Source organism: Alosa alosa, chromosome 11 (genome assembly GCF_017589495.1).
Source record: "Alosa alosa isolate M-15738 ecotype Scorff River chromosome 11, AALO_Geno_1.1, whole genome shotgun sequence".
Classification (NCBI taxonomy): Eukaryota; Metazoa; Chordata; class Actinopteri; order Clupeiformes; family Clupeidae; genus Alosa; species Alosa alosa.
The window spans coordinates 35,121,877-35,193,965 of record NC_063199.1 but is presented as its reverse complement, the minus strand read 5'-3'; the positions used below and the strand labels follow the sequence as shown (position 1 = coordinate 35,193,965).

Here is a 72,089-nt window from a genome sequence, read left to right as displayed (position 1 = left end):
CCTTACTACCTTCTACACTGTAGGACTACAGGTTAATTTTTACTGTGATACATGCCAGTGGGGGGCTGGAAGATGGTTCCCCACCGTGCCGATGCCCAGTCTTGGGGAGGCCGGGAGCGCTGCGGGAGAGAGCTGCTCTGGCGCCCGACCACCAGGCAGCCCACCTGAAGAGTGGAGTCCGAGGCGTGGCCGTGCTTGCTCCAGCGGGGTTGCGAGGGGGTCACCTCCGACATGAAGCCACCCACCTGCAGGTTGGCGTCCGAGGCGTGCCCATGGACACTCTGGGAGGGAAGTGGGGCAACAATCTCAGACACGTTCTCGCCCACCTTGATGTGGCCATGAGAGGCATGACCGTGAATGCTAGGGAGGGGCGGTGGGTCACCTCCAGCGTTCCTCTCCCTACCCTTATAGCAGGCGGGAGGCGTGTCCGTGAATGTTTGGTGTAGGGAGAGAACTTTGGACCTCAGACACATTCTCCCCGACCCTTATATGGGCATCGGAGGAGTGGCCATGATGACTAGGGGATGCGCGAGTGTCCGTCACACCTGAAATGTTTTCGCCGACCTTAATGTGAGTGTCTGAGGGATGTCCATGCGTGGGTCCAGCAGAACCCTCAGCGGTAGCAGCCCGAGACAAAGGCGTCTCAGACTGCTGACCTTGTCTAATGTCCCCAGCCACAGTACTGGGCTCTGGTGCGGATTCTGGCAAAGGCGAGGGTGCTAGGACAGCCTGCCGAGTCCCTCCAGTCACCTGTGGCTGTGCTCTGCGGTCCCCCGTCTCACAGTCAGTCCCAACTGACACGCTCAGACTGGAGGCCTCCTGGGGCTGAGGAACAGCAGCGGTCAGTCCATCTGTCTCTGCCGTGTGCCCGGGGAGTCCTGGGGTTGGCCGTCCTGCCTGCAGAGCTGTGTCTGTCTGCTCGTCCGCCCGCCTGCCTTCCTCCTCCTCCTGGCCGGCCTCAGATGTGGCGTCCTCCTCCTTGAGGCGGATGTGTGCGAGGCAGGTGGCGCCCCAGCAGAGGGAGGGACGGGCGTGGATGCCCTGCTCCAGCGGGAAGAGGGGGGCTGAAGTCGTGGTCGGCCTTGTGAGGAGAAGGAGAAGGAAGAGGGGGAGGAGTGGAAGCAGAGGCTGCTGGGAGATCCGAGCCGATGTCCTGCGGCGCTCGCTCCACGTGCTGGCTGTTCGCCTGCACGTCCGAAGGGAAGTCTCTGCCGTCCATCTTGTTTTCCGGCACAAGCACGCTGGCGACCGCCGCTGAAGTGGCCGAGCCCGAGATGGAGGCGGATCGTGGGGAGGACGAGGACGAGTGGTGGAGGAGAGCGACACCCCGCTGGCTCCGATCTGCTGCGCCTGTGGCTCGGCGCCCAGGGACTCCTGCGCACAAGAGAGCCGGTTTTGACACCACCCACACGCACAGGCGGTGTTGACTGCATGGACGCTACACTAACAGGAGCTTGCATGCTGTGGGCAAAATTAATTTAAAAAAAGAAGCAAAATGAATCATCTACAGACCTGAGCTGTTTGCGGAGCTGCTAGTCCCGGTCTTGGAAGCGCTTCGAGGTTCGGCCCTGGTTGCCCAAGAGGATATTTCTCTAGGAGGCCCTGCGTGAGACAGAGAGACATTACAATTAACAGAAGACAACAGCTGCTACAACCGCATTACAACAGCAATACTGCACCAGGAAGCAGATGGCACAGTTACAACCACTGTTATTACCTTGGCAGCTATAACAAGGGCCCCCATTAATTAAGACAATCCCATGTTTATGGTTCATTCCAATTACATGAAAATATACCACAGTCGCTGTTATTATTAGCCTTCAACTGACAACCAGCCCATGACCGCTGTTATTTTCTTGGTTCGAGTTAATTCAGCAGAAGCTGAACAAATGCGTTGCAGTGGAGGTTTGAGGCTGGACCTGGATGCTTTGCTGGTCCTGCTGGAGGAAGTGGGCTCTCTGCTCGTCCAGCCTCATCCTCTGCACCCGCCACACGGCCTTCCACTCGCGCCTGGCCGCCTCCTCCGACAGACGGCTGTACTGGGCAATCAACTCCTTCCTGTGGACCAAAGCAACAAAAGAGCTACACAAACATGGGATTTGGGTGCGGCATGGTCACTGGCTAAATGTGTAGGGTGAGAGACCCGTCAACCAGTCACCTGTTTGACAGTTCAGCTAAACTGGCTCTTCTGTACCAACTTAGATTTATTATGCAGATCTTTTTTTAAGCAGCAGCATTCCGCACCAGTGGTGTCACCACATAATTACTACATCTCAGCTCCACCTCTCTTGGGTGTGACACCTACTCCTGCCACCTCCTGTCGCTCTACTGATGGCTGAGGTTTTTAACAACAAAAAAGTATAATTCTAGCTAATATGAATGAGAACATCCACACAGAAACTACGATAATGACATGAAGAATGATTGCTTTCAGAGCAATATTGAGAACGATGGGGTGGTGTGGTGTGTCTGGGGGTGGTGTGGTGTGTCTGGGGTGGTGAGGTGTGGGGTGGTGTGGGGTGTCTGGGGTGGTGTGGTGTGGTGTGTGGGGGTGTGGGGTGGTGTGTGTGTGGGGTGTGTTTGGTGCTTGTCTGGGGTGGTGCAGGGGTGGTGCATGGGGTGGTGTGGTGTGTCTGGGGTGGTGCATGGGTGGTGCAGGGGCGGTGCATGGGTGGTGCATGGGGTGGGGTGGTGCATGGGTGGTGCAGGGGTGGTGCATGGGGTGCATGGGTGGTGCAGGGGCGGTGCATGGGTGGTGCATGGGGTGGTGCATGGGGTGGTGTGGTGTGTCTGGGGTAGTGCATGGGTGGTGCATGGGTGGTGCAGGGGTGGTGCGGTGCATGGGACCCACCTGGCCCTCTGCTCCAGCTGCTCCTCCAGGGCCTGCAGTCTCTTCTCACGGTCCCTCAGCTCACGGGCGAAACCGAAGTCGTCTTCCTTCTCCTTCCTCCTGGCGCTGCTCCGCCACTGAAACGGAGCAGCACAGTAGTCCAGCATCACTGACACCATGATACCAAACAGGGCTTGGCTAGGGGGGGGGGGGGGGGGGCTGAGGGTTGAGGGTTTTACAGGGGGTAAAAGAGCAGGCTGAGGCTTTCAGTGAGATAAGCAGGTGGGACTTTAAGAGACCAACAGTAAAGGAGGAGGGGGGGGGGGGGGCACGGCAGGGAGAGAGAGGAGAGATAGGAGGGAGGGAGGGAGGGGGTGAGATGGATGAAGGTGAGAAGCGACAGATGAAACCCCAGCATGAGAATGGCACCCCCTCCACACACACACACACGCACACACACACACACACACGCACGCACACGCACACACGCGCACACACACACACACACACTCTCGCTCCCTCATTCTTTCACATCCCCCTCCCCTCTTCTTTCTCACTAACACCTCCAGTCTCGCTCTCCGCCACTCCACACGTCACACACACACACACAATCCACACGCTCACACACACACGCTCACCTCCTGTTCCAACTCCAGTTGCTGCTTCAGCTCCTCAAAGCGTTCCCTCTTCTTGGCCTCCTCTGCCAAGCGCTGCGACACCATCCGACCTGCAGGGGGAGACAGAGAGTCAAGGTGGGGTAAGAGATGTGTGTGTGTGTGTGTGTGTGTGTGTGTGTGAGTGGCTGTAGAGTGGGGTGGGGGGTGGATGGGGGCTCAGAGACGCCAGAGATTCATTTTTCATTTCTTTCTGCGTCTCCCCCTCATCATGGCAGGGGATATATGAGGGTTGCAAAATCAATTTGCAATCAATTGCAATTTGAAACTGGGCACAGAGACGGTTTTGAAAAACAAACAGCTTTTATACAGCCGGAGCAATTTCTTTAAAAGGGTCAAGGCCATGCGAGACCATTGGGCATTTATTAACATACATAAACACATGCAATTTAGGAACCTCCATTATTCCATCAGTCCACCTAGAGTCATTTATTGCACAGTAAATTAACAGTTCCGTGAAGCAATGCATTCATCTTTCTCTCTTCTCTAGTACTTCAGTATATGCTGGAGAACAACTCAAAAGCTTTGACTTCGCTACCTTATTTGAGATTTCCCTCTCAATCATTTGAAATATATTAGTCACTGAGGGACTTGTTTATAGTACTTCCTTTACTCCAACTGTGAAAGGCACTCTATTCAACCTCCCGTTTCAGATCCAGACAGCACAGGAGAACCCACAAAGACCCCCCACACACACACACACACACACACACACACACACACACACACGAGACCAGCCACATACACACACACAGGGCTAAAGTCCTCACAAATCTCCCGTGGTGAGACTGCCAGGGCGCAGCTGCGACGGCAGCCAGGTTCAGCAGCTCGGCGAGTCTTTAGGAGTCTTACCTCGGATGCTGTCCAGCGTCTTGGCCGTCGACTCCCTGACCTGATGGATGAGCTCCTGCCGCGCCTGCTCTGTGCGTAGAGTCTGTCAGGGCCAGAGGGGGGGGGGGGGTAGACCCCGATTAGGGCCTTTGGATCAACACCTCTTAATAGCTCCTATCTGTCTTTTATGTTGTTAGTATGTAGTTAGTGCTCATGCATTAGGACACTCGGGAGAGGGAGTAAGCTAGTTAGTGCTCATGCATTAGGACACTCAGGAGAGGGAGTGAGCTAGTTAGTGCTCATGCATTAGGACACTCGGGAGAGGGAGTAAGCTAGTTAGTGCTCATGCATTAGGACACTCAGGAGAGAGGTTAGTGAGCTAGGTTGAGAGGGAGTGCTCACATGCATTGCAGGACACTCATTAGGACACTCAGGAGTACAAGAGGGGAGTAAGCTAGTTAGTGCTCATGCATTAGGACACTCAGGAGAGGGAGTAAGCTAGTTAGTGCTCATGCATTAGGACACTCAGGAGAGGGAGTGAGCTAGTTAGTGCTCATGCATTAGGACACTCATTAGGACACTCAGGAGTACAAGAGGGAGTAAGCTAGTTAGTGATCATGCATTAGGACACTCAGGAGAGAGAGTAAGCTAGTTAGTGCTCATGCATTAGGACACTCAGGAGAGGGAGTAAGCTAGTTAGTGCTCATGCATTAGGACACTCAGGAGAGGGAGTGAGATAGTTAGTGATCATGCATTAGGACACTCAGGAGAGGGAGTGAGCTAGTTAGTGATCATGCTTTAGGACACTCATAACATATTTGAAGTTTGGTGTTCCTTGAGCCTAAACTGGCCCGATGCATCACTGCTAAAGCTTCTGCCATCTGTGATAGTGGAGCTAATCTTTCACCAGCGGGGGCAGAAACGGCAGAGGTAGTTTACCTGCTCTTCCCTGCTGATGGCGCTGTGCTTGGCGATGCGCTCCATGCGCCCCCGGTAGATGGCGCAGTCGCGCTCGATCTCCTCCACCTCCTGGAGCGAGAAGGTGACAGAGATGCGAGGCACGGGCAGCTCCGACCAACAGATGTAGTGCTGCAGTGAGGAGGAGAACAAGCTAACAGATGTAGCGCTGCAGTGAGGAGGAGAACAAGCTAACAGATGTGTATATATATATATATATATATATATATGTACATATACTTTTTTGATCCCGTGAGGGAAATTTGGTCTCTGCATTTAACCCAAATCGGTGAATTAGTGAAACACAAACAGCACACAGTGTACACACAGTGAGGTGGAAGCACACACTAATCCCGGCAGTGAGCTGCCTGCTACGGGCGGTGCTCGGGGAGCAGTGAGGGGTTAGGTGCCTTAATGCTCAAGGGCACTTCAGCCGCGGCCCACTGGTCAGGGCTCGAACAGGGGGAGAACAAGCTAACAGATGTAGCGCTGCAGTGAGGAGGAGAACAAGCTAACAAGCTAACAGATGTAGTGCTGCAGTAAGAACAAGCTAACAGATGTAGTGCTGCAGTAAGAACAAGCTAACAGATGTAGCGCTGCAGTGAGGGGGAGAACAAGCTAACAGATGTAGCGCTGCAGTGAGAACAAGCTAACAGATGTAGCGCTGCAGTGAGAACAAACTAACAGATGTGGCTGCAGTGAGTAACAGATGTAACTGCAGTGAGACAAGCTTAACAGATGTAGCACTGCAGAACAAGCTAACAGATGTAGCGCTGCAGTGAGAACAAGCTAACAGATGTAGCGCTGCAGTGAGAACAAGCTAACAGATGTAGCACTGCAGTGAGAACAAGCTAACAGATGTAGCACTGCAGTGAGAACAAGCTAACAGATGTAGCGCTGCAGTGAGGGGGAGAACAAGCTAACAGATGTACTGCTGCAGCGAGGGGGAAAACAAGCTAACAGATGTAGCGCTGCAGTGAGAACAAGCTAACAGATGTAGCGCTGCAGTGAGGGGGAGAACAAGCTAATGAGAACCTTTGGCGAATGACAACTTTTGGTTGTACGGAAAATTTTAATTCTAAGCGACTTCCTAACACAATGAGCCACACATTTAATCAGTATGTGTTACTGAGCTCTAGAATAGTCAGTTGACCTCCATCAACAGATGGAGAGTTATTTGCAGCTATTTTCTCATCATGGCATTTGCACTAAAATACTGATTCCGGATGGCAGGGTAAGAGGTTGGCATCTAGTGAGCCACAAAGGAGAAACTAGCCAAGCAGACCTGAGGACAGCAGATCTTCAACAGATTGATGGTCTTCCCACAGACGTACACGTCGTTGGCGATGTGCCTCAAGAAGACTGGAACGCAGTCCTCAACGTTGTTTGAGATCAGAGTGTAGCCCTGAGTCCAGAAATGCTTGTCTATATTGGGAAGCAGGAAGAAAAGGAGCATAAAGCACTAAAACACCACTATTACGCTTTCACAGTTAAACCAAGATTTCAAAAATCACCCAACTCCTTGACTTGGCTTTAAACCTTATCTGAGACAGCAGTCCCAGCTTCATCAGAAATCCAACGTGTAGGTTTATTTATTTATTTATTTTTGTTCTAGTCATTCAATTTTTCAAAAATTCTACCCAGCCAAGTCTTGCTCATGCAAAACCAAACTGGTAAGGAGTGAATATCAGCTCTGAGACTGAGTCAGTGTGTGGCACGATGCGCATGCTCACCTATGTGGCTCAGGTAGTGTGTGTGTGTGTGTGTGTGTGTGTGTATGTGGCTCAAGGTAGTATGTAATGTGTGGGTGTGTGTGTGTGTGTGTGTAGTGTGTGCTCAGCTAGAGTAGTAGCTGTGTGTGTAATATTATTATTGTAATAGTAGCTAAAATTATGAGTGTGTGTGTGTAAAACTCAAAGGTAATGTGTGTGTGTGTAATAATAATGCTAAGTGTGTGTAGTATGTGTGTGTGAAAGCTCAAGGTAGTGTATGTGTGTGTGTGTGTGTAGCTAAGAGTAGGTAATGTGTGTGTGTGTGTGTGGCTCAGGTAGGTGTGTGTGTGTGTGTGTGTGTGTGTGGCTCAGGTAGTGTGTGTGTGTGTGTGTGTGTGTGTGGCTAAGGTAATGTGTGTGTGTGTGTGTGTGGCTCAGGTAGTGTGTGTGTGTGTGTGTGTGTGTGTGTGTGTGGCTAAGGTAGTGTGTGTGTGTGTGTGTGCTCAGGTAGTGTGTGTGTGTGTTGGCTAAGGTAGTGTGTGTGTGGCTCAGGTAATGTGTGTGTGTGTAGTGTGTGTGTGGCTCAGGTAGTGTGTGTGTGGCTCAGGTAATGTGTGTGTGTGTGGCTCAGGTAATGTGTGTGTAGTGTGTGTGTGTGTGTGGCTCAGGTAGGTGTGTGTGTGTGGCTGTAGTGTGTGTGTGTGGCTCAGGTAGTGTGTGTGTGTGTGTGTGTGTGTGTGTGGCTCAGGTAGTGGCTCAGGTAGTGTGTGTGTGTGTGTGTGTAGTGTGTGTGTGTGTGGCTAAGGTAGTGTGTGTGTGTGTGTGTGGCTCAGGTAGGTAATGTGTGTGTGTGTGGCTCAGGTAGTGTGTGTGTGTGTGGCTCAGGTAGTGTGTGTGTGTGTGTGGCTCAGGTAGTGTGTGTGTGTGGCTAAGGTAATGTGCTGATAGTGTGACAAGCTCCAGGTAATGTGTCTGTGTGTTTTAGCTAGGTAGTGTGTCTAAGGTAGGTAATGTGTGAAAGCTGTGTGTGTGTGTGGCTAAGGTAGTGTGTGTGTGTGTGGCTAAGGTAACAAGGTAATAGTGTGTGCTGTAATGTGTGTGTGCTTCTAAGGTAAGGTATTATTGTGTGTGTATTGGCCTAAGGTAGTGTGTGCTGTGTGTGTAGCTGTGTGTGTGTGTGTGTGTGTGTGTAAGGCTGTGTGTGTGTAGCTAAGAGTATTAGTGTGTGTGTGTGTGTGTGTGTGTGTGTAGCAGGTGTGTGTGTGTGTGTATTATTCCGGTATTGTGTGTGTGGCTAATGAGTAGTAATGTGTGTGTGGCTGGTGTGTGTGTGTAATAGCTCAAATTAGTGTGTGTGTGTGCTCAGGTGTGTGTGTGTGTGTGTGTGTGTGTGTGTGGCTCAAAGTGCTGTGTGTGTGGCTAAGGTAGTGTGTGTGTGTGGCTAAGGGTAGCTCAGGTAGATGTGTGTGGCTCCAGGTGTGTGTGTGCTCAAGGTAGTGTGTGTGTATTAATATTTGTGGAAGCAGGGTAATGTGTGTGTGGCTCAGGTAATGTGTGTGTGTGTGTGGCTAAGGTAGTGTGTGTGGCTCAGGTAATGTGTGTGTGGCTAAGGTGTGTGTGTGTGTGTGTGTGGCTAAGGTAGTGTGTGTGTCAGCTAAGCTCCAGAGTAGGTAATGTGTGTGTGTGTGTGTGTGTGGCTGTGTGTGTGGCTAAGGTAGTGTGTGTGTGTGTGTGGCTAAGGTAGCGTGTGTGTGTGTGGCTAAGGTAATGTGTGTGTGTGTTAAGGTGTGTGTGTGTGTGTGTGTGTGTGTGTGGCTAAGGTAGTGTGTGTGTGTGTGGCTCAGGTAGTGTGTGTGTGTGGCTCAGGTAGGAAGTGTGTGTGTGTGTGTGTGTGTGTGGCTGGTGTGTGTGTGTGTGTGTGTGTGGCTAAGGTAGTGTGTGTGGCTCAGGTAGTGTGTGTGTGTGTGGCTAACAAGTGTGTGTGTAGCAGCTAAAATGGCGATATTAATATTATAGGTAATGTGTGTGTGTGTGTGGCTAAAGGTAGTGTCGTGTGTGTAGTGTGTGTGTTGTGTGTGCGTGTGTGTGTGTGTGTGTGTGTGTGTGTAAGCTAAAATTGTGTGTGTGGTAATGTGTGTGCTCTGTGTGTGTGAGTAATATTGTGTGTGTGTGTGTGGCTCAGGTAATGTGTGTGTGTGTGTGTGGCTCAAGGTATTAGTGTGTGTGTGGCTCAAGGTAGTGTGTGTGTGTGTGTGTATTTACTCCAAGGTAATGTGTGTGTGTGTGTCGTAGGAGCTCAGAGCAGGTGTGTGTGTGTGTGGCCAAGCTCCGATGTGTGATGTGTGTAATAATGGCAAGCTGTGTGAGTAAGGTAATGTGTGTGTGTGTGTGTGTGTGTAAGTGTGTGTGTGTGTAATGTGTGTGTGTGTGTGTGTGTGTGTGTGTGTGGCTCAGGTAGTGTGTGTGTGTGTGGGGCTCAGGTAGTGTGTGTGTGTGTGTGGGGCTCAGGTAGTGTGTGTGTGTGTGGGGCTCAGGTGTGTGTGTGTGTGTGTGTGTGGCTCAGGTGGTGTGGTGGTGCACACGCTCACCTCTGTGGCCCAGGTAGTCCTCTTTCACCTGGATCATGAACTCCCCGTACACATCTCTGAAAGCATACTGTACGCAGTCTGGTCCTGAAATCTGCGCACACACACACACACACACCTGATCAGGCTCTGAACACACACAAACACACAGTCAGGCTTACCACCACACACCACTGATCGAACACACACACACAATCGAACAAACACAGAGCACACACACCACCAGTCAGACCACACACACAGACACCACGGATCGGTTTACACACGCACGATCAGACACACATCACACATACACCACAGTCGAACGCCTGGTCGGACTTGCACGCACGCACCACCAGTCGGACTCGAGACGCACGCACACTTTCAGTCACCTGCGCTCACACCACCGGTCGACTTTACACACACACCACAGTCAGACACACACCATACAATACACAAAACACAACACACCTTGGCATGCACAATATCTTATGCTTTCATATCTCTGATAACATAGGTCATAGATAATGTAAATCATAAATACAATTTACTAAACAGCCCAGACCTATACTTAACTATTATCTGCAGTATAAATCAATTCTAATTTAAAATATTATCAATCCTCATGTCTGATACATACTTATGTGACTAAATTAGAAAATACATTTAATTAAATCCTTGTGACGTGTGATGTGAATTTCCAGATGATGCTCCATAGCAATCACATGTCTACAAACAAAACTAATGTTGGTCTACAGGCCCCAAATGCTCATTAGCCCTTGTGATCCATGTGGAGCGTGGGGATGCTGAGGGTTGGGGATGCTGAGGATGCTGAGGATGCTGAGGATGCTGAGGTTTGTGATTCATGTGGAGCGTGGGGATGCTGAGGGTTGGGGATGCTGAGGGTTGGGGATGCTGAGGGTGCACGAGGATTGGGGATGCTGAGGGATGCTGGGGAGGGATTGAGGGTTGGGGATGGGGATGCTGAGGTTTAGGATACTGGGGGACTGAGGATTGTTAGGGATGATACTGATGGGTGCTGAGGAGGGGATCACTAGGGATGCTGAGGATGCTGAGGTTAGAGATACTGTTAAGGGATGCTGAGGGTTGGGGATGCTGAGGGTTGGGGATGCTGAGGGTTGGGGATGCTGAGGATGCTGAGGATGCTGAGGGTTGGGTGAGGGGAGGATGCTGAGGTTAGGGGATACTGAGATGCCAAGATGCACTGAGGTTAAGGGATGCTGAGGGTTGGGGATGCTGAGGATGCTGCTGAGGGATGCTGAGGGGATGCTGAGGATGCTGAGGGTTGGGGATGCTGAGGGTTGGGGATGCTGAGGATGCTGAGGGTTGGGGATGCTGAGGATGCTGAGGGTGCTGTGGGTTGGGAGGACGGGGACTAACCGAGTGTAGGGCTCACAGCTGGTCTTCAGCAGAGACAGCAGCACGGGGTAGTTCTCATTGCTGCAGTTGCTCTGCGCCTCGTTGTACAGGTACGAGAGCAACTTGACTCCCTGCGGAGGGAAAGGAGGAGGACAGGCTTCATTACACACACATGGACACACACACAGACACACACACACACAAACAAACAGCCACACACACACACAAACAGACACACAGACACACACACATCAACACACACAAACAGCCACACAGGCACAAACAGACAAACAGACACACAAACAGACACACAAACAGAGACACAAACAGAGACACAAACAGACACACAGAGACACAAACAGACACACAGACAGACACACATCAACACACACAAACAGCCACACAGGCACAAACAGACAAACAGACACACAAACAGACACACAAACAGAGACACAAACAGACACACAGAGACACAAACAGACACACAGACATCATCACACACAAGGGCTGAATTTCTAAAATTAGAATATAAATCGAATATATAAAAAAAGTAATATTATTCAAATTTGGAAATTACTATTCGAGATGTGTGGTTTTTGTGGGTTTTTTATGTGTTGGCTAACAAAGCGAATATGTGGCAATGCTTTTGTCCGATCTAATGCACAATGAAATCCTAAATATGGCAGAGAAAGCGATGCACCCGGAAATCACCACTCCTGACCATTTCAGCGTGTGTGGAACATGTTTTTGGATTTCCATCAGAAAAGCGGAAAAATAACAATTAGCCTAACAGTGTATTAAGTAATCTGCAGAATAATGTAGCTTGGCGAGCAGCGTGAGTGCACATCCGATAACGCTACACCCTCACAGAGCTGGGTAGGTAAAACAGTCCGAGGACAAGGAGCGGCGCGCCTTAAAGCAGGCAAGAGTTAGGTTTTTACCTCCCTCCTCTAGTCTATGTCTGAATTGCTTTTTGTCACTTCTCTGATGAGCATAATGGTTCATGGACTTTCCCCAATCAGGAAATACTTGCTAATTTGGCGTCATCAAACATAGGAGCATTCAATAAAGTGGTAGTGGTATGGAAGCGTTCAAGTTAGATAATAAGTTGGTAGACTGAGCTTTTTGTTCAATATAACAAGTTCAACTCTTGGCGTTTATATGGTGGCATTGGCAACACATACCCTGGTTTATACAGTGGATAGAGATGCATCGTGAAAGAAATAGTAATAATAGGCAAAATTTGAGCATTAAATATTCAAATATAATTAAATTATTAAAATATTAATGAATGAAAACCGAGATTGGGTTATGGAACACAATTGACATCCTCAACACACACACAGACACACAAACAGCCAAACACACAAACAGACACACATACACAAACAGACACACACATACACAAACAGACACACACACACACACAGACACACACACACACACACAAAAAACAGAAATGCACACAGGCACACTCGTGCCCCCACGAACATATCCTCATCCATACAAACACACTCAGATACAGATACATCCTCATCCACACACACACACCCTCATCCAAACAAACACACACACACACACACATCCTCATCCACACACACATCCTCATCACACACACACACACACACACACACATCCTCATCCACACACACACACACACACACACACACCCCTCATCCACACACAAACACAAATCCTCATCCACACACACACACACACACACAAATCCTCATCCACACACACACACACACACACACACACATCCTCATCCACACAAACACAAATCCTCACACACATATCCTCATCCTCACAAACACACACACACACATATCCTCATACTCACAAACACACACACACATCTTCATCCACACAAACACACACACATCCTCATCCACACACACACACACACACATCCTCAATCCACACAAACACACACATCCTCATCCAAACAAACAAACACAAATCCTCATCCACACAAACACACACATCCTCATCCAAACAAACACACACACACACACACACACATCCTCATCCACACACACACAATCCTCATCCTCACATCCACACAACACACACACATCCTCATCCACACACACACACACACACACACAAATCCTCATCCACACACACACAAATCCTCATCCACACACACACACACACACACACCCAAATCCTCATCCACACACACACACACACACACACCCAAATCCCTCATCCACACACACACACACACACACCCATCCTCATCCACACACACACACACACACACCCATCCATCCACACACACACACACACACACACACACACCCCTCATCCACACACACACACACACACACACCCCTCACACACACACCACACACACACCCTCATCCACACACACATCCTCATCCACACAAACCCAAATCTTAATCCACACACACACATCCACACCCACACACACACACACACACATCCTCATCCACACAAACACAAATCCTCATCCACACACACACACACACACACACACACACACACACACAAAACAAATCCCATTAAGAATTCACATAGTGCAACACAGCTACTCTGCATCTGTGTGTGCATCTTCATGACCTCACAAAGGGATAATTAGAATAGAACACAGTGCGTCTTCTGTTCTCACCACAGGGAAGGCTGGCTGGACCCCACTGGACTCTCCATCCACACAGCACAGCTCTGACAGGTACCTGCGATAGCACACCAGTGCAGCAGTCAGTCACAGTCAAGCAGGCACTCAATGCCCCCCTCTCCAGGGCAGCATGTCTACATTCATCACACTATAGTCTACCACTAACGAGGTGTGTGACACAAATACCCCCCATCCACACATCCCTCCTTCCCTCCCCACCCCTATCCACACCCTCCCTCCCATCCACACATTCCATCCCTCCCTCCCTCGCCCCACACCCTATCACACACACCATCCCTCCCTCCCTCACCTTAGCTGGCGTCCGAGCTTGCGGAACAGGAAGCTGATAGTGAGCAGGCTGAGTGTGGGGGGCGTGCTCAGGACACAGGCTCTGTAATAGTGGAGGTATCGCCTCAGACCCCCCGTGAAGGCCTAGTCCAGAAACAGACCCATAAACATATCCATTAGTATGATCTCAGCAACGAGGGACAGCGTGAGTAGAGGACCAGATCCTGACCAAATAGCTTGCTAAGCAGCACAGTTTTACTGGACAAACAACAGGACATACATTTGATGCAAACATTTTGTGTAAGCAGAATTAGTCAGGATTGTGTATCATTGCGTCACTCATAACATATTGGTCGAAATGACAGCCCTCTAGATAATGAAGTTGCAAATCCAAATCCCAGTCCGACAGAGGAGATTTAACAGGAGTTGTATCCATACAAGATTATGGTGCATGTTGGCCAGGAAGGACGAAGTACAATATTAATCTTTCTCGGATTTAAAAAGAGGAGATTGCATGCTTGCCTGACCCAAATGCTACATTTCATGTACAGGGTTCCTACTCATTTTGCATTTCAAAATTCCATACTTTTTCCATACTCAAATTTCCAAACTTCTCGGTAGATTTTTCTGACCATATTTTCGACATTGCGGCCACTTCTGGTTTGGGATAACTCGGTGAAAACAAAGGTATGGACAACTGAAGTGAATTAAAAAATGACACTTAATATTCGTCCATTTAGCTGGGTCATTTTTAGTTGTATCTTAGTTCTATCATAGTTGTATCTTGACGATGGGGACTGACAGTTAAGCTACACAACAGTAGGAATGGTTCATTATGACCTGAGTGAAGTGATTAGTACTGCAGATGCAATAGTCTGGAAACACAAATATTCCTCCATACCCTTGTTTCTTTTTTCCATACTTATCCAGACCTGGAAATTACTAAAATCAAATTCCATACTTTTTCCAGGTTTTCCATACTGCGTAGGAACCCTGCATGTATCATGTTGACGACATGAACAGAGTGCAGAATGCAGCAGATGTGTAGCCTGCTTCACATGTTTCTGACCTCTAATGTAAGCTCCACCTACGCTAGTGACATCTCTTCTAGAGCTCCACCTACGCTAGTGACATCTTTTCTAGAGCATAATCAGTATGGGGCTAGTGAGATCTCCTCTAGAGCATAATCAGTATGGGGCTAGTGAGATCTCTAGAGCATAATCAGTTTGGAGCTAGTGACATCAATTAATTTAATTGGGCTGTCACCATTCACCCGAAAACTACATGAACTCAACTAAATGATTTTTTCGAAATCATTGCAAATTAGTTAAATATTAAACTCTATGTTGACTGTGCAAGGTCAAACAGCCAATTATGGTCGAAAGCCACTGCCGTTCTGCAATCGCGAGAATATGATTCTTTGAAGACATCGAAACTTCAGTTTTCTGCTGTTCTTAAAATCTGGCTTCAAAGATAGAGTTAGAGTCAAGTTTATTTAATCTATTTAGATTGAAATGACAGTGCTTAATCCGGCCCTTATTGCACAAAACAATTAAATCACAGTCAAAAATAACACAGGATCACATACATTCCCAGGATGTACTAAACTGCTTATTGAACTGTGATATTGCAAGCATAAAAGACAGGGAACACTGCTTGTGCAAGCTGCAGGGGGCCTCAGTCTATCGCTACGCAATAACAAAGGCATGTGTGTGTGGTGACATTTAGCAGTGTTACCTGGAAGACAAGGCCGCGCTTGTGGGTGCTCTGAAGAGAGAAGTGGCTGAGGCGCAGGTAGTGTGTGCCGTAGAGTGCCAGCTCCCCCAACAGCCGTGACACACTCTCCGGAGACGCCCCCGACAGACACACTCCGGGGCGCACGTCAAACTGCACACAGTCCTGGATAACGGAACAAACAAGCACAACAACACATATGCTGACAGATGGATGTGGTCTGACTCAAAATGGTCTGAAAGGAAAAGCTTGAATCATGTCTGTGCATTTGGTTTTGTTTGACTGTGGATAATCCTAGCCAGGCGCGTTAGTTCAAGAGTTCACGCACTGGTATCCAAAAACAACCCACACTCCATTTGTTTTCACACAAATGTGTTTGTAAAAATGTATTTAATTGTGCTTACATAACTGAATTAGTTGAGCATCATGAATGCTAAGGCCACTGATACAATGTTCAGGGAGACAAAGCATAAAGCAAAGTTGAGTGTTATATGACTCAACACACCACAATATCTAGTAAATATGAATGCAATTGGGCATTTAGCATCCCATCTCTATCTCTCTCACATCAACAGACGCACGCAGATGGACCTCAGGTGCGAGTTACCTTATTGAGGGGGAACGTGGTGGAGGCCACTCCGATCAGCACGTTGAGGACATCCTTCACTAGCGGAGTCTGAGAGCCCAGAGGCAGAGGCAGCAGAGGGGAGGGGGTGGAGCTCACCAGCCTCATCTCCCCCTCCCACAGCCGGTAGAGCTGGTCGAAGGCCACCCTGCCTCCCTCGGACAGGTATGGCGCCACCTTCTGGCCCGGAGGACTAAAAGCAGATAGGAGTGTGTGATTACTGTAACTTCTTTTCTACCCACAAATTCAGGAGGAATCAGGCTACTGAGAGAGAGAAATCATAAAACTAAGTCAAATGACTAGCATTATGTATTATGACTAGCTGATCAAATGACTAGCATTATGTATTATGACTAGCTGATCAAATGACTAGCATTATGTATTATGACTAGCTGATCAAATGTATTATGTATTCAAAATAAATGCAGCATGGTGAGAAATATCGGTCTATTATTCATTGCAATGCCTCCACACAACATTGCCTGATCAAATCCAAACTACCATTTCTACTTTTCAGTTGGCTATTCTTGCATTTATTTCACTTCACACTAAAGCAGGAGAATCTCATTATGGAAGGCCAATCCCATGTCTCAATGTAACAGCGCTGTCTAATCTTACCAGCCTATACGCTCCCAGCAGCGGCGCCTCCCAGGCTCAAAGCAGCGCAAGGCCTCCCACATGTCCACCTCCGGGCTGGTGCTGGGCTCCGACTGGGAGTCTGGCGTCAGGTTAGAAGCTGACTGGAAGCCCTCGTCCTCAGACTGGTCCAACCATGGAGGAACCTAAGGAGGGAAGAAGCGAGCGGGGGCTGGTTATTGAGGCATTTCTCTCAAAAAGGCCTGCAGGCCAGTGGAGGGATCTGGCAGTCCCCTACCCTGATAGCCAGGCCGGTTACATCTGCGTTGCTGGGCACAGGAGGCAGGTCCAGCTTGACGTCCAGGTCTGAGGTGCGGGAGTGCTGCAGGGCTCCAAACAGCGACAGCCTGGTGTCTCTCTCAAAGCGCTCCTCCACCTCTGAGCTCTGCCGTAAGGCCAGAAGTCCGGTCCCCGGTGGGGCGTCCATCAGTGCCACCGAGCTGCAGAGACCCCCTAGATTGCTCCACTCCTCCCCGCAGACCAGTGCCCAGGCCCTGGCCTCCAGCCTCTGGAGCTCCTCGCTCTGGTAGCCGCCCAGAGGAGTCCTGCGCAGCACTGGCCGCTCACGCCGCATGTAGTCCCTGCTGAAGGAAGTGGGCGGCGGGGGCACCGAGCCAGCCAGCTGCACCAGGAGCTCCAGCATGGAGTCCAACTCAGCCAAGCCAGAGGCAGGACCGTCCTGTAGCCTCCCAAGCAGCTCCTCCAGTCGCTCGGCATCCTCCGGGCAACCAGTCACCCGTAGGTCAAAGGAAATCATGAGCATTTTGTTCCTGGGAGGAGTGGAGGCCAGAGGGCTGGGAGGTTTGGGTGAACTCTCCTGGAAAAGTCTAGACAGCAGAGCGCCATAGGCCCGCCTGCGGAGAGCGCGCCGCACCCCCTCTCGAGAAATACCGCCCAGGGCACGTCGTTTCCATGACACTCCGGTCAAGCTGCTGTCACACAGCGCCCCGAGCAGGTCCGTGATGCTGCTACTGCAGCTGTTGTCGATGTGTTGGCAGCTTGACATTGTAGTGAGAGTCAGGCTACGAGTATCAATGCAACTGCACAGAAAACTGTGGAAAAACACACATGTAGGTTAGCATTACTTGCGCTCTGTTAAACTCTAATATTTTCCTTTTATGGGACTCCTCAATACATGCTTTAGAAAGGCAAATGTCAATCTTATTGTCACGACAACAAGTCATTAACGTTAGCTCAAATGTGCCTCAACACGAACATATAAGAAGAAAAAAGCATATTATATAACCATTCTGAGTGGGCACTTCATTTTTGTACAAACACACTAAGCTAGTTCGCTAACCGGGGTAGTTTCAAACAGAATGTTGACATTAGCTGGATGGTTAGCTAGGTTCATTCAACGGTATACTCAGAGTTTAATCTGACAAAACATAACCGGTTGTCTTAGCATCTAGCTCTACAACAGACGCCAATATGAAAATGTTCAGCACTAACTATTATGGCTAATAAGTACATACATGCTAGCTGATATTCAGGGATGCTCTGACAGTCAATTGTCATATGCACGTACAGGCTAACTTGCTACCTCTGCCGTGTTCAATGTTTTAGCTAACAGTCGCCAAAAGCTAACGTTTTACCTGGCTAGGGGACCAGTATTCTTGCAGTTTCTCGGTTTATCGCGTGTAGATGCATCTTAATCTAAAACGTGACTAAGTGGCACTATATAAATATTTCCGATAACGTTACTTGCAGTGATAGAACCAATAGCTTTTTATCCATGTATGATCCCTAAGTGCCTCCTTGACTCACTTAACTGCTGCCCACCACTCACTGAATTCAATAAACCCGCCTATTTGCACAAGTTATTGGCCAGAACGTACGATCCACTAGTTTCATTGGTCAGGTGGATGTGCCTACTTGCGTGACAACTTCCGGCAACAAAGCCCGCGCTGTTGTAGGACCGGTCAGGACTTATTGTACGCTATTTTAAATAGGAATTCTTCCAAATTTCTCATGAAACCTACATTAAACATTACTAGTCATTCTGTTAAAGTAGCCTATGCGGGTATTCATCTCAATCCATTAACCCATGGGTGACATCGGTGAGGTGCAATGCTCATGATCCAAAATCAATGAATTGGGAACGATACAAATGTAGCCTAAACATAATAGCCTACTTAGCCTATTTATAAGTATTTCTGTTGAAGTATGACATCCATATCCAAAGCAGTAGGCCTATTCTCAAATTTGTTCGCTAGGCCTCCATTTATTAACTTGACATTACAAGTTTACATATTAGACTCACAACCTTTAGAAACTCTACTAGCCTATTTCAGGTCAACTGAAAACCACTGCTGTTTTGAAGTGCAATGTAGGCCTACTCCAGATACAAGTTTTGTCCCATAATGCAGTTATTTGTTGTAAGGGAACAGCCTATTTGCAATATTTGATATTTGTGTTGAACGTGTGATTAAAGGCATTTACAGTGGACATTTCTGTCTTGTACGCTATTATTATTATTTATTTCTTGTACAGCTATTATTATTATTAAGTTTACACAAGGGTAGATGTAGCACTGTAGCAGTGTACATTAGTAGCAGTGCCCCTGAAGCCCAAACTTTGGTTTTTAGCTTAAGCCTGCTGCTTATACTACAGGTGCTGGTCATATAATTATAGAAAATCATCAAAAAGTTGATTTATTCCAGTAATTTCATTCAAAAAGTGAAACTTGTATAATGATTACATTCATTCCACACAGACTGATATATTTCAAGTGTTTATTTCTTTTCATTTTGATGATTATAACTGACAACTAATGAACACCCCAAATTCAGTATCTCAGAAAATTAGAATATTGTGAAAAGGTTCAATATTGAAGACACCTGGTGCCACACTCTAATCAGCTAATTAACTCAAAACACATGCAAAGGCCTTTAAATGGTCTCAGTCTAGTTCTCTAGGCTACACAATCATGGGGAAGACTGCTGACTTACAGTTGTCCAAAAGACAACCATTGACACCTTGCACAAGGAGGGCAAGACACAAAAGGTCATTGCTAAAGAGGCTGGCTGTTTACAGAGCTCTGTGTCCAAGCACATTAATAGAGAGGCACAGGGAAGGAAAAGATGTGGTAGAAAAAAGTGTGCAAGCAATAACTGCACCCAGAGGATTGTGAAACAAAACCCATTCAAAAATGTGGAAGAGATTCACAAAGAGGACTGCAGCTGGAGTCAGTGCTTCAAGAACCACCACGCACAGACGTATGGGTTTCAGCTGTCGCATTCCTTGTGTCAAGCCACTCTTGAACAAGATACAGCGTCAGAAGCGTCTCGCCTGGGCTAAAGACAAAAAGGACTGGACTGCTGCTGAGTGGTCCAAAGTTATGTTCTCTGACAATTTTGCATTTCCTTTGGAAATTAAGGTCCCAGAGTCTGGAGGAAGAGAGGAGAGGCACAGAATCTATGTTGCTTGAAGTCCAGTGTAAAGTTTCTACAGTCAGTGATGGTTTGGGGTGCCATGTCATCTGCTGGTGTTGGTCCACTGTTTTCTGAAGTCCAAGGTCAACGCAGCCGTCTACCAGGAAGTTTTAGAGCTTCCCGCTGCTGACCAACTTTATGGAGATGTAGATTTCATTTTACAACAGGACTTGCCACCTACACACGGTGCCAAAGCTACCTGGTTTAAGGACCATGGTATCCCTGTTCTTAATTGGCCAGCAAACTCGCCTGACCTTAACCCCATAGAAAATCTATGAGGTATGGTGAAGAGGAAGATGCGATACGCCAGACCCAACAATGCAGTAGAGCTGAAGGCCACTATCAGAGCAACCTGGGCTTTCATAACACCTGAGCAGTGCCACAGACTGATCGACTCCATGCCACACCGCATTGCTGCAGTAATTCAGGCAAAAGGAACCCCAACTAAGTATTGAGTGCTGTACATGCTCATACTTTTCATGTTCATACTTTTCAGTTGGCCAACATTTCTAAAACAACTTTTTGTATTGGTCTTAAGTAATATTCTAATTTTCTGAGATACTGAATTTGGGATTTTCATTAGTTGTCAGTTAAAATCATCAAAATTAAAAGAAAAAAACATTTGAAATATATCAGTCTGTGTGTAATGAATGAATATAATATACAAGTTTCACTTTTTGAATGGAATTACTGACATAAATCAACTTTTTCATGATCTTCTAATTATATGACCAGCACCTGTATGTTGTGTGTGATATCTGTATGGTACTGAGACCTTGAATTTCCCCTTGGGGATCAATAAAGTATCTATCTATCTATCTACTTTATAGATTATGCAAATCCTTTACATTTAAGTATAAAATGTAGGAGAAGTTTTAAGTACATTTTTATTGTGACGTCTTTACTGGGAAGAATCTCAACCCCCTATCATGTGTAAGTATGGCCCCCTATATCATTTGTAAGTATGGGCCCCTATCATGTGTAAGATTGGGCTCCTATCATGGGTAAGTATGGGCCCCTATATCATTTGTAAGTATGGGCCCCTATCATGTGTAAGATTGGGCTCCTATCATGGGTAAGTATGGGCCCCTATATCATGTGTAAGTATGGCCCCCTATATCATTTGTAAGATTGGGCCCCTATCATGTGTAAGTATGGGCCCTATATCATTTGTAAGTATGGGCCCCTATCATGTAAGATTTCCTATCATGGGGAAAGTATGGGCCCCTATATCATGTGTAAGTATGGCCCCCTATATCATTTGTAAGATTGGGCCCCTATCATTTGTAAGTATGGGCCACTGGATTCAATTGGACACGTTGGACACGTTGGATCATCTCCAATGATCAAAATTTCAAATTTCATCCCAGGACATTGCTGTATTAACAAAATCAAACCTTCTTACATACACATATAGCCAAAATGTGCAGGTGAAACACATGCCAGTCATCCAATTTGACATATTGTATCTCAAAATATGATGCCATTAAACTTGTGTGAAAACAAGCACATAAAATCAGGGAGTCTTAGTCGGTGGTCTAATGGTGTCATTTTATAGATATTTGGAGGACATGCTTAGCTTGTAAATTTAAACTGAAGCCATGCAGGATAAAGCATGGCAGCAAAATAAATTTGTATGACACCAATCCTGGGGCTTTGATAATGATGCAGAGCTGCATGTCAAGAAAAAAAAAAAGTTGAGCATAATGTTAAAAATACCAAAACAGGACATGAAGTCATCAGAAACTAGTTCAGCTACTTCACTATTCCTTCGCATTATGCACACAACCAGAAAAAAACTTCAACTTCAAACACATTTCATCATGTCAGGGGGGACACAAACAGCCTTTGAACATGCACATGCCAAACCTCACATCTGTTTGTGGTCAGCTGATGTTTCATTTATTAGAACAACTGTCTTTTCACCTAACTGTATTTTTAGAGATTGCACTCTTCCATAATGTGTACCAGTGCAAGTTTATCTTTAGGCTGAGAGCTGTGGATCGATCATATCCTCATTTGCTTTTGGCAGGTATCAAAAGCCAGCTTGTTAGAGGTGAGAGACTTGTGGAGAGGAGACCCAAACATGTGTGAAAACGCATATGAGTCACCTGGGGTCTGACTGTACAGAGATGTGCAGCATACACAGCGCACTGAGCAGGTTCAGTGTGTTCAGTGTGTTCAGTGTGTTCAGTGGCTAGGATATCTAGGTTCAGTGTGTTCAGTGTGTTCAGTGGCTAGGATATCTAGGTTCAGTGTGTTCAGTGGCTAGGATATCTAGGTTCAGTGTGTTCAGTGGCTAGGATATCTAGGTTCAGTGTGTTCAGTGTCTAGGATATCTAGGTTCAGTGGTTCAGTGGTAGGATATCTAGGTTCAGTGTTCAGTGGCTAGGATATCTAGGTTCAGTGTGTTCAGTGTCCAGGATATCTAGGTTCAGTGTGTTCAGTGTCTAGGATATCTAGGTTCAGTGTGTTCAGTGTGTTCAGTGTCTAGGATATGTAGGTGTTCAGTGTGTTCAGTGGCTAGGATATCTAGGTTCAGTGTGTTCAGTGGCTAGGATATCTAGGTTCAGTGTGTTCAGTGGCTAGGATATCTAGGTTCAGTGTGTTCAGTGGCTAGGATATCTAGGTTCAGTGTGTTCAGTGTGTTCAGTGGCTAGGATATCTAGGTTCAGTGTGTTCAGTGGCTAGGATATCTAGGTTCAGTGTGTTCAGTGGCTAGGATATCTAGGTTCAGTGTGTTCAGTGTCTAGGATATCTAGGTTCAGTGTGTTCAGTGGCTAGGATAGGAAATCCCAGCGTAGCTTGGCTTGAAAGATAATAACCAAGTGTCATTAAATTAAATACATAGAAATTAAATACTGACCAACATGGGTAAAGTGTTGTGTGTGACCTCTTTAACTAACTAGATGTACCACATAGCGGTACAAAATATGACCGCCGCTCAGTCCTGTACATCCGTTCCACGAAAATAAATCACACTTCAATTTGTCTCCATATTTTACTCCATCCCCCACTCTTGAAACTTTTGTGTATGCTTGTTTGGCATGCCTGAGTGTGTGTGTGCGGCTGCACAGAAAGTAGCCTACTGGTGCTGAAAAGGTGAATAGATTGTAGAATAGCCAAAGAAGATTTACATTGTTTTAAAACCTTTAAAATCTCTAAACAATCACAAGTAGGGCAGTTCATCACAGTTAATCCATTGCAACTGGATTGATGAAAGGTCACACCTGTAGGTTACATTGTATTTGGGAAAAGCAAAAGGTATCAGCATAATGTTATATTTTTATTTATTTATTTATAAACAAACATATCTCTGTCAGTTCCATGCCGTTTTGACAAAGGTCATTTTTGGATGGATGGATTTTTTGTGAATGTTTCTTCTTCTACATAAGATTTTAGTCATCTTTAGTTGATACTTTATTGTCAATGCACAAATTAAGTAACAGTAGTCTGAAACGTTATTGTTAATGCACAAATTAAGTAACAGTAGTCTGAAACGAAATGCTGTTTTACATCTAACCAGTGGTGCAAATAACTGACATGTCCAAATGGGCCTTGATGAAATGCGTCGCTAGACTGTTCATACACATTTTAACGGGCCAAAGTTGAAGAGCTGTTGTCCGTTATTGTTCGTGCAAATATAGGCTGATTCATGTTCCCTTGCATTGTGTAACTGAGGTCCAGCTAGTCTGGCTTTCACCAGACCAAGCTCAAAACTGTATTTCAATTAGAACGACTGGATGAAACGTGTTGAAAACGGTCTCCACTGATAAATACGTTTGCTTACTTGGAAATGAGGTCCTATGTCCAAAATCCTGAACCACCCCTTTAAGGTGTGTTGCTAAAGCAGCCATTAAGAAATGAAGGTGTCATTCTTTGGATACTTCACACACATGTGCTTTTTAATTTCACAGACTACAACTACCAAGCTGGAATCAAAGCACATCGATTCCCCCTCACACATGCACGCACTTAAAACAAAATAAACAAGCATCTCAAATGAAAGGGCAAAACTGTATCAGACCGTAACGTTGGTAAATCTTCCATTACAGAATGATTTTTGTAGCACATGCAGTCGAAAGATACAATTACAGTGCTATCAATTTGTTTGGTATAACCGCATTTATAGTTTTCTACAAATGCAATCAATCAAATTTGCCTCCATCACTCAACCAATGCTAACGGTAACATTATTGTACCTAGGTCCTTATTGATATTATAAGATTAACGTACCTGCAGTAAAAACCAAGCATGTCCGATAAACATCCTCAGATTTATTTCGGCTTCAAGAAGAAATGTGAATTACATTTCATGTGAACATCATCCTATCCTTATTAGATGTCCGCTGCGGTAAATTACAGTCCTTGTAGGAAGCGTCCATTGTTTTTCCAACCCACTTTTAACTTCCAACAAAATTACGTCTCACTGCAATGATGCGCCATCTAGTGGACAAACGACTACTTATCGCCAATACTGGAAATGCAGCCATGATGATGATGATGAATATTTGGCTTTCTTTTAATCCTACTGAATTTGTAATTATGTATCGGCCGTTCTAATACCGATAGTATGTGGGTGCCTGTGTGTGTGTGCATGTGTATATGTGTGCACCGACATCTACAGGCCAATGAGTGTACAGTCACTAAATGTACACATAACCTAATTTTTTAGCCCCCCATGGATGAAATTCTACGAATCTTGGCATACCCCCAGAGAATGCCAGGTCAATCATACACATAAAATTTGGTGCAGTTCTGAACATCTTAACTGAATATAGGGGCGATTAAAGCAGAATAATATTGCATTTTCTTTTTTACCGGGGTGGGGGTGCAAATCACAAATGAGTGATTACCTCATCAACCTGATGGGCCAGGTTGATGTGGGCCCTTGAGACCAACATACCATAAAAGATTCTTCATCCTCAGTGCCACGGTTCAGGTAGTTATTTAGGAAAAACTGTTTTTTTTTTTTTTTTTGGGTCTGGGGGCCCAGCACGGGGGGGGGAGTGGCCCCCGGGGACGAAACTAAATCTTTCCGTAAAAGTCTAGTGGGGCTACATACCCACCAAATTTCATGTGCATCAGTATTTCGGTGTCCCAGGTATCGTTGACCAAAAATTCAGGAAGTAGATGACGGGGGGGGGGGGAACTTTGACAATCATAGCTTCGCTAGCGGCGGTCATAATGAAATGATTTGCTGTTTGACTAGCCTCATGAGTCCATGACATGATGTTGAGTTTCTGCTGGAATGGCTGAGGTAGCCTGAAATAAGTATTTGGTACACTGTGCTACACTTGACCTGCACTTAGTTCAAAGATGAAGCTTGAACACCAAGTCCAAATTACTACTCCTTGCCTTTCAGATACATAACATGTCTAACATTGTGGGAACAATACCTCTATCTGCAGCTCCTAAAAATATCGGTGTTGCTAAGATACAACACATTTGAATGGATGAGCAAGCTGTTAAAGGCTCTGTGTTATTGCAGCATCCAGTCCATGGACATCAACCACAAAGCCCACTATTACGGAGTGACCTCACTAGATGTTCTGTGTATTCCCTGCTGCCGCACACAAAACTCACATTTCGTTATTTACCCAGCATCTGCTGAGAAGTTATTATCTTGGCAGCATCTGGTCCAGCACTCAATCCATATTGAAAAAGGAGGAAATGATTAGTCTGTAAAAATAGCTCAGGTGAGTGTTATAAGCAGGGCTTGTGAGTTATCAATAGGCGTACCAGCTCACGCATATATGCACCGATGAGACTTCTGCACGCACTCCCTTCAAACTCCAGCAGGAGAAGCTCGATCTTGGGGGAAGCAATGGGGATATGGGAATCGCATATGGCGATAATGAAGCTTTATTATTCTGCATTGCACAGTCCTTGGAGTCATTTTTCCTGGCTGCGTATCTTGTGTTGAATCCCACAGTATGCTCATAACTTTGCCTCCATGGGAGTAAGGCATCTCTTTGATATCTCCTCCCCTGCTCAGAGGTTTGTTATGGAGAGAGACGAGAGGCAATTTTTTCTTTCATCTTATTTATTTTTCTCTATTTTGCATTTTTTGGTGATTCTAATAATATTTCTTTACACAGCACTCGGCTTTTCATGAGGGGAACAAAAATAATGCGTTGATGTGCTCTCATGTTCTACATAGTTTTGAAAGTGATCATTACAGTTGGGAAAGACTTCTGCTCAAACAAACAGTTGTTAGAAAGAAGTTTATAAACCCACAAAACAATCTGGGTTTGCATGAATTAATAATAAAATATGGTCAGAGTAAAAGACAAAGCCCCAGGAAAAAAACAATTCAACTTTCTTTTTCCATTGTGGAACATCGTTAAACATTCAAGGCTGATGGTGAAAAAGCCGCTGGTCAGGAAAATCCAAAATCATTCCATTTGGAAAAAAATAACAGCTCTCCTGCTACAGCATTCCCCCTGGGTTGGTGCAATAAGGAGCATGAGTAGGCCTATTGTACGAGTAGGCCTATTATATGAGTAGGCCTATTGTAAGAGTAGGCCTATTGTATGAGTAGGTATATGAGTAGGCCTATTGTACGAGTAGGTATATGAGTAGTCCTATTGTATGAGTAGGCCTATTGTAAGAGTAGGCCTATTGTATGGAGTAGTAAGAGTAGGCCTATTGTATAAGTAGGTATATGAGTAGGCCTATTGTAGGAGTAGGTATACGAGTAGTCCTATTGTATGAGTAGGTATATGAGTAGGCCTATTGTATTGTAAGCCAATAATGAGTAGGCCTATTATATGAGTAGGAGTAGGCCTAGGCCTATTGTAAGAGGTAGGTATATGAGTAGGTAAAAGTAGGCCCATTATTGTAAGGCCTATTAGGCCTATTGTATGAGGTAGGCCTATTGTGGGTATATGAGTAGGCCTATTGTATGTAGCAGTAGGCCTATTGCATATGAGCAGGCCCATTGTAGGTATTACAGGATCCTGGTAGGCCTATTGTAAGAGTAGGCCTATTGTATGAGCCCCCCCCATCTGTGCATGTCTCTGTTTACCCCTGTGCATCAGCCTGCCACAACATTCTTGTGTAAAATTAATTGTCCCCCCAGTGATGCTGTGCTGTCCAGGTCCTCGGGCAACAAGATGCCTGCTCTGCCATCCCTGTGTCCCTGTCCAGTTGAATAGGGAGGAGGCTCCATTGCTGTGTTTGGACTAAGCTCTGTGGACACAACGAAAGTTGAACTTTCTGGCAGAGGTTCCAGAAAAACACTACACACAATCCACCAAAGCTCCATCCCAGCAGTGCGGCACAGAAGAGAGAACATGTTGCTTTGGGCCTGCGATCTGCCTCGGGGCCTGCACAGCTTGTAGTCACTCAGGGCAAAATTCATTTTAAATTAGACCATAAAACTTCACAGCATAATGTCACATGGGTTGTCTGAGCTGAAGCAGACTTTGGTTGAGGCAGCGACCTGCACCATAAGAGTAGAATAGAAATGCTAGTGGGCAATGATGATGTTTAACCCTTAAACTGAGTGAGTTTTTGAACGTTCTAACAAAAGATTCCATTCCGCAACAATTCAAGGTTCTAAACGTTCCTTGTCCAACATTCCTGTCACCGGTGTGACGATACATCTTTAAAGATGACTCAGTGACCATTTTTCCATCCTGTTGTGGTTGGACCAGCAGCTTAAGGCAAATTCTGGATAATTTTCTTCTGAAGGGGATTCTGTCAGCTTTGTTACATTTCTACACTTCCAAAGCCTCTGACCACTGGACTGCTGATGTTAAAGGTGTGTGTGCGTGTGGTTTATGACACTTTTTGATAAATATAATAAGTCTAGTCAATTACATAGGAATCATTTTGTGACTGTTTCATAACCTGGCAGAACACTTACAGTACAGCAATATGCAATAAGCCAAATAAAGTGAAACACGACTACCAAGCTGTAAATGAAAGTTTCTCTTTATTAATAATGCATGGAACTGCCTTGATCTTTTTGACCACACACATCTGAGAAGTGAACAACTCAGTAGGACCAGACCAGCCTGTGAGGGGAGGGTTCTTCTGAGATGCCTCTGATGGAAGAGTGACAGGTGGTCTCCAACATCCTGCACTCCACGCTTCCCCTCTCAGGTCTCTAAAGCACTACACATTTACACACAAGGGAATCAAATCTCGACAACAGCACAACAAATTGCTTTTCTCCAAATTAATGCATAGGATTGCACAAACAGAGTGTACAGTACAGTGTCAACAAGATACTTCTTTTGAACAAAGGCATATATTATAGAACATGTAGATTTTAAAAATAATAACTGCACAGCAGTAAGAAAGGTCATTGTCGAGTGTAGATACAGTTGTTTTCATACACATAGTGAACTAGCGTCGAAAACACAGGGGAGAAAACACCATTTGAACAATCTGCGCTATTCAATACTCTACTTAGAATACTCTTTTTGCATCAAGACTAAATTGAGGAATGGCAGAAATTGTGAGAGACATTCTTATGTCCCCAACAACTTCGGTTTTAAGTTTGTTTTGGGCTCCTGTTAGCCATCCACCTCCTAAAAAAGCACACACCACAGACACACATCCCCCCAATAAAATGCACATTTTGTTTGTCAAAAAACAGCCAACATCGTCACCACTCAAGACGTGCGTCTCCAATTGGCACAATATGGCAGCAGCACACATCTACCACGTAATACCACACAACACCACGTCTCAACGACGCCACAGAGCTCCTATCAACGTACCTGCCATCAGCACTCATGTTATTGATAACAATAATAGCAATAAGTAGAATATTCTGAATAAGGCACATATCGTAAAAAAAAGGCTTAAAGAAGCTTTGCGTAGGGGGCAGAATGGGGGAGAGAACTAGAGAGGGAGAGAGAGAGAGAGAGAAAGGGGGAAAAAAGAAAATCAGCAGTGTTAAAAGCATGGAGTCAGCAGCCTGCATGCAATTAAGATCAAAAGCGTCCCCCGCTGCTTCCATTATGCAGAGTGAGTGTGAGTGGGCAGTGCCAAGAGCCGCCAGGCCATGCCGCTCAGGCTGAGTGAATCCTCACTCCACAGAATGGGAGGCATCAGAGCCATCGGGAGGCTACATTCGAACCATCTGCCACCACGCGCTGGCAAGTCCATGCTCGCGATGTGGCGCTTTCAGATAAGTATTGTCAGTGTACGTGACAGGAATTTTTGGACGAGAAAAAAGAATACTGACTGAGGGGCCTATAAGCGTGTGGGTTCTGGCTTTTCCATATCAGAGAAATCATGTGTGGTTATTAACACGAGTGCTGCAAGAAAAAGCCAAGTGGGGGCTTGGGACCTTCAAGCAGATGTGTGCACAGGATGGGTAGCCTACTGTTGAGGAATCGAGCGAGTAGAAGCACTGGTGTTGCTTCTAATGGAGTGATTTGCTTAAAGCAGAACAGAGTTTGTGCACTGGAGCTGATATTTTAGGCATGAGTTTGGAGAGTTTAGGCTTCGAGCCAAATTAGTTGTGCAGTGATTTAAAAATAGTTGTTTTGTTAAGAAGTTTAGTACAATTGAATTGAATGGATCCCCCCTCAAGGACAATGGCATTTCCCCTTCAGGTCACTTATCCTCCCCCATGCTGCATCACGTCAAAGCAAGACAAAATTAATTTCTGAAATGACAGGAGAAACGCAACCGTGCGAAAAAGTCAACATCAAATAAATCCGACAAATGTCAAAGATCCGATGATTAGAAGTGAGGCAAATTATTGTTATTTACCTCCTCCAGTACAAATATAACACATGATCACTGCCCTAATGAATTTTAATTCAGTCAAATGATCACATAGCATTCTTGGGTCTGGCAGAATAATGATCTATTTATACAGGACTTGGAGATGATCAAGCTGCTTTCATCAGAGAATTAAATCAAATGCTGTGATCTTTACAGTCTATAAAATGATGTTATAACTTGAATCAGCCTATTAATAAAATAATATTTTGTGTCTAAAACAAAAGTAATGTAATTCAGACCCATCCATCCCCGTAAAATAATAATAAAACAAATCTGGAAAATATAAAAGTATCAAAGTGACATCGCCAATATCAATAAACACCTCTCTTGAAACGCAACAAAAAAATCTTTAAGTTGGTCCTTGTGAACACTACACTGTGAACATGTGAGGAAATAAATGTGCTATTGATCTTGGTATTGGTTTTCCAGTGTTTCCCTGCAAACTCGGATTTCAAAACACACTCATCATGCCCAAAGGGGCGTTGGCGTTTGGGGCCTACAAACAGACTGGTGGCACAGGGCAAGGAGATCGATAGAAAAAATTCAATTACAAATCAACAAAACCACCAATGCCAGCGTGTCAGTACCAGCCTGTCCAGTTATTGTTAGCCAATACCCCCAGTCATGACCCTACTGTGGACCCACACTCTCACACACACACTGGACCACACTCTCAAACACACACACACACACACACTGGACCCACACTCTCAAACACACACACTGGACCACAGAGACAGACCATGTCCAGCCAGGGCACAATTGGATTTCTCACGGGGCGAGACAAGACGTCCGGCCTCCGGGTTGGACGAGGCATCCGGTGTTCTTCGTGGGCGCCACGTGCACATGTTCTCATTCACACGTACACGCACACACACACACACACACACTACACACACACACCTTAGAAACAGTCAACACAATGCTGTCTATTTAAAAAGTTAATATCTCCTTATAAAGCTTTCCGCATAAAGACTGCACAATTAAAAAAAATATATAATACAATTCTTAAAACTTTTTTTTTTTTTTCTCTACACAAGAAGAAATGTAACATCTGATTATCTCAAGAGGCCAGTGTTCTGTCCAGTGTATTTGACCGGCCTGCTTCCCATTGCTCTCTATATAGAAGGGGAACTGGGGCGGCTTTCAACATGGACTCTGCCGTGTATGATATGGTGGAATAGTCTACGACCACACCGGTCCAGTCATTGGTAATTCTGGAGAGCTCGCCCACCACGAGCTTGGCACAGACAGGGGTGGGGGGGGTTCTGTAAATAGAACCCTGTGTCTCGCGCATTCTCCGTCTCGCGGCTGGATGATGATTTTGGACGCTCTCACCAGAATCGGATTAAACCTGCTGTGCCTCTTGTGTCCACTCATCCCCCAGGCCTGTAAAATAGCCCTCCAGCCCCCCCTCCCCACGTCACCTCAGCCCTAAAAGGCACTGGGAACTCAGTACCACAGCAACAAACCCAACCCCCCTCTCGGTCACACACACCCCCCCCCCCCCATCCCCTCTCGGTCTCATCCCCTCTCTGTCACACACCCCTCCCAGCGGCTAGAGATCAGTCACTTTGTTCTCCAGCGCAGCGGCTATCTGCTGCAGCCGCAGGGTGAGCTGTTTACTCTGCGCGGCTGGGTCCTCGTCTAAGGACATGATGATCTGAGGGAGAGAGGGAGCAAGAGAGAGAGAGAGAGGGAGGGGGAGAAGTGAGTGAGAAAGAGACAAAGAACAGAGGTAACACATGAGGGCAAAAAAAAAAAAAAAAAAAAAAAAACTCCCTTGGCAGCTTAAGGCGGTGAAATCCAGTCTGGCCACTGAAGCAGCTAGGTTCTACACATGGGTTCTACAAGGTTCCACTCACCCCATCGTAGTACTTGCTGGCGTACTGGTAGAGCTGGTGCAGGGCCACCTGGGTGTTGAGCTGCTCCGTGTGGGTCTGGAGAACACAGAGAGGAGAGAGAGAACACGTCACTCACAGTGATCAGGGACGCGGCTCCCTGTCCTCTATTGATGTTTCCGCCCGCATATCCGTTGTCTTGACCTTGGGTGCCCGGGGCTGAGCCAGCTGCCCCAGGAGAGCTATTAAGATTTAAATGGAGTCAGTGAGCTCCGGTACTCTTACCCTCGATATTTCAGCCAAATGAGTGTTCATGTCCTGATCGCTGACTGAGACCATCTGCCGGATGCCTTTGTAGTAGCTATAAGGGAAACCCATTAAAAAAGAGGGGAAGAGAGAGGGAAGAGAGAAGAAAAGAGATGGAAGAGAGAGAGAGAGAGAGAGGAGAGAGAGATAAGATAAAGATCCATCATACATGATCAGTATCCACATGCTTTTATCTGATTATCCAAACCCTGGTCTGTGTCAATGCAAATACCACTCACTCGTCCACCATCTTCTTGTAGGTAGAGATTTCCTTTGCATAGAGTAACTTGTTGCTGGGAGAGTCCTAAAAAGGGGAAATATAATATGTACATAGTAAAGATAATGGAATGCTATCCTTAATAGCTGAATGCTGACATGCTATCCAGCTGTCCTCATTGGTGTGAGGTGTCCCTGCAGGCTCTCCTGCTCTGAGGGGGGGCCCATGGTGTGAGGTGTGAGGGGGGCCCATGGGGGCCCATGGTGTGGTGGGTCTGCAGACCCTCACCCTGCTGAGTTTGTGCTCAGTTTTGGTGCACGCGTCCATGAAGGTCTGGGCGATGACCGAGAGCGAAGCGTCCATCACCTCAGTCGTGTGGACGTCGAAGATGAAGTGCGGGTTCTTTAGGATGTTCACCCAGAACCTCAAGGGCAAGCTGTGGATAAGCAGAACGTCAGTGCTAACGTTAGCATTGCTGTGGATAAGCAGAACGTCAGTCTCTCCCTTTCTGGCGCTAACGTTAGCATTGCTGTGTGGATAAGCAGAACGTCAGTCTCTCCCTTTCTGGCGCTAACGTTAGCATTGCTGCCAGACAGGCATCACTGAGACTAGCGTTGCAGCACATAAAGAAACTTCAGCGCACAAGAGAGCATTCACACTTGTTTACACCACACAACAACTCAGCTTAATATTTGAACAAGAATAATACAAATTCTTGGGGTAAAATTGTCAAAGATTCCTTAAGAAGGGCACATGTATCATTTATTCATCACATTTGACACAGTAACTTATTCAAGACACCCCGGTGTTTACATTTCAACACACACAAAAAATATATCAAGCCTTGTTAGTCAGTCGAAGCACACACACTCAGGGGACCAGCGTGTGGTTCATTTCATTTCATGCCGAAAACATTTCAAACTCAGAAAAAAAGAGAGATTACTTGGCTTTTTCATTTATTTATCCATTTCACTCATCAGATTTTTTGGGTGCCCTAATTGAGATGAGGAACTCTGGGACTCACATTGGATTGGTTGGACTCTCTGAGGGGCCAAGCAGTCTCAGAGATGTACAATGGAAAATAATGGTTTTAATCAAATTAGCAGGGGACATAATTAGCATGTTTGTTTGATAGTCTGGCTGCTTCATGCCTTCATACTTAATAGAAAGGTCCCTGCTGCTTTGAGGAAAGAAAAACACGTCCGACCAAGTCGACGGTGTAATTGTATTGCTCATCACCCCATTCACAAGTCCCTGATCCACACGTCAATCACTGGCATCCATAGGCGACGTGTTAACTCAAATAAACAAACATCGACTCTGTGCTAATTTATGCGCCCAGAGGCCCCGAGCCGCAGTCATTAGGAATACAAAAGAGCAGAAATGATTTTGTTTTATTTTTTTCTCACGAGTCGGGAATGTGCTCTGGCAGCATTTGGCTGGTTGGTTGGCTCTGATGGCAGGCAGAGGTAGTGAGGAAAGAGGGAAGCAAAGAAAGGAATAAATAGAGTGAAAGAGGGAGAGAGAGAGAGAGAGAGAGAGAGAGAAAAGATGGAGAGAGTGTGAGTGAGTTTAGAGAGAGAGGGAGAGAGTGAGTGAGAGAAAGAGGGAGAGTGTGAGTGAGTTTAGAGAGAGAGGGAAAAGGGAGAGGAGAGAGAGAGAAAAGAGGGAGAGAGATTCGCGGAGGAGAGAAAGAGGGTAAGGAAAAGAGAGAGAGAGGGAGTGGAGGAAAGGAGTGAGAGAGAGAAAGAAAGAGAGAGAAAAGGAGGGAGAGAGAGAGAGAGAGAAAGAGGGAGAGAGGAGGAGAAAGGGAGGAGAGGAGAGAGAAAGAGGGAGAGAGATGAGGAGAGAAGAGAAGGAGAGACTGAGGAGTGAGTGAGAGAGAGAGAAAGAGGAGAGAGAGTGAGTGGAGAGAGAGAAGAGGGAGAGAGTGCGGAGGCGGAGTGAGAGAGAGAGAGAAAGAGGGAGAGAGTGTGAGTGAGTGAGTGAGTGAGAGAGAGAAAGAGGGAGAGAGTGTGGAGGAGTGAGAGAGAGAGAAAGAGGGAGAGAGTGTGAGTGAGTGAGAGAGAGAGAGAAAGAAAGAGAGAGAGAGAGAGAAAGAGAAAAGAAAGAGATGCGCACCTATTGGTTTTCCAGATGTGAATAGTTTCTTCGTCCACGTTGTCGTGCTTCAGCGCCTGCTCGTCCAGGAAGTCGAAGAAGTACTTGACCGCCGGCGGGACCACTGCCCCCGAGCAGAGAACGCTCCGGAAGAAGTTGTCAACAAACTGCTGCAGCGTGCCCTGGAACACCCACACGCATTTGTTTTTATTTGACTGATCCAAGCAAAGGAAAATATATGAACAAAAAATCTCTGCCAACAAAAGCTGGGATTCAGTGAACTAATACACTACCACGCCCCATGGGAGAGCTAGCAGTGCAGCTAGTGCAGGATAGAGCCACTGATTAGCAGAAACAGCACTGATGCCTGATGACTACTAATAAGAAATGTTCCAGTAAAGTGGGCGGCAACTGCAAGGGACTCATTTTTGATGGTCAGAAGCGCAGGTGGCTCACCTTGACCGAGAGCAGACGGGTCAGATAGATCTCCGTAATGGCTTTGGTCATGGACTTGTCCTTAATGCTCCCCCTCTTGGACTTGATTTCGTCCAGCTCATCCATGGGCCGAACGAGATGGAACACCTTGTCTTCGTCCAGCAAAGCATTTCCTGGGAAAACAAACAAAACAACGTTTCTGAGTGAATTCACAGACCTTGGTCTAGCTCCGTTTCCCCATTCTAATGACTCTCATTTTACATTATATCTGTTGTGTGCCAACTGTGTACACAAACACACACAGTTTTAGGAGTTGGTCGTTCTTATCTTAAGCCATTCTATTCTTAAGCTTTTGAGCCGATTGTAGCAAGGGAATGTGGCTGCAGCGATCACTTACTCTCCTCATGGTTGTCCTGATTCTGGTCAAAGGACTGCTGAGTGTGCAGAACTCTGGACAACACCAGTGTTGCATTGTCTCGGACCTGTCACGCACGCACACACACACACACACACACACACACACACACACACACACACATTAGGAAAAGAACAGCAAAACCCCCTAAGGTCTGTTTTTCATTAAGTCTGAGCATTGATGAATTGCCTCCACCCATCAGCCTGGGTTTTAATGAGCAGTTGATTAACTCTTAATTAGATGTTGATCTGAGTGTCGATAAAAATCAGGTGGCTAAACTGTGCTGAAGGCTGATTGTGGCATGACATTCCAAGAGAAGACGGACATTTCACCACTTTTCACCAGACTATAACAAAAGATTCACTTTGTAAACTCCCTCCCTTGGAGCGGACTTGTTCTTCCAGACTGGGCAGTACTCACGTTGTAGTGGGCCAGAGTGTTCATTCGTCTCCATCTGCCTTCTTTCACCGAGGTCACGTCCAGGTCAGAAAGAATCTGTCCGGTCGAGCCGGGGCGCCACTCTGCACCACAGATCACAGAGGTCAGACTCTCTGTCTCCCGCAACAACATGATATTCATACAATAGGTGTGTGTGTGTGTGTGTGTGTGTGTGTATATGTGTATGTGTATGTGTATGTATGTGGGGTCTGAACCGCCTAAAGCACCTTCTGACATTGGCCACCATGCGTGTCAGTGCTGCGATCCAATATGCTGTTCAATTGCCTTGAAGATGCTGTCCATTAGAAACATACGCTCAATTTGGTGCCCAATCTGGCAACCAGTACACTGGATTGCCCTCCGTTTGGAATGCCCATGCCTCACTCTCAACTCTCATTTCCAGCCTAGCGCACAATGCTAGCGCACTAGCGCTTTAGCAACCTTTCAGCTGCACACCCACATGTAGGAATCTGATTAGCACCCTGAACGCAGCGTTCTGCCTGGACATACAGCCACTTTACAGGCTACCAGCCGTCCTGTATAATCAGCCATGATTAAATGTAGAAAAATGGCCTCCAATTCATGATTAAATGTAGAGAAATGGCCTCCAATTCAGTCTGTTCCATGCAGCGTTGGACAAGAAGTACTTTTATTGTGCATATGAAACTCAATTCTTATGAGTCAAGTCAAGTAATAAGACCAGAACCCTAAAGCACACGTTATCTATCTGCAGTACATGGTGGGCTCACCTAGAGTGACGCTGTCCACCTTGGGCCTGTGTGAGTAGGGTGTGTTCCTGTACACCTGCTCGATGACCTTCTCCTTCACCTGGGAGATGGTGTCGCAGTTGAGCACCTTCACTGGTGTGATGTCCGGACCCTCCCCGTGGACCAACACCTGCAGAGTCTGAGGTACAGAACAGAACAGAGAGCGTTAACTCATGAGAAGGCGTGATGTGAATAATGTGAAATCTGCTGGAACATCGTGTGAAGCAACACTCTGGGCATTAGTGACTTGCAATTATTAAGCTCTCTTTCCGATTTCTCTTTGCAAAATGTAATGACAAAAAATTGTAATGCCACTGCGACACGGTGACAAAAAAGTTCACATTTGATAAAAAAGAAAAATTATGTGCAAATCAGCCACCATAAACAGAGACAACAACAATCAGCTCTGCAAATGAAGGGCCGTCTGTGGAGGTGTCAGGTGTTTGGTAACTATGGTAACCATTGAGCCTAAACCACCCCCTTACCAGCACGGAGTACTCCACATCATCTCCCAGGAGGCCTGTGTCGTTCAGTGTGTACTTGGCCTTCTTGACCATCGCGTCCACCGGGCCCTTCTCGATCTGATGCTTTAAGCCTCTGAACAGCTTGTACAGGGGCTCGCCCGCAGTGTCCTATGAGAGACAGAAAGGCACAGCAGTGCTCTTAGAAACCAGAATCAACTCAATTATAGTTCATGTTTTATGGTGTGTGTATGTATATTCCTCTCAGCCTTTGTCTGAAGCGTTTATAAATCTTCTGAAGGGAGTGGACATCATTTTATGGTGCGTCAGGCAGTGTTTGGCTATTAAACCTGTGACTGTGACTATGACTACATTCAAAATGGCTCCCACTGGCCGGAGACAAATTGAGTCATTGTTTGGGACGTCAAAACAGTTTGCTGGCAATTTCCTATATAAAAATACACCGCCAATCGGCCACAGCGGAGGCCGGGCCCATAGCTCTTCACAAGCGGCCGGTTGTCACGGCGACCACGTGAGCGCGTTTACCTTGAGGAACTGGTAAAGACAGATGGACATCCAGTTGCAAAGCATCCGCTCCACCACCGTCTCTGACCTAAAGGGGTGAGAAGAGAAGCAGCGAGTAGGTTAGCGCTTTTGTGCGTGCGTTTCCCATCTCGACCATCCGTAAATCAGCGTGAAATATCAGTCAGGCGTGCCCACTGCTCGTGCTCACAGAGAGCGAACAGTAGGAGTCCAGGAAGAGTCGCGGTTTCACGCACAATTATAATCAAAATCATTTGAGTGCAAATACTGCTCTGAGTGCTTTCTTTTCTCTGGATGTACATAGCACTACAAATTGCCGCATCTAATTGTCAGTTATTTGCTAATCAAGGCAACAGACAAATAATGGCACTATCATTATGTTTACCAAATCAGAGGCACTGTATGGTGAACTCAGTCTTCATCATATAATAGCTCCACAAATTAATGTCAGTAAGAAATTAAGAATTAATCCTACAGTCTATCTGCTGATTGATGTTAGTACTCAATGCAATTACTCATTGTAATCCCAAAACTAAGGCAAATATTATTATTATTATTATTATTATTATAATATTGCCATCATCACCATGATGAATATCAAATGCTGCGTATGCAAATGCCACCACCAATATTACATCACCTCCGATGCTGACACTGACTGATGAATATGTTTGTTAGATAATTATGGTCTGCTGTGTTTACTGGTTTGTTATGAACAATGGGGTAAATTACAAAAAAAAACAGAAAAAGGGAGTTTAACTATAACAGAATAGGCTCAACACAGGAAGACCAACAATAGGTGTGGAACACAAGTCTCCATCAACTGCACGGATATTTAAAGGGGTGGCTTTGCTCACTCCTAACAGGCCACACCTGTACACAATTAAGGAGACAGCAACAGCAACAATAGACCTCTGAAGTTAGCCTACAAAAAAGCTGTACTCTTAAAACGGATGTGTTGAAAACAACACAACTTGCGTTGTTTTTTAACACATCTCTGTGTCCAGATAGGGACAACACAGTTTGTGTTGTTTCTTTTTTTTTATTTGTTACACAATATGTGTTGAAATAACCCAACTTGCATTGAAAACAACACTACTTGCGTTGTTTTTTAACACATATCTGTGTCAAGATAGGGACAATACATTCATTTTAACAGTGTGCCATCTTTGACATCCAGTATCTGGCGATTTTTCCTATGGGAAAATAACATGGGGGATTTTGAATTATCGCACCTGTTAAACTCTCACTGGGATGAAAAAGTCTGAAATGCAGACGTTTTCCTGAACACACTTTTGTCCTCTGCCTTTGAGTGGATACTGTGATCTCCGGTGCGTGAAGGTGGCACACTTAGATTTTTGCTACCCCAGAGCTAACTTGCAATGCAACTTGCCATAGGTAGTTAGCTTCAATAACAAACGGATCTCCTTATATGGGCAAAGATGGCCGTTTTGGTTCTTTTTTGTAGGTGAACTTCAGAGGTCTATGAAGGAAACAGCACCACCAAAGGTAGTGGAGGGACGTAACAGATTCTGGATTCAGTTCAGAACAAATTCTGTCTGTCTATCTGTCTGTCTGTCCTTTGTCTGGGGCAGTGGCACAGCCTCTCAGATGGCAGAGCATCTGTTGCCTGTTGAAGGGGGCGAGGCGAGGTGAGGAGAGGGGGGGGGGTCTACCTGCGCAGCATGAGTTTGGGGTTCTTGCTGTCCACGTAGCTCTCCATGAGGCCGAGCAGGAGCGTGCGCATGATGTCCGTGTAGTACTCCAGCTTGCCGTGCAGGGCCACCGTCAGCAGAGAGGCGAAGTACACCTTGGCCCGGGCGTTGAAGTCCGGCCGCGACTCAAGGGTGCGGATGAACTGGATGACGAACAAACAAACACACAAACACACACAGTATCGAGAGGTTCAGATCAATCTGGATCAGATAAATGTCTAAAGGGTGCAAATGAAGTGGCAACATTCATACTTCAATTGGAATTCATGTATGAACTGCAAACATGACCAATAAATGACATGGTTGAAAGCATGGGCTGCCAAAAAGAGAAAATGGTTTATTTGGTTATTTATGATAAAGCCCATATCATTTGAAGCAGCCGCTGTGGACCTACATTGATGAGGAAGGTCTTGCTGTTGAGCAGGTTGGAGAACTGGTTTAAGGCCTGGGCCACGACGGCCTTCCGGGCCTCTGGGATGTCCAGCTTGCCCGTGATCATGACGTCATTGGCTCCATCCTTGGAGGGCAGGAAGAAGACCCGGTCCGTATAGGTCTTGTAGTCCAGGAAGGGGATGCGGCCCTCGCCGACCTCGTTGGTGTGGTCCTCCATTTCAATCATCAGATCTGTGCGGAAGAGACCAGAACATGGGAGACATTTACATTTGCATGTGTCTTCTCCCAAGCTACTTACAAAATAGTTCAAATAGTTACGGTGTTTATGCATTTCAGTTAAACATTTTTCCTCTCAGTAGACCTTGTGTGCCCCCTCATCTCAACTATAGGGGGGGTTTGATAGGAAGTAGCGCTTGTACTGTAGGCACCAGTGAGGCTACAGGAACATAGATGGATAGTTTGTAGGGAAAGAAAGGACAGACCAGGGGAGTTTGACCACCATGTCTTACAGCCTGACTAAATGGAGGCGGATGTTTGGGCGCTGACCTGTGAATTCCTTCTTGCAGCGGTCTCGCACACTCTCCTCGAGATTCTCCAGCTGGTGTCTGACCTTCTCGTACTCCCGCTCAGCTTGCTGACTCTTCCTCCTTTTGACGTGCAAGCAGGCGGACACACACACACACGGCAAGGTTACTGGATAGCTTGTGAAACAGTTATGGACACAGTTTATTTACTTTTTGTGTTCTTGATGCATGCACGCCTAGCACACAAGACACACACACACACACACAAAGGATACTGGATATCTTGTGAAACAGTTTTGGAAACAGTTTATTTATTTTTAGTGTTCTTGAGCATTTTGTTCCTCTTCAGGCAATTGGTCAATGTCTACCCCCTGTGTAAACATCTCGTAGCTCATCAGTAAACCACTTCAAAACACGTTTTCTTTACCGGTAGCAGTAAGCTGACGTGGCAATGATCAGCAGCATGGGAATGATCACAGCGGGGATGATGATGGCCAGTGGGACTTCATATTTACTCTCGTACACCACATGGCCAACCACCCACTCCCTGTTTCCAAACTTGATCTGAGGGAGGAAAGAACAGAGCCAACACAACCGGTTTTAAAAAGCAATCGCCAATTACACGGCAACCGACCAACGCCGGAGGGCACGGCTTCTTTGAATTCATTTTTTCAAGCAGCAAAATGGCATAGAGTTAGTGGAGAACTAGAGCGTGGTGCTGCATTATGTGGCTGTAGTTAGTGGAATAGAGCGTGTGGCTGCGTTATGTGGCTGTAGTTAGTGGAATAGAGCGTTATGTGGCTGTAGTTAGTGGAATAGAGCGTTATGTGCGTTATGTGGCTGTAGTTAGTGGAATAGAGCGTTATGTGCGTTATGTGGCTGTAGTTAGTGGAATAGAGCGTTATGTGCGTTATGTGCGTTATGTGCGTTATGTGGCTGTAGTTAGTGGAATAGAGCGTTATGTGCGTTATGTGGCTGTAGTTAGTGGAATAGAGCGTTATGTGCGTTATGTGGCTGTAGTTAGTGGAATAGAGCGTTATGTGCGTTATGTGGCTGTAGTTAGTGGAGGAATAGAGCGTTATGTGGCTGTAGTTAGTGGAATAGAGCGTTATGTGCGTTATGTGGCTGTAGTTAGTGGAGGAATAGAGCGTTATGTGCGTTATGTGGCTGTAGTTAGTGGAGGAATAGAGCGTTATGTGCGTTATGAGCGTTGGTTATGTGCGTTATGTGCGTTATGTGCGTTATGTGCGTTATGTGGCTGTAGTTAGTGGAATGCGTTATGTTATGGCTGTAGTTAGTGGAGGAATAGAGCGTTATGTGCGTTATGTGGCTGTAGTTAGTGGAATAAAAGCGTTATATGCGTTATGTAGCTGTAGTTAGTGTGGAATAATAAAAGTTAGTGGAATATGTCGTTATGTAGCTGTAATTAGTGGAATAAGCGTTATATGCGTTATGTAGCTGTAGTTAGTGGAATAAGCGTGTGGCTGCGTTATATGTAGCTGTAGTTAGTAGATAAGCGTTATGTAATAGATTATGTGGCTGCCAGTTAGTGGAATAAGCGTGTGAAAATGCGTTATGTAACTGTAGTTAGTGGAATAGAGCGTTATGTGCGTTATGTGGCTGTAGTTAGTGGAATAGAAAGTGTTATATGCGTTATATTGACTGTAGTTAGTGGAATAGAATGGTTGCTGCGTTATGTAGCTGTAGTTAGTGGAATAAGCGTGGGGGGGCTGCGTTATGTGGCTGTAGTTAGTGGGAATAATGCGCGTGGTGGCTGTAGTTAGTTATGTGGCTGTAGTTAGTGGAATAGAGCGTGGGGCTGCGTTATGTGGCTGTAGTTAGTGGAATAGAGCGTTATGTGCGTTATGTGGCTGTAGTTAGTGGAATAGTTAATGCGTTATGTGGCTGCGTTAATAGAGTGTGCTGCGTTATTGTAGTTAGTGGAATAGGGCTGCGTTATGTAGCGTGGGGCTGCGTTATGTGGCTGTAGTGGAATAGTGTAATGCGTTATGAAGCTGTAGTTAGTGGAATAGGCTGGCGTTATGTGGCTGTAGTTAGTGGAATAGAGCGTTATGTGCGTTATGTGGCTGTAGTTAGTGGAGGAATAGAGCGTTATGTGGCTGTAGTTAGTGGAATAGAGTGTTATGTGCGTTATGTGGCTGTAGTTAGTGGAATAGAGCGTGGGGCTGCGTTATGTGGCTGTAAGATTAGTGGAATAAGCGTGGGAGCTGCGTTATGTGGCTGTAGTTAGTGGAATAGAATAGTTATGTGGCTGTAGTTAGTGGAATAGAAATTGTTATGTAGCGTTATGTGGCTGGTTAGTGGAATAGAAGCATTATGTATGCGTTATGTGTTAATTAGAATTAGTGTTGCAATGCGTTATGTGTAGTTAGTGGAATAGAGCGTTATGTGCGTTATGTGGCTGTAGTTAGTGGAGGAATAGAGCGTTATGTGCGTTATGTGGCTGTAGTTAGTGGAATAGAGCGTGGGGCTGCGTTATGTGGCTGTAGTTAGTGGAATAGAGCGTTATGTGCGTTATGTGGCTGTAGTTAGTGGAATAGAGCGTTATGTGCGTTATGTGGCTGTAGTTAGTGGAATAGAGCGTGGGGCTGCGTTATATGCGTTATGTAGCTGTGCGTTATGTGGAATGTAAACGTGGAATAGAAACGTTATATGCGCGGTGTGGCTGTAGTTAGTGGAATAGAGCGTTATGTGCGTTATGTGGCTGTAGTTAGTGGAGGAATAGAGCGTTATAATGCGTTATGTAGCTGTAATTAGTGGAAGTGATAAGCGTTATGTGGCTGTAGTTAGTGGAATAGAGTGTTATGTGCGTTATGTGGCTGTAGTTAGTGGAATAGAGCGTGGGGCTGCGTTATGTGGCTGTAGTTAGTGGAATAGAGCGTTATGTGCGTTATGTGGTTGTAGTTTAGTGGAATAAGCGTGGGATGGCTATGCGTTATGTGGCTGTAGTAGTGCGTTGAATGCGTTATATCGTTATGTATGCGTTATGTGCGTTATGTGGCTGTAGTTAGTGGAATAGAGCGTTATGTGCGTTATGTGGCTGTAGTTAGTGGAGGAATAGAGCGTTATGTGCGTTATGTGCGTTATGTGGCTGTAGTTAGTGGAATAGAGCGTTATGTGCGTTATGTGCGTTATGTGGCTGTAGTTAGTGGAGGAATAGAGCGTTATGTGCGTTATGTGCGCTGTAGTTATGTGGAATAGTTAGTGGTTATATGCGTTATATGCTTATGGCTGTAGTTAGTGGAATATGTGTTATGTGCGTTATGTGGCTGTAGTTAGTGGAGGAATAGAGCGTTATGTGCGTTATGTGGCTGTAGTTAGTGGAATAGAGCGTTATGTGCGTTATGTGGCTGTAGTTAGTGGGAATAGAGCGTTATGTGCGTTATGTGGCTGTAGTTAGTGGAATAAGCGTTATATGCGTTATGAAAAAAAGTAGTTAGTGGAATAGAAGGGTTATATGCGTTATGTGCGTTAGTTAGTGTAGTTACCGTAGAATATATGCGTTATAATAGCTGCTTAGTTAGTGGAGAGCCAGCGTTAGTGGCGTTAGAATGGCTGTAGTTATAGAATATGCGTGGGTTATGTGCGTTATGTGGCTGTAGTTAGTGGAATAGAGCGTTATGTGCGTTATGTGGCTGTAGTTAGTGGAATAGAGCGTTATGTGCGTTATGTGCGTTATGTGGCTGTAGTTAGTGGAATAGAGCGTGGGGCTGCGTTATGTGGCTGTAGTTAGTGGAATAGAGCGTTATGTGCGTTATGTGGCTGTAGTTAGTGGAATAGAGCGTTATGTGCGTTATGTGGCTGTAGTTAGTGGAATAGAGCGTTATGTGCGTTATGTGGCTGTAGTTAGTGGAATAGAGTGTTATGTGCGTTATGTGGCTGTAGTTAGTGGAGGAATAGAGCGTTATGTGCGTTATGTGGCTGTAGTTAGTGGAATAGAGCGTTATGTGCGTTATGTGGCTGTAGTTAGTGGAATAGAGCGTGGGGCTGCGTTATGTGGCTGTAGTTAGTGGAATAGAGCGTGGGGCTGCGTTATGTGGCTGTAGTTAGTGGAATAGAGCGTTATGTGCGTTATGTGGCTGTAGTTAGTGGAATAGAGCGTTATGTGCGTTATGTGGCTGTAGTTAGTGGAATAGAGCGTTATGTGCGTTATGTAACGTTAGTTAGTGGAGAATAGTGGAATGCGTTATATGCGTTATGCGGCTGGCTGTGGTAGTGGAATATAAGCGTTATATGTTATGGCTGTAGTTAGTGAATAAGTTATGTATGCGTTGTATGCGTTATATGCGTTATATGTTATATGCGTTATGTAGTTAGTGGGTTATATGCGTTATGTGGCTGTAGTTAGCGTTATGTGCGTTATGTGGCTGTAGTTAGTGGAATAGAGCGTTATGTGCGTTATGTGGCTATGATTAGTGGAGAATAAGTTAGTATGCGTTATATGCGTTAATAATGCGTTATATCGTTATGTAGCTATGTAGAATAGGCTATAGTTAAGTTTAATTATGGAATAAGGTTATATAGTTATGGCTATGTATAGTTATGAATCGTTATGTGGCTGTTATATTGAGTTATATGCGTTATATGTGTTATGTGCGTTATAAGAATGAGTTATGTGCGTTATGTGCGTTATGTGGCTGTAGTTAAGGAATAGGCTATAGCGTTATATGCGTTATGTCTGTAGGAGGAGGGAGGGAGAGCAGCAGCAGCTCAGAGGTGGAACCGCTGGTCAAGAGGGGAGAGCGCTCCGGTCGTACCTTCAGCGGCAGCGGCTCAGAGGTGGAACCGCTGGTCAAGAGGGGAGAGCGCTCCGGTCGTACCTTCAGCGGCAGCGGCTCAGAGGTGGAGCCGCTGGTCATGCGCACGCTGTGATGGGATGGAGGCTCCAGGTAGAGCTTGTCGTCCTCCAGGGTGTTGACCGAGTAAGACACGTCACCCACAAATGCCTTCGCTTCGTCCGCCGACATGGCCTTGGAAAACCCTCGACCCTAAAGATGAAGATGAGAGAGCGTCCATAAACATACAGATGTACCTGTAAACAGACATTTATGCAAACGCATACAGTACATATTCACCAATATATATCCACATAAATGCATACATATTCACCTATATATATCCACATACTATTTACACAATTCTAAAATCAACATACCAGTATAAGATCATGATTTTTTATGATGATCATAAAATCAGCACTGGCATTAATATTTCAACTGCATTCAATTTGAATTCAAAAGCTGATTAAATGGATGACTGTGAGGGAGAAAAGGGGGCAAAAGTACTAACGGTGACTTTGATGGTGCTGTTTGCATTGATCATCTTGTTTGGGAAACTGTCAAAGGTGGGATCTGGAAGGTAATCAAACGGCTGCAGCTTCACCACCATCTTGTCCAGGTGGAGGAAGGTGGAGAAGGACTGGCTTTCATCACTCTTCTTCACTTGTGGAGAGAGGAAGACGAGGGTGCTGTCGTTCTTACTCACTGCTGGCTGCTGAAACTATGAGACGGGGGAGAGAGAGAGAGAGAGAGAGAGAGAGGAAGAGAGAGAAAGAGAGAGAGGGGAGAGGGGGGAGAGAGAGGGCGAGCACAAAAACAAGTGAGCACAGGAATGCAAGAGAGTGAGAATTCAGTCAATAGATCAGGTGGTGTGTGTGTGTGTGTGTGTGGAGAAGTGTGTGTGTGTGTGGAGAAGTGTGTGGCTGTATGTGTGTGTGTGTGTGTGGAGAAGTGTGTGGGTGTGTGGAGAAGTGTGTGGGTGTATGTGTGTGTGTGTGTCTGAGAGCAAAGTAGAAGCTGAAAAATGAAAATGTGCCGTGTGTGTGTGTCCGCCTGCTTGCACGTCAAAAGGAGGCACACACGCACGCACGCACAGTAAAAGCAAACAGTGTGGTGCCAATGAGAGCCAGGGTGGCAGCCACAGCTTCATCTGCCACTTCTCCCCCATATGCCCCCAAGGGCTGTTTAGTCACAGTACCGCCACCCAGAAAGCACAGAGAGAAAGAGGGGATAGAGAGAGAGAGAGAGAGGGAGGGAGAGAGGAGAGGAGAGAGAGAGAGAGAGAGTGTGAGAGAGTGGGAGAGGGAGAGAGTGAGAGGGAGGGTGAGAGAGTGTGTGAGTGAGTGAGCGAGTGTCGCATTGGCCTTAGCCAGTCTAATCTGCTGGAACTTTAATTCAGGCATCTGAAATGAAATGAAACACTCACACACAAAAAACATTCACTGCTTATCCTGCCACAAGGTATCAGGGCCAAGTGCTCGCGACTCCCTCCACAAGCGCATCAAGTCAGACCTGCTTGAGTTCTCTGAGCTGGCGCTCGGCACGGCTGCGGATTTGCAACTTATTGGTACTCTCTACGAGAGCGGGTTTATGTGTGAGTGGGTGAGAGTGTGAAACAGATGGAGGAGGGAGGGAGAGAGGGAGGGAGAGAAAGAAAGAGAAAGAGAGAAAGAAAGAAAGAAAAAAAAAAGAGAGAGAAAGAGAAAGAGAGAAAGAAAGAGAAAGAGAAAGAAAGAGAGAGATGGTGGTGTACATGCGGGTGGACGGGACAGACCTCCATGGGCGAAGAGACCTGGGAAAACTCGTCCAGTGAGGCGTTCACCCTTATGAAGGCTTTCTGGATGAGACTGAACCCGCTGCCCGTCACCATGATCCTTCTGCCGCCACTGGAAGAAGAATGCAACACACACACACACACACACACACACCGCCCTGTTGAGCACCTACTCCAGCACCTACTCCACACTTGCCAAACTTGCTCCAACACATCAGGAGTTGCGCAGTCTCACAGTGGAGATTTTCCCTATTTCTCAAGATTATTTGATATGATATATATTTTCCTGACACTCAATAAACATGACTTGTCTCTTGACTCTTGTAGTTAATACCCAATCAAAAATATGTAACATGATTTTACATGATCTGACTATATAACATCTACAGTGCAACCGGAGAGTGTTCAGACCCTTTCAAGTTTTCCACATTTTGTTATGTTTCAGGCTCATCTTAAAATTGATTCAGTTCATTTTTTCTCTCACCAATCTACACACAATACTCCAACACTCCACAAAAAATCAGGTGTTTGGAGTGTTTTGTAAATTTATAAAAAATAAGTCAGAAATATTCAATTTACATACGTATTCAGACCCTTTGTTATGACACTTGCAATTGAGCTCTGGTGCATCCTACTTCTATCAGTGGTCTTTGAGATGCTTCTACAACTTGATTAGAGTCCACCTGTGCCTAAATGAATTCATTGCCCATTATTAGGGGAGGTAGACATCTCCTTATATACGATCTCACAGTTGATGGTGTATGTCAGAGTGAAAACCACAAGGTCGAGAGAATTGTTCGTAGACCTGCGAGACAGGGTTGTGTGAAGACACAGAACTGGGGAAGTATACAAAAACAATTCTGCAGCATTGAAAGTGCCCAAGAGCATGGTAGCCATAATCATTCTCAAATGTAAAAGTTTGGAACAACTAACAGTGTTGGAGTATTGTATGTAGATTGATGAGAAAAAAACCCAAATTGAATCCATTTCAAGATGAATCTGAAACATAACAAAATGTGGAAAACTTGAAAGGGTCTGAATGCTTCCCGGTTGCACTGTATATCTTTGTCAAAGCTCACACAAGCTAGCCATGGCCCGGCCCACACAGACGCGCACGCGCACGCGCACACACTCACACACACACACACACACCCACCCACCCACCCACACACACACACAGCATAACAGACACAAAGGTGTCATTACCTGACAAAGCTCTTTCTTGGCTGATGGTCACTCACGACGGGGTCTTCCAGGAATTGAAAGGCCAGGGGCACCTGTTTGGTGGTTAGCTTCCCATACTTCACTGTGACCGGAAGCAACGAAGAGGGCACCTTCTCCCCCGCCAGGTACGAGCCCGTCTTACAGGTGATGTTGGTACCGAACGTCTCTCTGCAGGTGAGAGCGTGACAAGCTCTGTGTCAGAAGCAGGCCAAACAAGGTCACGCCGGATTCGCTTGTTCGCAGGTTTCTTTCTCCTGCCATGTCCAGTCCTACCTTCTGCGGCAGGACTCAGAGGAGACCAATACGCTTGATGAAAGGTGCCATCATGTCAGCCGCTCAAAGTATTTATCTGTGCAATGGAGCACCAAAAACAAGCCCCTTTGCACTAAGACCCACTAGTGTACTTACACTTCACACGGCACCAAGACCCACTAGTGTACTTACACTTCACACGGCACCAAGACCCACTAGTGTACTTACACTTCACACGGCACCACTAGTGTACTTACACTTCACACGGCACCACTAGTGTACTTACACTTCACACGGCACCACTAGTGTACTTACACTTCACACGGCACCAAGACCCACTAGTGTACTTACACTTCACACCAAGACCCACTAGTGTACTTACACTTCACACTTCACCAAGACCCACTAGTGTACTTACACTTCACACCAAGACCCACTAGTGTACTTACACTTCACACCAAGACCCACTAGTGTACTTACACTTCACACAGCACCCCACTTACACGCACCACTAGTGTATTTTACACTTCACACGCACCACTAGTGTACTTACACTTCACACACCCGCACCAACTTCACACCAAGACCCACTAGTGTACTTACACTTCACACCAAGACCCACTAGTGTACTTACACTTCACACTTCACCAAGACCCACTAGTGTACTTACACTTCACACCAAGACCCACTAGTGTACTTACACTTCACACGGCACCGCTCCAACTGTGATCTGGAGGGCCTCCTTGGAGGCCGTGTTCAGGTCATGTCCCATGATGGTGATGACCGTTCCTCCAGCCTTGGGGCCCTGTTGTGGGACCACTTGGGTGGGTTTAGGGTCCTACGGAAGGGTGACCAAAGTTGGAAATGTTCAGAGTGACCTGTACAGCATGTTATTAACCAAAAAAGACACGTTTAGATACAGACAGAACTCAATGATGAGGAAAGAAAAAAATATACTGTACTAATAGGTATTCTATCCTACTATATCATTTACTAGAATGCTAATATACCATACTATACTTAGAACATAAAGCCTAGTAATGGACCACTAAACCAGCTTCTAAAAATGACCATGGAGTTGCAACCTTGAAGGGTCATCAAAAAGAACAAAACTAATTACAGACAACAACTGCAGTGAGTTGGGAGAGAGAAAGCAAGAACACATAGGCTACTACTGGCCAAATCCTCTCCAATTGTTAGAATTGGACTCTGGGCGTTTGGGAACAGCTGAGGGAGGAGGCTACTTGAAACTGTGAGTTTCGGTCAGTGTGAGTGAGCGGACTTTCAGTTGACAGTAATTAACACCCTTTTGAACAATGTAAGCTGTGCGAAGCGTCAGAGGGCCCGGTCACGAGATGCATCATTAGTGAGACAGGAGGACAGCTGCATGCAATTCCTAGCAGAATAAAAATAGTGGCTGCTGCTGAAGCGGGCAGCATAAGCGGCAGCCCTCGTTTCAGCCAGCCTGCTTTTAAGGCGGACCACGGTCAAGACAAGCAAGTTTACCTGTGCAAGCATCATCAGGGGCGAAATGCAAACAGGCATCCCCGTCAAAGTCAAAAGGCAAAAATGTGCGTTCCACCATATCTGTTATCACCGGCCATTTGCAGAAAACGGCATCATGCCAAAAGGGGCAGAAATGTCAAATTTCCAGGCCAATAAAAGGTTTGGGTAGGGCATAAGAAATCCCATTAAGTCCTCCAGGAACTTAACCGCTGTAGTACAAGGTCCTGCACCGAAGTGCAGGCTACTACTTCCTTTGGGTCCAACGTCCTCGAGGGTGAGGGGAGAGGAGGGAGAGTCCCTCCATGGGCTATATTTGCAATCTCTTGGAACTGTCTAAGTGGTGAGAGGTAAGTGGTGTAAATGTCCAGGAGGGAATGAAGCACCACAATCCAGCTGTGTTCACAATGCTGCAACTGAAGTGCAGACTTCATACCAGAATGGCTGGCTATGCCAGCACCGTGACCTTGGATGCATTGGGAAAGGTCTTCACTCCAGAATTTTAGCTCACTGGAGGCACTTGGAATCAAACCAGCTGTCCCTGCACCACGTATCAGATATCGCCACCCTGGAGTCTGCACTCTTGGTGATGAGACCCACCCAGAGATGTGTCGTCAGCAAATTTCACTGCATTGTTGCTGTAGGTTGCAGTACACTATCCCACACCCCAGTGTGATGTTGCTTTGAGGGTATTGTTGCGTACTATCTGGACAGAGGAGGTCAGAGAGAGAGGTAGGTACTGAGTCCCGCTTGTCAAGTTTGCCTGCTGATCTCCATGAGTCTCTTTTTTCCAGGTGGGTGATGCAGAAGATTCATCCTCTGTCTGCCTTCAAACAAATACTTGTCTCATTCAGAATTCCATCATCCGCAGTCAACAAAACCGACTTCGCCCCAGCAAAACTCTTGATCAAATGTGCTGGTCTATCTGGACGTTGATTCAGCAAAATGGAAATTCCTAGGCCAGCTCACAGGCAGCAAAAAACTCTATGTTTATTGACTCCAGGCCAACTGACACTCCTGCTATCCTCCATCCCTGAGCAGAGCGGTGATATGAACATCCACTTAGATGTCCAGGCTTCTTTTTGGTTGACCTGGAACTGGTTCAAAGCCCACCGATCACAAAGCTGGCAAAGACATCCCTGAAACTTCACAGACGCTTCCATGACCACTTCTTCATCCCAAGGCTGACAGGAACAGCCTCCGGGTTTCGCAGTCGATGGTCACTTCCGAACCTGGCCTCTCCGGTCCCATTCCTTTGACCTTGAGACTGGTTCAAGGCCAGCCCATCCCTAAATGATACCCTCCACAAAGCACCAAAACTGAGCCGCTGGAGAGGAAATGGCACAGTCCAAAACTCAATCATTTTACCTCAAAAAACTACCAGCTCCTGACTTCAGCCAGCATCACTTCTAAGATGGCTTTTCACCATGACAAAATCAACGGAAACTTTTTCAACCTTCTGCAGCCTCCTCCTCCTCCACAGACACCAAACAAAGTCAATCAGCAGTCAATTCTCTTACATGCTCCACTCAACGCCTCAGATCCACTCCTCTTTGCTGGATCTTTTCCACGCCTTCTTCATCAGTTGACAACGTCCTACCACAGCCTACGAGCCTAAGTCCATCAGAAACTATCGCCTCCAGCTATCACACATGTGATCAATACCTTCTAACTCCTCCGCACACATTTCCAACAGCTGCTCAAAATGGCCCGGTCACTATTTAAGAAAAGTTCACCCTGCTCAAGTCGAGAACATCTGTCTCACTACTGCTCTTCCTATCCAAAGGCATTGAACAAAGCAGTTCCAAACAGGTCTCTGACTTCTTTCACAGAACAACCCTGGATCCAAATCAGTTGGTTCAAAGCGGTTATTCTACCAAACCTCGTTGTCTAACAGGAGCATAGCCAGGGACTGTCCAGTACCTTGCCCTGCTTGACTTATCGGCCGCTTTGACACGGTTAATCGTATCCTTCTCTATACTTCCCTGCTGACATGGGAATCTCCGGGTTCTTGCTCTCCTGGTTTGAACAGGATCCCTTGGTCAGCTAGATCACCACCCACCACAGGGTCCCCCCAGGGCTCAGTGCTGGCCCCCTCCTCTCTTTGCTATCTACACCACCTCCTTGGAGACAGATTATTGGCTTCTAATACCACCCTCTATCTGTCCTTTCCACCTGGACTTCGGACTTTGGTTGAAGGCACACCACCTCCAGCTGCCAAAGACTGAACTGCTGGTCATCCAGCTAAACCTACCATACACCACTTACATCAACAACTCCCTGTCTGCTGGCTGTAAGAAAAGGAACTTGTCATGCCGCCACATAATGAAAATCAGGAACTGCTAGTTCAGGCAATAGACTTACTCCCACTACTCAATGCTCCCTCCTGACAGGTCTCCCAGCTGACAGTGCTCCATACAACCAACCCAAAAGGGCACTTTCTCATGACTTCGCGATCAAATCCAGTTCTAACGCTTGCCTGTGCTGACTAACGACGCCTAGCTCTCGCCAACCTTTTTCATCTGTTGTTCCTCACAGGAACACACTGCCAGTACAAGGGCAGGGACATCCTTTTTCCACTTCAAAAAACCTAAGACCCAGCTCTTAGAGAACATCTACTCTCATAGTGAACCTGTTAAAAAACAGTGTACCTAATGTTTTTTAAACTGTCCTAAAATCAGGAGAATTGTTCTAAAACTTACTGTTACCATGTTGGTCGCTTTTGGTTAGCGTCAGCCAAATGTAATGTAATGTAAATTATATCCACAGGGCTTCAACGAACCAGCCTGGGGCTGCACACTTCTCAGTTTATGAGCCGACACTGGGAGGAGCCAGGGCAACCCCAGCACCAAGGCTCCATTAAGCCAAGCTAAATGAGTGCAGCATTAAGCTGGCACGTTTGGTTAATGTGTCATGTTAAAATGTAATCTGGTCTAAAGACACAGCAATATAAACCAGTCTGTATTACCAATAAGCCTTCAGTCTTATTAACCACAGGGACTTTTGTGGAATGTGTTGATAGTGTGTGTGTGTGTGTGTGTGTGTGTGTGTGTGTGTGTGTGTGTGTGTGTGTGTGTGTGTACTTAACTAATAAGTGATGAAACGGATGGCAACTGTTTAAAGAAGTTCAAGGCAAATTAACGTGCAGGGTGAATTTCTTTCATCCCTCCTGCTTCCTCTACCCCCTCTCACATCTATTCCTCCTCACTTAGTTCTCCCTCGGCCTCTCTTAGGCCCTAACGGGTGGAAGATCCGTTACCCGGTAAGTAACGGGGTGGAAGATCCGTTACCCGGTAAGTGAAAGTGACGGATGAAGTCCCTTTCTTCCCCCTTCCACCAGCACCTCCACCTCACCAGAGACCGGGCTGCCTGGGACCAGCGGGCCGATCTCACACACCACGCTGGAACAAGAGAGAGAGAGACAAGAGAGAAAAACAACATCTACTGTTAAAAAGACAACATCTTCAGTTAAAAAGACAACATCTACTGTTAAAAAGACATCTACTGTTAAAAAGACAACATCTACTGTTAAAAAGACTACATATACTGTTAAAAAGACATCTACTGTTAAAAAGACAACATATACTGTTAAAAAGTAAAAGACAACATCTACTCTTAAAAAGACAACATCTACTGTTAAAAAGACTGCATCTACTATTAAAAAGACATCTACTGTTAAAAAGACAACATCTACTGTTAAAAAGTAAAAGACAACATATACTGTTAAAAAGTAAAAGACAACATCTACTGTTAAAAAGACAACATCTGCACATGTTCTGATACCTTTCCTTTAAATCAAATTTCACTGTGAGTGAGTGAGTGAGTAAGTGAGTGAGTGACAGAGAGAGAGAGAGAGAGAGAGTGTGAGTGAGTGAGTGAGTGACAGAGAGAGAGTGAGAGAGAGTGAGTGTGAGAGAGAGAGAGAGAGAGAGAGAGAGAGAGAGAGAGAGAGAGAGAGAGGCGCGGGTAAAGAGCAGTAACACAATGAGGGATTGTAACCCAGGGTAACACCAAGCTGCCCACCAACTACCCAAGAAGTTGCTGTCTACTGTTTGCACCACGGCCCCTGAAATCAATAGCGCTCACCTTCTCCTAAGAGAACAGAGGTGGTGTGCAGTGAGTGCTAATGTGGGCCTGACCCAGCTGCTCAACTCCAGCCTTCACGTGTGAAAACAAGACCAAGTGGACCAAGTGGACCAAGTGGACACCTCAGCTTAAGAGCTTTGGCTGAGACGTGGAACTGGCTGGATGAGAACTGCATTGGGCGTTTCTGCAAGTCAACATGTCCGTGCCACATCAGCAAACCAGCAACTTAGCAAACAGATCAGCACCTGCTGTGTGGAATCACCCTCATTCCCCAACAACACGGTGACATGGACAAACGACCCAATTCATCCATCAAACTCCCTCAGTGACTTGGGGAAAAAACAGAATTGATGAAGTCTGTGACTGTAAGCAGACTGCAGTCCATACTTTGCCGCTTATTAAAAGCTGCGTCCTAAATTCCCCCCTCCTGTGTGCATCCATATGGTGCCCCAACACATGTCAAGGGGGGCAGGTTCTTTTTGCCATTGATTTGTAGTTTGGGAGGCAGAAATAACATTACTGGCAGCAGGAGAGGGGACCACCGCAAGAAGTAGCCCACACAGCAGTCAGTCGAGAGCAGGTGCGCACACCTGCCATATGGCCTCCATCCCACTCCTCTGGGAGGGGGGAAGATGCAAACGGTAAAGCTCACACATCTGACACGGAAAAGGGAAGTGGACCAGTGAGGTGGTGGTGGGGGTGGGTGGGTGGTGGGGTGGGGTGTTTACCTGGTGGAGACGGAGTAGTGTTGGTCCAGGTGCACGCATGGAACTCTGGCCACCGTGATCTTCTTGATGTCCTCTTTGTGGATGCCCAGGTTGGAGCCTTTGATGGTGACGGCAATCCCCCCCTCCAGAGGTCCATATTGAGGGATAATCTGCACAAAATGAGGGGGGGGGGGGAATAAATCAGAAATGCCACATGCAATGTTTCATACTGCCTTGGGTGGGTTAATGGAGTTATTGCAAGTCGTTGGCTTGCTTTTGTTCAGAGGCCGAGTGATGTCAACTCTCCTGTTAACCTCAAGCTTGAACCATCACAGGTAAAAATCTGAACTGAAATCACTGAAAGGGTATTAAGGGTACATCACCTCAGTTATTAAGCAGCTGACGAAATAAGACAATAATCAAAATGAAACTTCAAAGTAATTTAATACAAGTCCTGTGGGAGGTCAACCAGGGCATGAATATGCTGGAGCTCTGCATGTTGCCATCGTTTCAACTCACTTCTGTGATTTTGGGGTTTGGACACGGCAGAGACTCGTCCGTCGAGCACAGCTCCTTGTAGACGCAGGTTCGCTTGGCGGCGCACCACACGCACTGGTACTTGCTTTGGTCGGCGTTCCGGCACAGACTGCAGTCTTCCCGGCCCCGAGAGCAGTTATATAAGGTGACTGCACGTGGATGGACACAAATTGAGGACACGTTAAGACAGGACAATGAGGGATTAAGGTCACTGAAGCCCATCTACTTAAAAAGCAAACAGCGTTTCCTCTGCCAAGATATGTGTAAAGAGCAGTAGTCCACTCATTAGAATACAGGTTGCAATTTCATGTGATAACTCAGGCTCTGGGCTAATGATCTCAGTTTCTAGGACTCTGCCAGTCACACCAATTTATAGTATTTCCATGTATGAGGGTGATACAGGCAATGCTCTCAGCTGAGTGACTAGAGGTTCTTATCAAAGACTACAGAGCATAACAAAGAGTGCAGAAATATGATTTTGTAATCTTACATTCTTCACACTGATTAACAGCAGGTACTATGTGGAACACTTGCTGATTACAGGAGAGCACAGAAACAAGTCTGGCTACTTCCAACATTCTGCAATTACATGTCAACACCACAAAATAGCCCAAAACGTCCCAGTGATCTTCGTACAACATCCTGTAGAGTGAAACCTACCATTAAGCAAGCTGTCGATCTTCCTCCCTGAGTATTTATCTTTCACATGAAAGAGAACGCTGGTTTCATGTGCTTTGTCATAAGAAAACTGCAAGGAGAGAACAGAGAGAATATCGGGAGTGAGTGAGCAATCGAGCACAAGCAGGGCCCCCATATTTGTTTGGACTCCTCAGCCCACGACGATGGTTGAAAAAGATCATCTTTCATTTCTACAGGCAGCACTTTTTGCTTGCTTTCTTCTCTCTGTGCCGCGATCCCTTTGAATACACTTGGCAGGCGCTCAGCCTCACAGCTAAAGAATTCAGCGCAAAACAAGACTGTAGCTGGGGGCGGCTTCCCTTTTGCTGCAAGGAGCAAAATGTTTTTTTTTTACCTTTTCTATTCATTTCCATTTGTAAGGAAGTAAAAGCACAAAAGCAGTGGGAGCCACACACACACACACACACACACACGTGGGAGCAGATGATCTCATGAGACGGCATGTAAGGCTGGGGAGTGTGACCAGCAGGGGGTGTCAGACGGTCTTGCACCTTAAATAACCACTACTTCTCATAGGTGAAGCAGGACTCTGGCCTTAAATGACCACTACTTTTCATTGTGTACGGTATAAATGTGCACCCAGTCAGTGAACGTGTCTTTGCCATAAGGACTGACCTCCGCTACACAAATGCCTTGCCAAGGACCATTACCTTCAATGTAGACAAAATAACTCAAAATCTAAACACACTGACTTCATCCAACAGTATAACTCTGTGTGCGGTGGTTCCAGCACACCAACGCTCACTGCACGCTACAGTAGAATTCTGTCTGAGGGAGGTTAGTCAGGGCTTGGTCTCTAACCACAGCACTTCCTGATTAGCAGTGATTCCCTTTGCAAACGTGCATGGGCATGACTACCTGATGATCTGTGGATCACGAGCCTCACCTCATATCCAGAGAAAAGGTAGAACGGTCCACCTTCCCACTTGACCTCCTCCTCGGTGTGGGTCATCAGGTCTGTGCCGATGGTGAACTCATGATTCTGGTATGTGTATGGGAGGGAATCCAGTGAAACATTAAAATGTCAAGGTGAAGGAATGCATTGCTCATGCTCAGAAGGACAGTGAATGGCCTCAGAGTGCTCATGGGAGATTCCTTTTGGAAGCACAGCACACCATGAGCCTCCAAATCCAACCACTTTCCCTCACAATCCTGCTTTGCTGTGGTGTGGATATGTTCTCACAGTGCATAATGAGAGAGAGAGAGAGAGAGAGAGAGAGAGAGAGAGAGAGAGAGAGAGAGAGAGAGAGAGAGAGAGAGAGAGAGAGAGACAGTAGAACAAAAGACAGAAAGAAGTATTGACCGCTAACAATTCTGTATGAGCGATCTTGTGCTTTTTGGAATGCCCTCAGCACAGAGTTGTAGTTTTGCAGAGTGAGTCTCCCCTATTCCACACAATGGAAATGTGCTGAAAAACATATCAAATGAAAGTGCAATTCAGTGGTGAGACTCACCTTGTATGGGTCAAGCTTGATTCCCTCAAAGCTGATCTGGGTTTTGTAGCCGACAGGAATGAGGATTGGGTCGGGGTTCTCACCCTCGACAGTTTGCTCCTCGTGGGGAATGGGAAGAGGATGGGAGCTTGCTTGTGTGTGTGTATGTGTGTGTGTGTGTGTGTGTGTGTGCGTGGCTTGTTTGTGTGTGTGTGTGTGTGTGTGTGTGTATTGCTTGTGTGTGTGTGTGTGTGTGTGTGTGTGTGTGTGTGTGTGTGTGTGTGTGTGTGTGTGTGTGTGTGTATTTTCCCTTCACTTGTTTGTGTGTGTGGTTGTACCAGTGTGTGTATGTAATTGTATTTTCGGCTTTCATTCGTGTGTGTGTATGTATGTATGTGTATTTTCGGAGCGCTTGCTTGTTTGTGTGTGTGTGTGTGTGTGTGTGTGTGTGTGTGTGTGTGTGTGTATTTTCGGAGCGCTTGCTTGTTTGTGTGTGTGTGTGTGTGTGTGTGTGTGTGTGTGTGTGTGCGTGTGCGTTTTGCAACCCAAGAGCTGCTGTTTTCTCCGACCCAAGAATGTTTCACAGCCATGACATTCTGAGTGCCATGAGTCATTAATGCATTACAAACTCTACTATTCACAGCACTCACTAAATAAATACATACATACATACATAAATAAATAAATAAACAAAAACCCAACCCCAGCACCCTTGCCATGGCCTGGCTCTTTCTCCCCAATACAAGCATTCATTTGTGCAGAAGGGAAAGAAGTGAAGAGAGCTGGCGCTTCAGATGGCTGGGAAAAGCAGCGTGTCCTACTTGTTTGTGTCGGATGATGTTTGGGTCGGTGTCCTGATCGTTCATGTCGCTGCATGTGTGGTCTCGCGTGTTCCACTGACAGCCCCAGATGCTGCTGACACAGGACAGGCACCTGGGGAGAGGGGGGTGTAGGTGCGTGGGTTTGTAATTATATCTCTCAGAGTGTATTAATATTGAGAGCAAAAGAAATCTTCCAAACATCTCCTGAACAAAACCCAAAGCCATTCATCAGATGTTTCGTCTAAAGGAATACGGGGGAACAGGGGCAGAAGAAAGATTGACTTTCATTTTGATGAATGAAGAGGAAAGTAAAGCAAGAAAAACAGATAACAAAAACTGCTAGGGGTCTCTAAAGAAGCGTATTCAATTCTTACAGCAGTCATGCATCATAGTGTATGAATAAAATGGAGGCCTTACACATGTACATTTATTTATGAATATGTTTATATGCATCCCTGTATTCATTACACCTGCAATCGTCAGCACAAACACCTGGATGCTGACACAACAGGAGGGTAGGGGGGGGTGTGGGTGTGATGGGGCAACTCACGGGGTGTTCTTTGCCTTGTGAATGGTTGCTGCGCAGTTGTAGAATTTGTACTCGCTGGAAGCCACCTCCACCGTTGAGTTCACAAAGACCTTCACAGGCACGGCCACGAAATCTGCAAAACAGAAGACACGCGTGAGGACGGCCATCTGCAGAACAGAAGACGTCGTCATCGGGCCATGTGGGAAGGGCTGCCGCTGCTGCCACACAGGGACGGCTCATGGGTGGGAAGGTCAGGCAGGCTGCAGGTCACCATGGAGGCCATGTGCCCTTGGGAAGGAGGTGTGCACACTGCTGCATGGCCGATTAGGGATGGAGTCCCAGATAGATGAAGGGACATGACCTTGGTAACACAGGCTCAGGACATTTTAATGTGCAGGGTGGGATGGCACCTGCCGGCTCAGGCAATAAGAGGCTGCAGGTCACCATGGAGGGGCATTTAAATCCACCGCAGCCGACACAGGCCAATAAAGAGACATTTTAATCTGCCCTTGGAGAAGGAGCCGAAGGAGCAGGTGACACAGGCAGGCGGTCAGCATGGCATTTTAATCCACCTGCGATGCTGGGCACCTGCAGGGACACAGGATGTTGATGTCCACCTGCAGGTGAAGCAGATAGATAGATAGATACTTTATTGATCCCCAGGTAACACAGGCCAATAAGAGAGACATTTTAATCCACCTGCAGGTGACACAGGCCCATAAGAGAGACATTTTAAATCTCCAATTTCATAATCTGTAAAATAGTTTCAGACGTATTGATTATGGGGATCTCCAAGGTGATGAATCCATGCAATAAAATGCTCAGATTCTTCTCTGACTATTGCTCTGGTACTGTGATTGTATAATCAAATCTTTATTCCATTAAATAACCCAATACACCCATAAAAAACCCATACACAGCATGCAGTGTCCTCAGGGAAACCTTGCAAAAACGATTAAGCTCTACTAAGGAGGACGATTGAGCAATGAGTATGCATTATGTGTATGCATTATGAGTATGCATTATGAGTATGCATTATGTGTATGCATTATGAGTATGCATTATGAGTATGCATTATGAGTATGCATTATGAGTATGGTATGCATTATGTGTATGCATTATGAGTATGCATTATGAGTATGCATTATGTGTATGCATTATGAGTATGCATACTCATAATGAGTATGCATTATGTGTATGCATTATGAGTATGCATTATGAGTATGCATTATGAGTATGCTGATTGACTACTACCTGCTGAGTCTTTCTGCAGCTGAGGTTCGGGGGATGGAAAGAGACGATTTTGACGCACTGCTGCTTGGGGCTCCACAGCCAGCCGTTTCTCTCCTCAGCACGGCGGCAGTCTGACCTCCTGGTGCACCTATTTTACAAATGGCCATTAGCCTGGGCAATCCATCCAGTGGTGCTGCAATCTGCAGGCTCTGCTAAAGAACTTCTATCTTGAGCCAGGTCGGGGCCAAGAGCCTACTGCTGTTCATGGCGCACGTCATGCGCAGTCCTTACCTGCCCTCCAGCACGCACCAACCACAGTACGGGTCTCTTAGCCCCGCACATGACTGGCAGTCTTTCTTTAGATCACAGGCCTGCACAGGAACCTTGGTGATCTGTGGGACAACAGTCAAGTATCAGCAGGACACCAGGACACCCATATACTATATACTATACTACAGGAACTTTGGTGATCTGTGGGACAACAGCCAAGTATTAGCAGGACACCCACAGAAAGGTCACAGGACTTGACAAAAACATTTGATTAAAACACTAACTTGTTTCTCAGACTTTCCATTAAACAAAACAGACAGCAGGCCTCAGGGGAGCCATCAACAACAAAACAACAGTTCCACCAGCCAACACAATGTCAACTGCAGCCACAACAATTTACACATTTACAAAAATAGAGAGTTTGCAGCAATAAAATACTTAGAGATGTGGTATATCTCTTACCTTTTTCTTGGTTGTGATGTACAGGTGGCTCAGGCTTGTGTCAAAAAAGAGGTTCTTATTAACAGCATCACCAGTTGTGTCGCCGGGACCCCTGTTGTACACCTCTGGGTATGGGTAGCCTGACACATGCAGCTGGAGGCGGACAAGCACTCGGTCAAATGAACGTTCAGAGTAAATTTGGTCTCAGTCAACAGAACATAACTAAAAATCAAACCCATGAAATGAGGTGCGCACAGTATTATCTGTGAGGGTCTGCTATAGCGACTCCTAAGAGACGCTCTAGTTAAGTCCCTGATTAGAGAGCTTTATTGTCTTATAGTGGCTCCCCTCTGAGCCTTAATGTTTATTGGTGGTTCACCGGTGCATTATCCTAAAACCTCCAAACTACGTCTCTAATACCACTGACGCCTGTTGCAAACGGGTGACCTCAGATTACCTGTGAAAGCATTTTATGTGTTTTTATGGCAAGTTAAATATCCAACATCAAACTCAAGTGTCTGAGTGAAACTGAAAGTCCTCCATGCTTAAAAAGAGCAGACATCAACTGACAGGGGATCACAGACAGCAACAAACAACATCAGATTACTAAAATACATAATCACTGACATCACAGATAGCAACAAACAACATCAGATTGTGCCTGAAATACATAATCACTGACATCACAGATAGCAACAAACAACATCAGATTACTAAAATACATAATGACCGACATCACGTTTACCTTGAACAGCTCTCCAACAGAGTTGCCTAAGAAGGCTATGGTGTGGTCATGCTCCACAGCGATGGCCACAGCAGTCAACTGTCCTTTCCGTGTGTAGATCGCTTCAGCCTTCAAGGCAAATGCTGGCTTGCTGGCCAGGGGGGAGGGCAGAAAGTCTGCACCACACTTATACTGAGTCACGATATCTTTCTGCAAACGACAGAAACGACAACCTTAATTGTACCTTACAAAATACCATGAAAACTAGCCTGTCTCAGCATATTATTACAATAGCATGATAACTAGCCTGTCTCAGATATATATATATATATAATATTATTACAACAGAGTTCAACTTACGTCCCGCGTAATACACAAGTCATCTGGTAAGTAAGGAATATCCACTGCAGGTTTCCCGATAATCTTTCCTGAGCTACTGTAGCAGGCACCAATGATTTCCACTATTCTCTTGTTGATGTTGTTCAGGGGGTACAAGCACAAGGCTGACTCGGTCTCATCCTCGTCAGGGCTGGCCACCACAAACAACACCTTGTCCCAGGAGAGGACGTTGCCGTACGAGCCGGACTCGGACAGGCTGCGGGCCAGCTCTTTCCCAGGGCTTGCCACATAGGCTGCCTGCACCTTGTTGAAGCGGTTGTCGGGGCCACAGTTGAGCTGCAACTCTGTGTACGAGTAGTAGTTGGCATCCTCCTCACAAAGGCGTGATATAAAAGTGAAGTTCTTATTGTCAGTGCCACCCATTGTCCTCGAAAAAAGGAAGTAGACGAAGCCTTGGTCCTTGAAGGTGTAGCGGAAGTCGTGCAAGTACTTGTGCACGAATGCCCTGGCCTGCAGAGTAGAGGCTTCCACGACGCTCTCGAAAGCCACCCACTCGCCGTAGTTCTGCAATATCCGCGTGCTGATGAGCTTGGAACTGTCCAGGCTGCCATAGCCTTTGCCCACCAGAAACACGGTGAAGTTGTTCCCCGAGATGAAGAGGTGAGACATCACGCCCACCACCGACACGCCGTCCTCGATGCTGGCCACATAGGTCCTCTCTCCCTTGCTGTCGCTGTAGTAGAGCAGCTGGTTAATATTGCTCAGGTGGACCAGCGAGCAGATGCCCCTGTAGACGCTGCCGCAGACGATGAGCGAGTTGTTGGAGGGGTTGACCAACAGCAGTTTGTTTGTGTTGTTGGTGTCTACGGGATCACGGCACGGACTGCCGTTGATGGGGGGCGTGCAGGTGCGCCGGTCCTTCTTGGGCCCCGTCTCGGCCTTCTGCTCTTTGGTCAACGCGTCGTCCAGCTGGTAGATGGCGTTGACCGCTCCCACGTACACGCGGCCCGTGCGGGGGTCCTGCACCACGTTGTTGATGGGCGTCTCTGAGGTGAACTCTGGGAACTCGCCTCCTGGCAGCAGGCGAAGGAGAGCCAAAGCAGGAGCAGAGATGCCCTCGCCACGCTCGACATGTCTACGAGACCAATTCACGGGAAATCAGTCAGAAATACATACACGCTCAACATGTCTACGAGACCAATACACGGGAAATTAGTCAGAAATACATACACGCTCAACATGTCTACGAGACCAATACACGGGAAATTAGTCAGAAATACATACACGCTCAACATGTCTACGAGACCAATACACGAGAAATCAGTCAGAAATACATACACGCTCAACATGTCTACGAGACCAATACACGGAAATCAGTCAGAAATACATACCCGCCAACACACGACCAATACACAACATGTACATACACAGCCAACATGAGACCAATACACGGGAAATCAGTCAGAAATACATACACGCTCAACATGTCTACGAGACAAAGGGGGAAATCGATCAGAAAAAGTCCTACAGAAATATTAGCAGGCAAAGAAATCTAGAGAATCAACACAATCACTGTTCAAAGTGCATGAAGCTGAAATGATTCAAATGAAACCCACCTATGACCAAAACTCATGCACACTTATTTTGATACATTAGTCATTTGTTTGACAGATCAAGCCAAAAAAAGTGAGAAAGCACGAGAGACTACAACAGATAAAAAGAGAGAGAGAGAGGGAGACACAGGCAGACAGACAAACAGAAAGAAAGAATGAGAGAGAGAGGGTTGAGTGACAGATTGGGGAGGAGAGAAGCATCTCTGGGATCTTTTAAGAACAACTCTGAATGTAGACAACACCAACACTGTGAGCAAACAAAAACAATTTCACAAAAAATATTCCTTGTGCCTGTGGTGCAAAAATGAAATGGCACAGCTTGTATTATGAAGTTTAATATGTCTGTAAGGCAACACGGGTCGCCATCACTCTCCAGACCACCTGAGCCTGTGGGTTTCAGGTGGCACTTTGCGTTCTCAGTAGGGAAGTGTCCCCCTCCTAATTTCAGCCACATTGTCAGGCCCTGAGACACCTCTGTCAAATTGAAAACCCCTGATGGAGTTTCCCAGTGGGCAGCTATGAATGGCTGTTATATTATGTTAACCTTCTTTGCCTCAGAGCACTTAGTGGGGAGACGACTGATTATACATTTGCCCTGTGGGCCCAGTTCATTTCAGGTTGGATTCACATTTACATACAAGTGCCTGTCCCACTTTATTGCCCGATGTTCCTCAATCCACCGCCCCCCCACCCCAACAAATGCACAAGGATCTTCCATTTCAAAATCCATTTCTCTAGGTAAATGTATCTGCCCTATTTAATTCACAGGCTTAAATGGTTTCATTTAAAACTGAAACAGGGATGCAAACTAGTTTCATGCAGAACTTTTCTTGACTAACTCCCGCTGGATAAGCCTGAAGATAACTGGTGGCCCTAACGTCACAGAAACATACACACCATTTTCTGTGTCTGTCATATCAAGTACGGCGAGCTTCTGACGGATTTGATTTTGAATGTGCAAGTAATTCAATACTAGAGCTGTGGCTATGAAACAAGTGGGCTTAGGTGGATGGATGACCATTGGCTGCTTGCATCATGGACATTTGTGATTCAATTACTGTGACACATCTGCTTATTCCTCTTCAAGGTCATGACCCCTTCGCTTAGCCAATATCAATCACTGACCAGCGGCGCAGCTGAATGAAAACAAGTGAGGGCATACCGAACGTTCACTAACCCGTCTGATTAAGCGGGGCCTCATTAATCTAAATTGTTTTGGAAAATGTAATCAGTGTCACAACACAAATGTGACATTTGAATAAAATGGTTACGCAGGCAGAGGTGCTCTATTGGTCATCAAGTCTTCAGAACAGAAATTGGTTCACCGAAGATGAGGACAAGCAGACGAGCTATTTGCATAATCCATTTGATCAGAAAGAAATTGTATGTTCGAGACCAGCCTAATACCATTCCCAAATGTCACATGACAACTGTTAGAATTAAAAGCGCTCTTGAATTTTCCCTTGGCGATCAATAAAGTATCTATCTATCTATCTATCTATCTATCTATCTATCTATCTCTTCTATGGGGGCACTTTCCCACAGTTTCACAAAATTCTCTTTCAAGTCAAAACATAACGCAGAAAGCAAGCAAAGATATGAGCACAGAAATGTCTTGTTCTGTTGAGAAAAGACAGGAATGTAAATCTAGTGACTTGCACAACTTCAAAGAATATTTTGTGTATTCATACAAAGCTATTCCTGACTAAAAAGAAATTCCTTAGAACTCGATATTGGTCACTCCATTAAAAAAATGGAATCCTGAACACTTTTCAAAGACATGTTCCCACTTTGCCCCAGATGCTTTCTCATTCCTTTCATTACTTGTTCACACCTTTATATCTGTGACACCAGAGTTCAAGATGCTTCCAAAACCTTCAGGGGGTAAACCAGTACAATACAACAGGGAAACGGAAGCCTTCTTCTGCCCAAGTGGGCCACACACACACACGACTGAATACAAACTTCTCTGAATTTAGCATGTTACCCTAAAGCTAGCAACAGCCCCTAATGGGCACAGATAAATAATAATGAAATGGCCTGGTCACTAATGAGCCCGGCACATCTGGAGAACACAGCCTCAGAAAACCCTGAATGTGAAATTCTAATGGTGTTGGAGAATGAAGGCGAGAGAGAGAGAAAGCCTTACCTCGAGGAACAGAACAGAACGGAGAACTACTCTCATTAGTGCTCGTTAATGCAGACGCACGTTTAGCTAAGCAGGTTGAGAGGAGAGCGCCAGTCTCTCCGGATGTCTGAAGACACACACACACACACACACACACACACACACACACACACACACACACACACACACCTGAAATATGAGACAAGATACGACATGCTCCCTCTAAGCTGCGAGATACAGACAGTTCTTCATCCTGGGGAGGCGAAGATGTGTCTAAACAAGCCAGGAAAAAAAAACCTAAAACCTACTGAAAAGGAGAGAGGGGGGGCAGAGAGGGGGGGGGGGGCAGGAGACGGGGGGGGGTCAGGAGACGGCTGAGGGAGGGAAAGTGAAGTAGTGCCCACTGAGTAACCAGCACTATGTCTGTGTGCTTGGTCAACATTAAACCCCATTAAGGGCTAACACAAAGCTGTGGACAGCGACTTCCAGTCAGATCTGTTCCTGAGACCGATGCCATGCATTGATGGACCCCTCCTTGCCCACATAAGGAAGTCAAGTGAGTATTAAGGAAGTGAGAATGGTTGATGAGTCAGCCTCCAGGGCACAGGCGCTGACTCCTTTAACAGCATGTAATGCTTCTGAAACATCTCTGATGGCAACTGTCTTTGACTTACGCCAGCACTTAGATACACATTGACATATAGATCACATCCACTTTTGAAAACCTAACACACCAGCCAGCACTTATGCACTTGATTGTACATGGAGATAATGTAATGTTTACGTTTAGCTTCATAGATGAATAAAAGCTAAAGTAAGCTTGGAAAAGCTGAAGCCATTAAACAGGGATCCTCCCTGAGAGAGGTGGGGGTGAAGGGACAGTTAACCCTTTGGCTTCCAGCTGGAGCGTTCATCTTGCAGCGTAATTAAAAATGTACAGTCCATGGAAAAGTGGGTTAGTGTCACACAATGAAATTCATTGTGAATGAATGCTTCCACATGGAACGCTCATAATGAGCCTCTTCCTTTTTTTTTTTTTTTTGTAAACGGCCCAAAACATAAAGGGGAAAGGCAAATGTCATTCAGAGCAGGAACCCAAACTGCCTACAGTCGCAGGCAGGAGAAAATTGTTTTAGAAGTGCTTAGGAAAGCTCGTGTGACAACGGCAATCCAATTTCCATATGAACAATTACCCCGCCGTCAGGCCTGGCAGTTCATTTATTTCAATTTGACTGACTCGGAGGCCGCCTCGCCTCGCCTCGCCCTGGCAGGAGGCAGGAGGCCCAGCCATTGTGCGGCTGAAACAGCTCTTGCCGAGCGAGTTAGCGGGGGCACAGCTGTCCTGACGGAGTGTAAACTGCACCCCCAAGTGCAGACACAAACACTCCCTGGAGATGAGGGGGAGAGACACACACATCCGAAGGAGGTTTACAAATGTACATCACAAATGACCAGCGTGAGCTCATTTGTTTAGGTGTGTGCGTGTGCTTGTGTGTGCGTGTGAGTGAGTGAGGATGGAGAGAGTTTGCGCGTGCATATGATTTGTTTTGGAGGTCTCATGGATCAGGATGCTCTGGCAGCATGTCACTCCAAGCCTTTCTGTCTATGTGTGGCCTCTTTATCAGAGTCTAGAGTGTTGACAGTCTTTCTCTCTCACCAAAAGTGGCTCCACCCCTTTTCCTACTGCTGTTCCCCTGTTGCCATCTGGGAAGTGTATTCAAGCAAAAAACAAACCAAATATACCACACACACACACACAAAACAAAGACTGGGATGATCTCCAGTGTGCTCTGGCTCTACCATGCCTGGATGAGTTGTTGTTCCACAGGCATGATGTGGCCATTCTGCTATGGACACAGCTGGCCTGAGCAAAACACTATTAAACGCAGGACTGGATGAAGAGCAGAAATCTCTCCCTTGCTCTCTCTCTCTCTCTCCCCTCGCTCTCTCACTCTCTAGACAGTCACACTTTCATAATTCAACTTTTGGTCATTGACAAACATTTTCATACTGCTGTACAATTAAGAAGTCAGAGACTGAGCAGAGGAGAAAATCCATTACACACCTTATTGGTCACAATGATTTACCACTGGGAGCATTAAGGCCAATGAGCCATGAAGGGATCTAATATGGTTTGGTTTCACTTCTCGGTTCCAGAGGTTCCAAGGGGAATACTGATCCTTCAACAACTCCATGTCATTCAACTGCAGAAGTCACCACTGTGTTTGTATTCCCCTTAGAACATAACAGCAGTCAACACACTATCCTAATGTTGTCAACACACTATCCTAATGTTGTCAACACACTATCCTAATGTTGTCAACACACTATCCTAATGTTGTCAACACACTATCCTAAAGTTGTCAACACACTATCCTAATGTTGTCAACACACTATCCTAAAGTTGTCAACACACTATCCTAATGTTGTCAACACACTATCCTAATGTTGTCAACACTCCATCATAATGTTACTAGTTTCAACACATTATCCTAATGTTGTCAACACATTATCCTAATGTTGTCAACACACTATCCTAATGTTGTCAACACACCATCATAATGTTACTAGTTTCAACACACTATCCTAATGTTGTCAACACACTATCCTAATGTTGTCAAAACACTATCCTAATGTTGTTAGTTTCAACACACTATCCTAATGTTACTCGTTTCAACACACTATCCTAATGTTACTAGTTGCAACACACTATCCTAATGTTACTAGTTTCAACACACCATCATAATGTTATTAGTTTCAACACATTATCATAATGTTACTAGTTTTTTGCTCAAGATATTTGTTTTTCTTCAACACACAATACATTTTCTTGCCCATTTCAACTGCCCTAAAAAGGTCATGGCAGAACAATAATATTACAGGAATCTCTATATGGAACATCTGACATTTTACAGTAGAGCAGAAAAGTGGCCCCATTGTCGGTAGCAGCAGGCTTTGCTCACAGAGACGGGTGCAAGAGGTCAGGGTTGCGCCTGCTGCGATGAATGCATATCAGTCTTTTGCGGGGAGACATCTGCTTCTGGACAGCAGAGAAGCCAAACGGCTTACAGCTGGGACATCGACAATGACTCAACTCAGCGGATAACGTTTTCAGGAGCAGTTACATTACAGCCATGGCATAAATGGATGCATGAAATAAGACACAATGACAATAATGCTATGGTCACTGGCTTAAGAGGGTAGACGATAGACGACTGGCTGGTTGCTATGATACAAATGCCTGCAAAATTGGCTAATGGGGAGAGTGATCCGTTTAGCCATGTGAGGTATAATTGCAATGAAATCAAGTGAGTAGACAGCATCCTCTCAAAGCACCCATGGCCAATAAAAGGATTTGATCCAGGTACACTTGCTCTAGCTTCTCATTTGACTGGTTTAAGTGGTATTGTGTAATGCAATATGCTAATGCAATATGCTAAACCAATAAGCCAAAAAACTATCAAAATGTACTTCAAATGATAAAAACGGCCCCATGATGTCTTTCAAAACAACCCATGTCCAAAAATATGAACCACGAATTGGTTAAGCCATCACACATGGAAAAAGCCTCACTAAAGCCTGTGGTCTGCACAGGGCAGAGCTTTGGTAATGGCTAAACAAACACCATTATGTGGACTTGATGGCCTTGCTCATAGCACAGATCTGACTGGAGCACAGCTGGATTCCCAGTGGTCATCCTCAGCCTAATTAGGGCCCTTGGCCAGCACAAAGCCCTACACCTACTCCAGCATGCAGCCTTGGCTAGAAGTAGGTGGAGGCAACAGGTTTATGGGTGTTAGAACACACACAGCCAGGGGCCAGAGGGACCTCATTCTCTCTGTGCTGGCCAATTAAAAAAAAAAAAAAAAAAAAAAAAAAAAAAAAAAAAAAAAAAAAGAAAGATAATTAATGAGGCTAAGCAGAAGCCCTTGCCATCCGGCTGAGGCCACTTCTCTCTCTCTCTCTCTCTGCATGGACTTTGTGGTGGTGATCCTTGGCTCACACACACAGATATGAACGAATGAACACACACACACACACACACACACACAGTCACAGAGCCCACCAGTTGGAAGCGTGCAGACGCTCATTGAGTAGGAGCGAGTGATTCCGGTCCCGCGAGACAGGCCTGACCTTTTCTTCAAGATCAACACCCGTGCTCTCCCCGCTTTTCTACACGCTGTGGACTAGAGTGACCGCCTCTCCACATGGAAATGTCATCGCTTCAAATCTGCCAATCAATCTGCAGCGTCGCACTGCTGTTGCCTCATTAGCGTGTCAGATTGCTGTGTGACTATTTTAGAACTTCATTGGCTCCTGGTATCGCTAAGTATGCGATTTGAAAAACAATAACGCATGCACCATCCGAACTTCAGCCAGCAACACAGATCAAATTGAAATATCAGGCTCATCTAACAGCAAACTTCAAATAATATTCTGGAAGGAATATTATTTGATTAAACGAACCACTGGCTCCTAGAGAACAGAGCTCACTGACAAATTAGATTCAGACTCCGATGAAGTCACAGTAGTTTGCACAACTGAAGGATGTACATTTATTAGTGAGTTCCAGTCCCTTTTTTGTGTTCTAGAACTCTGTTGACCTTGAAATGAGGAGCACCTGATTGAGCTTTTTGCAGGAAGATGCACTTGGAACCCCATTTCTAGTGCACAAAACAGGACCACAATGACCCCGATCTCTCAATGTTTGTGTCTTCACCGGACATTTTGATCTTTAATTATATTATATATATTATATGCGATCCCTCTAGACTAGCCACACCTGGAACTGAGACTGGCCCGCCACTGATGCTGCTGTACTGTCCCGCTTGCTCATTGGCCCGCCACTGATGCTGCTGTACTGTCCCGCTTGCTCATTGGCTTGCAGATGTCTGTAGTGATACGGGTGACGATTGATGGGCTGGACGTGGAGGTTAATTAAGTCTGAAATCGGGGAGATGATCAGCTAGCTGTCAGTCAGGCCCGGAGTAACATCTCAGCAGCCCGTCTGACACGTGCAAGCCTCGGCTGGGCTGCCTGTAAAGGGCCGGAGGAACATCTCAGCAGCCCGTCTGACCCGTGCAAGCCTCGGCTGGGCTGCCTGTAAAGGGCCGGAGGAACATCTCAGCAGCCCGTCTGACACGTGCAAGCCTCGGCTGGGCTGCCTGTAAAGGGCCGGAGGAACATCTCAGCAGCCCGTCTGACACGTGCAAGCCTCGGCTGGGCTGCCTGTAAAGGGCCGGAGGAAAAATAAACTGTGCAACTGTGCCACCTCAAAAAAGAGACACGTCTGCTTCTCGTGGTTGCTCTGTAATTCACAGGAATTTAAGACTGAAAACAGAAAAAAAGAGAAGCTCTAAGTGTTTGGCATGATTTCTTATTGGCAAGGCCTTCACGTCTGCAAGCAGTAATCCTGGAAAAATGGACCGTTGTATTAGTGCAATGCTTAGAGCCAGAAGTAGTTTTATAGCACCTAGCACACCTACCTGTCTGCTATGCTTAAAGCTTAGGGTATCACCCATTGGGCTCTTTAGCCACAACGTACCCTCCCGCATGAATGGTAGCCATTCCTAATCGGACAAGGGGAACAAAAGGTAAGAGGAAATGAGTCCCTCCTGAACACAAACCGGTTTAATCTGGTCTCAGACAGAATAGATAACCAACAGGCGTGCCAGTGATAAATGAGCATCTAAGGATGCAATAGATACAATCGCTTCTCAGCACCCACCCACCCCCCAAAAAAGGTAGGTAGTCTTTCATGTGCTGTACACAAGGTGACATTTTGTCAGGGCTTAGGCAGGGCCCGGCAACATCAAAGCCCTGCTTTTGTTGGCAGCGTTTTGTTGGGATCTTGTGCGCCCACTACCGTGCCTGGGCGCCGGCTCTCATAACGCTGGTGTCTCAGTTCACTCGCCCATTCCAGCTCCTTATCTGTTCAGCCTTCTGTTGATAATTATCCTCGTCTCCTTCAGCAGCGGACTAATGTGCACCGTCCAGAGACGCAATTTCACCTTTAACATTGTCGAGAGGAGTCAAGGTCAGGCCCTCCTTCAGGCATATATTTGATGAGGCCACTGTCCGATCTAACTCAGAGAGCCTTCTGAGACGCATTCCAATTTCCATTCCCAGGCAGCAGGGCTGAATGGAAATTGATGATTCAATCCTGGAATGGAACTTGGAGTACTTTTGGAATTGACTCCCGCGCCACTATCTGTGTCCTGGTCTGCTGAGTGAGTGGAGCAGATTTCTCCGCTCCCGTGGAGACTTAGCGAGATGGCCACTGCAGAGAGTCGCTCAAAACCATACACCATCAGCAGCAGCAAGTCCAGGAAAGAGAGTCAAACACCCCACACAGAGTGTTGTGCATTGCCATGGGACTGTTTAAATGTGGGCTATGCAAATGGAATTTTCACTGTGCGTCATCTCTTCTTGCTCAACACTTTGACCGATTAATAACTGCAGATTTCCCTGTCCAACCATCAATTAACACCGGCTAGATGGAATAAGGAGATGAATGTGTTTTCTATCCCTCGACGTGTATGTCGGTCTGAAGATTATAAATTAAAGTTTAATGTGTATACTGCCTTGGGTTCGCATTTATAGTTCAACTTTGATTTTCTGTAAAAAGTTTGGGCACCTTTTGTAGACAACATTGGTGGTGAATACTGTTTAGGGTCACGTCCAAAAAAAGAAAATAGGGCTAGATAAATCTAAAAACACGATCCTTTCTCAAAACAAAGGGCTAATGGGGTAAGGGGAGA

The 72,089-nt window shown here is 46.0% G+C and overlaps 2 protein-coding genes across 2 annotated transcripts in view; both read right to left on the bottom strand.

Annotated features, from left to right (window-relative positions):
- The window catches only part of tubgcp6 (tubulin, gamma complex associated protein 6), a 33,082-nt gene extending 14,431 nt beyond the window's left edge, over positions 1-18,651 (bottom strand). The window contains 18 exon segments of the mRNA XM_048256182.1: positions 112-417; positions 419-1,374; positions 1,513-1,602; positions 1,920-2,058; positions 2,852-2,967; positions 3,469-3,557; positions 4,357-4,438; positions 5,275-5,424; positions 6,578-6,717; positions 9,593-9,683; positions 10,453-11,079; positions 13,587-13,650; positions 13,903-14,024; positions 15,618-15,779; positions 16,222-16,432; positions 16,858-17,021; positions 17,114-17,927; positions 18,471-18,651. Of these exon segments, the coding sequence (XP_048112139.1) occupies positions 112-417; positions 419-1,374; positions 1,513-1,602; positions 1,920-2,058; positions 2,852-2,967; positions 3,469-3,557; positions 4,357-4,438; positions 5,275-5,424; positions 6,578-6,717; positions 9,593-9,683; positions 10,453-11,079; positions 13,587-13,650; positions 13,903-14,024; positions 15,618-15,779; positions 16,222-16,432; positions 16,858-17,021; positions 17,114-17,881 (4,277 nt within the window). The 5' untranslated portion in view covers positions 17,882-17,927; positions 18,471-18,651.
- Positions 18,652-31,613: 12,962 nt separating this feature from the next.
- Positions 31,614-67,160, bottom strand: plxnb2b (plexin b2b). The gene is given in 39 exon segments (XM_048256180.1): positions 31,614-31,724; positions 31,927-32,001; positions 32,188-32,263; positions 32,448-32,512; positions 32,714-32,861; positions 34,547-34,707; positions 34,982-35,133; positions 35,358-35,442; positions 35,796-35,896; positions 36,563-36,719; positions 37,066-37,212; positions 37,588-37,654; positions 39,261-39,442; positions 39,694-39,923; positions 40,239-40,339; positions 40,644-40,780; positions 44,995-45,225; positions 45,527-45,736; positions 46,790-46,901; positions 47,996-48,181; positions 48,900-48,907; positions 48,966-49,103; positions 53,059-53,084; positions 53,087-53,169; positions 54,583-54,731; positions 55,081-55,247; positions 55,759-55,846; positions 56,684-56,779; positions 57,252-57,350; positions 58,052-58,163; positions 58,602-58,747; positions 59,153-59,197; positions 59,835-59,961; positions 60,105-60,205; positions 60,546-60,677; positions 61,270-61,458; positions 61,609-62,722; positions 66,522-66,716; positions 67,129-67,160. Coding segments are annotated over 39 exon segments (5,775 nt in total). The 3' UTR covers positions 31,614-31,619.
- Positions 67,161-72,089: the final 4,929 nt, after the last annotated feature.